Below are 60,948 nucleotides of genomic sequence, written 5' to 3'. Positions count from 1 at the left end.
ATTAAACCAAACGCCTTAAACAATGTTTAAGGTTTTTTACGTAATGGCATATCATGCATCATACAAGCTGTTTTCGGCAAAAACAACATGCAACCAAATTCAATCTTATTTTGGGTAGAAGTGGATCACTCATCTGGCGATCAGGATGCCACTTCACAGGATTTTCGCTAAAAAGCTAAACTGTGAGAGAAATCATGAGAACGTTTTGTCACGTGAAGAGAACATAATACATTTTTAACTAATCTGAAATAATTTAATGAATCATTTTCCCTTTTATAACATCATATGAACAATCTCAACTCTTAAAGAAAAAGGCACAAAGGACCCGTCTTCTATATATCTGTGTTTTTTCTATTGTGATTAAATCAAAATGTTATTTAAAAACAGCTTTGTTTTTATTGTTATGTAGCATACATTGCAGATTATCCACAGACAGTCTCTTATGAAACAGTTCTGCCCTCTGCTGGACACACATGACACTTACTGGTGCTCCTCTTTGTGTTCTGGGTTAGTTCAGGGACCGATTGTATAAATCTGTTCTAGAATAGTTTATAAATGATGTTTTGGTCGGTTTATATTTTCACAAATAATTCAAATATCAGTTATAGGCCAATATGTGAGAGCAGATATTTTTCTTATCTTTCAAATGTTTCAATGTTCTTCTGACTTTTCCATGTTGTCAGATAATGTTTTCAAGATTTATATTTTGATTCGAGATTTCTATATGTTTTGCCTTTATTTGAACAGAGAGGACAGGAGGCAAAGTGGGAGAGAGAAGGGAGTGGGGTCAGGACAGGACTTTGATCCGGGACATATCTGGTCGCTCGATGCCTAACTAAACTAATTTAACTGTGCCACATGTCCATCAGCTCCGACACAGGTCAAACATATTAAAAGCATTTTGATGTGTCAGTCAGGCTGTTTGTAGTGTGTGATGTATTGATAGATCTTATGGGTGCTGTGCCGCCTCTGAGGATTGTTTCAAATATCTTGTTTTCTAAAAAATATACTGAATGAAATGGTTACATTCACGATCCCCGGACTTTTGATACTACTAACTACACTTCCCATAATCCCATGCACACCATACCGTCTGTGATACCAGTAGCCTATGAACCAGCACTCTATTTAAGCTCATGTTTGTTGTCAGGTCTACTCGTCTTGTGACGTTTAGTGTTGACCCAGCTGTTTATCTGTGGATTAAGTACCTTGATCACTTGTGGATTATGTACTTGTTTACTTGTGGATTACGTACCTGTTAACCTGAGGATTACTTACTGTGTTTATTACCTGTGGATATTCAGTAAACTGTTGAAGAATGTACGTTTGTGGTGTGACTCGTTCTTTGTCCCTCCGCGAGTGTGATGACGAGTTTAAGAAATGTTAAACAACAGGTTTTGCATAAAGGGCTCTTTAAAGACTGCCTAAAGTTGTAAAGGAGGTAAACAATTGTTTATTAAAGTTAAATCACATCACCCTTCTCAATACCAAGTAATAAACTCTAGTCTAGTCTAAATATAAAGATAAAAAAATTGCGCGCACGCAAACAATACACCTGTTGATCAGCTAGAAAAATGTGAGGGTGTGACCTTCATTTTGGTAAAAGTCAAAGTACATCAGTTCTAAAAAACTGGTAAGTGCTGAGGAAACACATTTGTTTTTACATGTTTTCACATGACACACGTCCTAACAGAGTTTTTAATGTTCACAGACTCCAGACAGGACGTCTTTTTTCATTGACACCTGATGTGATGCATCTCACTTGTGTTTGTGAGTATAAGCTATAAATGTCTGACTGTCTTATATAGATTCAGTTATTTATTGATTTATTTCTCATTTCTGTTTGAAACATTGATATTGTGTAGATGTATGTGTGATATAGTGCATTTCATGAGTTTGTGTTTAAATATGATCTTTGACAGATTGACAGATGAACAAACTCTTTCTGAACTCTGTTTCTATCACATGATCTTCACCAGTTTAACCAGTTCTGAACTTTTATGACTATAATAAATGATGTGGTACTTTATGTCAAATGTTTCCATATCATCTGTGTGAACTGACACATTGTAAACATGTTCCCCCTGTCAGTGACGTGTCATTCAGAGATGAAGTTCATTTGTGTGATTTTACTGATTATTATTGGAATTACACAATCAGGTAAATGTTTATTGTGTTTACATGTGTAGAATATGAGTAATATGAGGGTATAATTAAGAAAACAATATTGAATTCATGTTTGCATCAAACGTTTCAGAATGAATGATATTTTAAATGTTTCTTTACTGTGAATTGTTGAATACTTGAAATGTCTCTGAGAGCAGTTTGAAACACAACACTGGACATCACTGACACATTTAGAAATGCAGCAACAGATCAGCATAATTCATTATAACTGTCAATTTGTTGTGACAAATGAAATATTTCATATTAATCTCATATCAGATGAGTACGAGGTGATTGGACCTTCAGCTCCTGTGATGACTGTATCTGGTGAAGATGTGATTCTGCCGTGTTCTATCAAACCCAACATCACTGCTGTGAACATGAGAGTCGAGTGGATCAGACTTGATCTGAAAGACTCAATAGTTCATCTGTATAAAGATCATAAAGACATAAACACAGATCAGCTTCAGTCGTACAGAGGAAGAACTCAAGTGTTTAAAGAAGAACTAGAGAAAGGAAACACATCACTCAAACTCTCAAGAGTCCAAATCTCTGATGAAGGACTTTACAAGTGTTTCATTCAGTCTGAATCCTGGAGTGATGACATCACTGTTGAGCTCAGAGTTGAAGGTGAACAAAACCACTAAAGCTAACACTGAATGATTAGTTTAGTGACAGGGATGTATTACTGACCGGGCCAGTGCCCAGGGGCCCTTCACTACAATGAGCACGAGGGGGCCCTGGGCTTCAAGGTTGCACCATCCAGTTTGATACAGAAAACCCAACAACAATGAAAACGAATCTGTATCTATGTTTAATATAATTGTCCCATAGCCTATACAAGGCCTCTGTAGATAGCATGAAAAACAATGAAATGATGAACAAATCATTGTTTTTATGTTATCTGTAATTTACTAGATTAAATTTAATTTATGAACTAAATTACAACACATTTAAATAGCTTTTTCTGAATCTTTTGCTTGATGATTTGATGGTTACAGATATGTGTCATAGGGTCAATTTATGGTGAGAAATATTTTTTTATTTATGTGATCCATTAAATATGTGTATATTTGACAGTTAAGTAAAGACGTGTTTCATAAGCCTTCATTTGGTCCATTTTTTTATCGCTGTATAGCTAATATTAGACAAATTTATACCCTGAACAGATTTTTTTGCGTAGCGCAAGCATTTGACGCAGAGCGAGAAGGGTTTTGATATTCATTATCACCCTAACCTTCACTTTTCTAAGGGAAAGATTGTAAAAAAAAATGTGGGAGGGGGTCCCTAGGAGGTGACTGGCCCGTTGGCCCTTTTAAGTCTTGATCCGTCCCTGTTTAGTGATGCTGTTTAGGATTTTGTTTGAAGTTTCTTCTTTTGTTAGAATCCCAATATTTCAGAAAAATAGTTTTAGCAAAAGTCTATTGTCAGAAAACATAAGAAATGTGTTTCATTCTTGTCATGTGTAGCTGTAGGCAGTGTTCCAGTCATCACTGTAGATGGGTTTGATGGTTCTGGTGGTCTTCATCTACAGTGTGAATCTAAAGGCTGGTATCCTGAACCTGATCTTGTGTGGCTGAACAGTGAAGGAGTCACTTTAACATCTGAATCTCCAGACACACACAGAGTTGACACAGATTGTGTGAGTGTGATGATGGAGACTGAGATCATCACATCCAGTGAGTACAGATTTCTGTTCTGTATTTTCTCTGATCTCATGATCATCTGAAGCAGTAGAAAAATGAAAATATTCATCATTTAACTCAATATAATTAGTTAAATTAGTTAAAGAGGCTTCAGAGGTCTCAGGTGATGTAACAGGGTAATACGTTATTTTAATCGTTTGCTTTGACATTTTTTATGTTTCGGGAGACGTTGTTTAGCTTTTTTCCACACAGAAATGAGACCTTCTATATAATCATATACAGCCGTCTTTAGGGGTCTATTGATGATGGTCATGACATTATGAAACTTTGACAGTTTTAGATCTTTTGTACACTTGAGTTTACATGTAAAATGTTGCACTAAAATATTGTGTAATTGTTTATATTTATAAAGAAACATTGAGTTATTTTAGACTGTATACAGTGAGTCTCAGTTTTGTTTTCCAGGTAAAATGTTTCACTCTTGGAGATCTTCAGTGATTCTGATATCAGTTGCTGTTGTTCTCTGTGTGATCGCTGGAATACTGATCAGTGTGTTTGTCTGGAAACAGAGAGGTAACATTCATGTGTTTGATCATATTTAATATATATAAATACTGTATATAGTGTTTAACCTGTAGTTAGTTAGAAATGTTGTTTATGTCGAGATTGAGCATCTCATGGAGCGTGTGTGAATGATGTTTGTTACAGTTTTATAAAAAGAGGTTTAGATTCATCTTATCTTTAGTTAAATGAACATTTCTCAGTCGGAAAAGGGTGGCTTGCCCACTTCAGGTTGGTGGGGAGTTCCTGCCTCAAGTGGAGGAGTTCAAGTATCTGGGGGTCTTGTTCACGAGTGAGGGAAGGATGGAACGGGAGATTGACAGACGGATCGCTAATGCGGTCGCTGTACCGGTCTGTCGTGGTGAAGAAGGTTTACCAGTCAATCTACGTTCCTACTCTCAACTATGGTCATGAGCTGTGGGTCATGACCGAAAGGACAAGATCCCGGATACAGGCGGCCGAAATGAGCTTTCTCCCCAGGGTGGCTGGGCGATCCCTTAGAGATTAGCTCGGTCACTCGGGAGGAGTTCAGAGTAGATCCGCTGCTCATCCACATCGAGAGGGGTCAGCTGAGGTGGCTTGGGCATCTTTTCCGGATGCCCCCTGGACGTCTTACCGGGAAACCCCGGGGAAGACCTAGGACACGCTGGAGGGACTATTTCTCCCGGCTGGCCTAGGAACCCCTCGTGTACCCCCGGAAGAGCTGGAGCAAGTGTCTAGGGAGAGGGAAGTCTGGGCATCCCTGCTTAAACTGCTGCCACCGCGACCCGGCCCCGGATAAGCGGGAAAAAAATGGATGGATGGATGGATGGAAATTAACATTTGAGATATTTAATTTCTCAAATTTTATGTTGTGTTGGAAACTAAACTGAACACACGACATACAAGATAAATACAGGAAAATAAACAAAGACCATCATCACATCTTAAAAAAAGAATATAAGGTTTTTGTTATTCCTGTTGTGAAGTCAAAATTATATCCTTTCAATGCTACTTTCTCTTCAGAACTACTGAGAGAGAAACAGAGAATACAGAATGAAGACCAGAGAATACAGAAAGGTAATTTTATCTCTTGGCTTTTTAAGTGATTGATACTTTTTTGTTTGGTCAATGGGTATATAACGATTATAATATGATATCGTATTTAAATCTTTACGTTTGTACATGTTTCTTTTGTATTTTCTGTATTTTAATTCAGCTTTTCTTTACTTAATATTCTCTTCAGAGCATGAGAAACTACAGAGGACCGTAGAAAGTGGTGAATTGATTTCAATTTTTTTTTTATCTAATTGATACATTATTAAACATTTTCATATTTGGGTTGTCAATCTTTAGTCCCGATTCACATTTCGTGTCTAAAAACATGCGGAAAACGCGAGCTGCGTCTCTCTCCGATTCACGTACCGCCCTGCATGTCATTCAGGTTTATTTCTTATATAGCACATTAACAGAATAAAGTGAAAGCTGGTTTTCACCATTGTAAGTCAAGTCTGAGTCAAAAAATACACCCAAGTTTTTTGCATAAGGATGGTTGTTTCGAGATAGAGACCCCGAATGACTAGAAGTAAGTGGAGAGGAACTTAGAGGACCAAACAGAACCACTCATTAAAGTGGAGAAAGTTCTTAGCCATCCAAGCTTTTACTTCCGTCAGGCATTCAACCAATGTGGAACAGGACTTGTCCACTTTAACGGAGCATACAAATGCGTGTCATTGGCACAGCAGTAATAAGCAATCACAGATTTCCTGCGCAGTGCGCAGCACTCAGAAAAGTTGAACTATTTTCATCTTGATGCGGTGCATACGCGCCAAGAAAAGTCTCCCCCTCGCCCCTTATTTGCGCATCTACATTTAAAAACTAATCTGCGCGAGGAAGGAAACGAAATGTTGATCAGGCCTTGGGATAATTTTGTTATGGACTCTGTATAACTCAATACTGTCTGTGTGTTTTTAGTGACTTCACTGTTAAGAAACTTTGCAGGTAAGTGAAAGTTTGATCAGATGATTAAAGTGTTTTAGATCTACAGCTGTTACAGGTGATTGTTTGTGGTCACAGGAAAATAAATCATCAGTGTCTCAATGTGAAGTGAGCTATAGGATGTTTACCAGCATTTGAACATGTGTACATGATTTACTGATTCACCCCCTGATAGAGACACAGAGTTACTTTATTAACTGATCAGACAATTGTTTCAAACTTCATCAAATCTGATTTATCCTATAAATGTTTTAGATTTGCTTAATAGGACTAGTTGTTATAATCCCACTATTTCAGCACAGTTGAATTGCCCAATAGGAAATCTCCCATCCCTTATGAATGGCAGGGAGAAACAGTCAAGAATATGAACAGAGGAAAGGAGGTCTGAGGTATCACTGGATTAGTTGGTTAGGGAACCTCTGTGTTTGGGGATAAATTATTATAGAAAAACTTGGCATACTTAACTTTCCTTGCCATTATCAGAGAGACGTCTCATGAGTTGTGTTTCCCACTTTCATCACATCCATTTTCCTGTGTGAAAGATGCCATTTCTGATAATGCCCTTTGCATTAAAGTGAAAGTGACCTAGGTCATCTAGCAGCCCATGCTGTGTCCATCCACCTAAACCACAACAATTGGCTTCTTCTTTTTGCACCACTGGCCAGTTCTTGATTATCCTCCACTGGACCTGTGAACACATATACACCCAGAACAGCTCAAGGGCACCTCAGTCGTTATCGAACCGGCAACCTTCTGGTCACAAGTCCGACTCTCTAACCATTAGGCCACGACTACCCACACCGTTAAAGCACACTCAGTGCCCCCGGTCCCGTACCATTACAACACAATACCAAAATCAATGCAACCATATGCATCAACCCATTGGCTAAGGCTGCTATAGCCCCACTGGGACCATTAATGCATGCTCAGAGCCCCCGGATACCGTATGGCGTAACATTCCAACACACAACACCTTTTTCATGACGTGGTCACTTGGTAGCCCATACTGCGTCCTTCTGTTTCAAGCACAGCCAGTGGATGCTTCTCTCAGCAACAGTGGCAAGTTATTTGACTACCCTCTGTTGGGCCTGTCCTCTGATCCCCTCCTTCTAAAGCAGCCTTGTAGTGGAATTGGAAACAAAGCCCCTGCAGCCCATTTCCACCGGGAAAACTTTTGCTGTCCATCCCTGATCTTCAGTCTCCCCTGCCAAGTTGGCATACCAGAGATGCTTTCTTTCAAATGCTTTGTTAATGGCCTCTTCCCAAGATACAGTCAACTCTACTATGAGGACAGTCAAACTGGAGCTGGACTACAGAACCATGTCTGGCCACAGGTTGGTCCTGCATCTAGGGGTTAAGGACTTGGCCCACGGTTTCTTCCCCTCCCCTCTCTTCCTGCAGCCAAGCACTTTAGTACTTGATTGTGGTGCCATGTATCTCCCCTAAGTCAAGGTCTTCTTACAACCAACAAGAATATGTTTAAGGTTTGCTGGAGCTGCACATAGGTGGCAGGCTGGATCCTGTCCACACCAAACAAGCAGAGGGGAGGGCAGCACATAATATTTAGCTCTTATGATAACACTTAGCCTGTTTGTTTCCATACTCCACAACTCACTCCAATTGATTTTTACACCAGTCCACAGCAGCTCATGCGACACTGATCCAAAGGCATTGGCAAGATCTAGAAAACCACATGCAGGTCTTTCTTTTCTTTTTTTTGCCATTTGCAACTGATGCGTGATGATGTAAGCATGTTCTAGACATCCTGAGAGACCCCCTATGCCTGCCTTCATCACTTACGTGTCAATGATGTTGTTTCACTTCAGAAATCCTGAGAGTAATTCCTGAGAGTCTATTGGCCACAGCGATGAAGAAAATCTTACCTTCCACATTCAAGAGGCTAATTTGGCAAAACTGGTCAACAGTTGAGGAGTTTTTCTCCTTGGGGATCAGTATGGCTCCAGCCCTTCTGTCACTGTCAACTTTGCTCCATTTAGGGGGGCTTGTGTCCATCTGGTGTTCTGGTAGCTGAATTGGTGGCATGTCCTCTGGAATGAAAATTGTTACATGCCTCTGATTGTCAGAATTCATTTTCTGTAGGTGTTCCTCAAGATCTGTTATAGGTACTTTAAGGGTCCCAGTTTTCTCCATGCTAAAGATGCTACCGACAACTTGTAAGGATTTTTGCAGAAAGTAGTCCTGTTTTGCTCTTTCTTCTTATGTTGCTTTGTCAAGGTCTCTGCTCTTTGCCACGATGCCAGGGGACTTTAAATATCACTTTGTAGTGCCTCTAGGCCCTTCCTGTTCTGTTCTGTGGCCCTCTTCCACTGTTTCCTCAGGCTCTTCCTTTCTCTCGCAAGTCTGTCAATTTATTTTTGTCTCCTGGACTTAGGTCGGCCCGTCGTCTCTTTCTGTGACCTTAGGTTCTTGCTTTTCACTCCAAATCGCTCCACCACATAGGTGTAGATGATCTCCCCCATCTTCACCAATTTTCTTTTGACATTTCCTTTTTGGCCTGCTAAGAGCTGTACGAGATACGAATCAATGCTTGCCCATTCTTTGTTGCAGGATTTAGGCCAAAGTGGGCGGTGGTTTCTTGACTCGCCACTGTGCTTCCCCCGACTGATTTGCCCTACCTCTTGTGAAGTATTGTTCAACGCGAGGCCCCACACTAAGCTCTCTCAGGCACTTCTTCCTGCCCTGATGGATTTTTAGACCTTCTATGATGTTACCTTTGTCCAGCCGCGAATGCATCCTCGTAATTTCTGTCCTGCTGTTCCAACTTCTGATGTGCTATTCTTCTGGTTCTTTGTCATTTCCATTCCGAGGTCTGTTATTCTTCTCCCTGTCACGGGTCCACCTGTAGTGGATGTGCTCATAGTTCTTTAGCCGAGTTCCAGCTATCCATTTCCCATTTATACAATAACGGTTCTCTCTATCTGATAAAGTTTACCGATTTCTTTAGCCATTCCTGTTGGGTCGACAGACTCGGAGGTGCATGTGTGGGCAGTGTGTGGGAATGAGGACTGGTCACATTGTCGCAATGCACTTTGGATACACTTTGAAGCGTTCAGCCCCTCTAGAAGGTGTGTTTATGCTCTTATTTTAATAGTGTGTGTAAAGTGCAGTACAAATGTCAACAACCGGGAGCGCTGTCCCATGTCAGACATTCTAGCCCTGTCTGCTGTAGCGAGAGTGCAACTCAATACTTCTTTACTGTAGCTTTTGTTTGCAATCGCTGCTTTTTATCCATAAACGTCCAGTAGGAAGAGCGATCTGGTATTCAGATCTGTAAGAGGTTAGAGAACTGTTGAGGCACTTCGCCCCCTGTGCTCTGCTCTGGCCTGAGATTTTGATTTTAGGGTACTGGCCCTCCCTCTGGTCGATCCGCTGTATGTGATCTGTTCGAGGAAGCTTCCTTGTAAATACCCTGCCTGTTTTGCGCATAGTGGATTTACCATGCTCTCCGAGCATGATGCTAAACGAGACATTGGGTAAACCGGTGTGCTCAGATCGTCCTGCTGTAATGTTGAGTCGCAAGATTCTGAAGGTATGCTGTCCAGATGGTGAACTATATAGGGGCAGTGATCACTTTGGCCAGTTCCATTTTCATTTCTACTGGGGTTGTGCAATAAGGCTTCAGAACTTGATATTTCAAAGGTAATTTGCTGTGTTTATGTTTTGTTCTGTAAAGGGATTTTGGTTTCTAGAAAAGCACAAACCAATATTATTGTTCTCATCATTATAACATCATTCATGTGTAAATCAGAATTCTTCATATTTTAACAGTGAATGTGACTCTGGATGCTGATTCAGCTCATCCTCGTCTCATTGTATCTCGTGATGGGAAACAAGTGAGATATGAAGAAAAACAACATGAAGGAGTGAAGAATGAAGATTCAGGACAAAATAACAAGTTTGATGAATGTCTCTGTGTTGTTGGAAATGAAGGATTCTCTTCAGGGTGTTTTTATTATGAGGTGCAGGTGAAGGGGGCAGATTGGTGGTGCGTGGGAGTGACCAGAGAATCTGCTCAGAGGAAGGGCTGGATCAGACTGTATCCTCAGAATGGATTCTGGACTGTGTGCTTGTGTTTTAACAGTTATTATGCTCATGACGATCTTCGTCTTTCTCTGAGTGTGAATCCTGATATGATCGGGGTGTTTGTGGATTATGAGAAGGGTCGAGTCTCATTTTATGATGTGAAGTCCATGTGTCATATTCACTCTTTTACTGATCAATCTTTCACTGAGAAACTATATCCTGTTTTATCTTTGGGTTCCTCTGGTCCACTCATCATCTGTAGTGATCTCTCATGAGGTCTGATAAATATCTGATCTGAATATTGAGGGAGGAATAAAAGACAGAGAACAGAATAAACACTTTCATGAACAACAGGATTTTGTGATTATAAATTCAGTTTCAGGATTAAAAATGAGGAAATATAAACTCTTGACTTCAGTTTGTCTTTAATGATGTTAAATGTGGTTAATAGATGAATGTGTGTGTGAGACTCAACATTAAATCAGTATATGAACACAGTTAAGAACACACTGTGATAAATATCTGTGTCAATGTGAGACATCTTTCATCTAATAACACTTCAGAAATAATCTCTCTCTTTAATGTCTTTATTCTTCATGACTCTTCTGTCTCATTCTTAATTCTTCATTAAATCTTCAGCATGTTTTCTTACAAACATTCACTTCTGTTCAGAAGCCTAGAGTCACTCATTCTTTACATTTTACTTTCAAAACTAGATTAACACAAATAAATACAAAACATAAATCAAACTGTCATATCTGATAATCTTTTTTCTTGTTTTGTGTTGTCATTTTATCACCCAGTTTCTTAAAGGGATGGTTCACCCAAAAATGTAAATTCTGTAATAATTTACTCACCTTCGAGTTGTTCCAAATCTGTGTAAATGTCTTTGTTCTGATGAACACAGAGAAGGGTATTTGGAAGAATACTTATAACCGAACAGATCTAGTCACCATTGACTCCCATAGTAGGAAAAATTGCAATAGTCAAAATCCGCAGAACTGTTTACTGTCCTACATTCTTCAAATTATCTTCTTTTGTGTTCATCACAACAGAGACACTCTTATACAGTTGAGTAAATTATGAACTATCCCTTTAAGAATTCACCCTGACATGCTTTTTAAAAATATTTAAGCAAACTCCTCAGGATTAAAATACTTGGATAGTTATGGGAATCATTACAGTGTAGAGATCCTACACTTTTATCAGCAGTGTATATATTGTCACTTTGTGAAGTCCTGTGAAGGCCTGATGAAAACAGTATTTTGTTGCACCGTTCTTTGCTTAAAAGTATTAGTTGAGTTAGTTTGATGATTTTAGTGTTTTGTATGTTCATATGTGATATGTTATTTTGTGATGCTATGTTGTGTAGAAAAACGGAAAAACAGAAATATACTGTAAACCTGTTACGTGTTCCTGTAAAATTATAGGATACAAGGATGAATATTAAATAGTTTTCCCCATTTCTCTTGTAAATATGTTGTCTTGTTCTGTAACTGTATAGGTTTTGACCGCATTTCAAAAATAAACATGTTTAAAAAAAACCTGTAAATTAACTGGTGCTCCCTGTTATTTTTCTTGTAAATTGCGGTCTTTCTGTAATTTACGGTTTTTAATTGTATTTCAAAAATACAATAAAAATCTGAACACCCGTAAAATGTTGTTTTTAGACATTCTTTGTGGAAATCTTTAAAAAAAATGACAACTTTTCTATTAGTACAGGTTGTTTTTATCAACTCCATGTTTTCTTTCATCCATGACACTCATAATGAGATGATGTTTAGTGTCACATACAGATGAGAGGGAGATGGATCAGATCACACAGGTATTATTTCTTCTTTTGACAGGATTTTATGTAGCGCCTGAGTTTATGTCACCCTGAGTTCTATCAATTTCTTCTTACACAAATATGTGAGTTTCACTAATAAATGTGTACGTATTCAACCTGTGTGTGTGTGTGTGTGTGATTAACTCCTGGTATGAAATACTTTCCCCCTCTAAATCATTATTTAAGCAGTACCATTTACACCTTCAACGAAAATTATGTCTTTCAAGCACTTAATAAAATAAACACTTTCAAAGTTAACCCAAAAATGACTCTTTTCCCTTAATCAATATTAAAACTATCAAAAGAGACAGTAACCACAACGGTTTAATAAAACATATAATAGATTTAGTTAGAAAAAGTGTTTCAAACAGGTATTGACAAACTCACTTTTCACATCACAAAGGCATTTAAATTCACATACAAACAATATAGGGCCCAAGAAAATAAAATAGCCGGCAAGATGCTAGTTTAAATGTGAAATACCCGTCAAATATGCCAATGCTGCAGGCCTGAATGTAGTTTGGTCACGTTGTAGACTTAAACCAAATGGCTGCTTCACCACACGGGCCAAACTAAAAATGGTACCTTATATACTGAATGCAGATGCAACCTCACACGGACAGGATCAAAGGCATCAGCCACAGGAAACAGGACGAAAAGAGTTGAAGGGAAGATTGTTGACAAGGAAAGTCACATGGTCGACGAGGCCGGCAAAGTCCACACAAAATAACAATAGACGCCTCCCGTCGGGGTCTTTGCTCATCCTCACTCTCACAGTTCCACACAGGCTTAAACACTCGAGATCGCTGGCAGCTAGCTCGTTAGCAAAGTCCATGCAAAACGCTAAGCACTCATTTCAGTCTTCATGTGCGGAGTATGCCAATAGTTGCTATATCAAATCTTAACCACGTGTTTCTTGCGTCTCGCGATCCTCTTCCTCCCTTCCCTTTGACCTCAACCGTGATTGGCCCATTACAAACTTTCAGAAATAAAATAAATACACAAAACCTTTCTGTACCTCTTTCTTCATATTCTTACAGGCATTATTGAAACATCCTCACAAATATTATTAACCAAAAAATATTTAACCTTTAAAATGTAAAACATGAACATAATATAATAGGCATTTTTCTTTTACAGCAAAATCATAACTTCATTGCTGGTAAATGATTATTAACTTTTTTATTTTTATCCTCAAAATCTATTTATTAAACTATGAAATTATTTATTCAAACTGGTTTAACATGATTACAGTTCAACCGGGTTACATTTAAATGAATCAACAGAGATTGATCTTGAAGTGTCCGGATGATAACTGTGAATTTGTCTTAAGGGTTTTTATCACACACACACACGGAAGACAAAGAGATGAGATGGACGACGAAGAATCTCTGATGAGAGTATGTAGAATGCAGTTCAGATAGAGACTGGATGTGGATGTGTTCTTTTGGGTTGTGATAATATGGATTCATTATAATTGTAAATGTGGCAAGGAGGGGGGGATCTTGGATTCGAATAACCCGAGGAAGAATTCAATCCTACTGGATTAAAGAAAATAGCGACTACGCCACCCAGGTTAACTAACTGGGAAAGAATCAATACAAGCACAGAGGTTCAAGTTTCCTTTTAGACAGAGACTATGAAACGTGGATATTGATAAATGACACCTTTGTTTGGTACTAGTTGTAATTTTAATATATGACCATAAATAATTAAAACTGGTAAATGCAATGGTGGTAGTCAGGACTTCCATCACATGAAGCAGACAATTTTAACTAAACAAATTAGTACACAAACTTCGGGAACTGGGATCACCAGTTGTTGAACAGGCTAGATCCTAGGCCTCCAAAGGACCCAAAGCACCAAACAGACAACCACAACACAGACACGTGGAATACACGTCAAAAGAAAATGAAAAGAAAGCTACACTTGGTATGAAAACTCTGGCACCAGGGATGACTAGCCTGCCCACTCTGGACTCCTCCCAGCTCCTAGAAATAAAGAAAAACAGAAATGGAACAATTACCAAATTAAACAAAACTATAATAAAGACAAGGAACCAAAAATGAAACGAAAGAAATCAATTAAAATTTTTCTAAATGTACAACAGAAACCGAAAAGCAGGCAACAATTAGGCCACCGCACACACCCCTGAGCCGGCTAGCAAGCAAGCAGCAACCCGGAAGCAAAGTGAAGCAAAAGTAAAGCAAAAGTAAAGCAAAACAATAGTATTGATAGATCAATCCTTGCAGTGACAGAGCACAAAAGGATGCAAGGATGCACTGGTTTGTATCTAAAATACAAATACACAATGATTTCACATATCTTTCACCGCGGTTAAGTTAGTTTGACATTGGACATTCATTACACTCGGTTTTATATCAATTAATCTCTTTGCGACTGCTATGTTTTGAGCCTAAACTAACTCAGATAGACATAAATATATGCCCTTTAGGTTGCACAATTAAACAATTTAACGTGACATTAACATATACAAGTAGTACTAAAATGTTCAGAAAACATGCCTGTTATTGCAGAAGGGGCCGTTATTGGAAATAACATGCTATGTATTTTATAATAATTGTATAACTTTTAATGCGTATTTACATAAATCCATTAAACGACAACAGCATTTGAGATAAAGGTATCAAACCAACTGTAATGTATTCAGAGCATTATTCCCTATGATGCACAAAGCTTGTTTTCTGATTTTTCAACTGATTTTTTATACGGTATGCTGATTTTTTTTTTACAGTCCTAAATTCATTAAACTTTAACACCAATTCAGCAACTGTAAATTACTCACAGTTTTGTCTGATGGACTTTGCTTAGTCCTATATACAAATTCTAATCAAAGCAACTGTTCATTTCTAAGCATGATGTTCTACATGATGCTCAAGGTTTGAGAAGTATGCAATAGGCTATTCAACCCATTTTGATCCATTTCTTTAATGATTTTAGAGTATTTTGAGGAAACATTTTTGAAAAAAAAAAGAACAGCCCAAAATACACATGTGGTCAGAAACCCTAAACAAAAGCAAAAAATATATAAAACTCAAAGTGCAACTGTAAAAATAAAAACAATTGGATATATAGTTCTATTCCTTTTCTAGGGTTCATGTTCTCTTTCTGCACAAGACACAGTGCCATGGAGATTCAGTTAAATTGGTCATAGGTGATTCCAGGCAGACATTGTGAAACCAGTGTTCACAACAGTCGCATTGAGTCTGCCAAAAACAACACAATTATGACATGAAAAAAGATAACACTACACACTTATAAAGCAGAAATCTAATAATTGCAAAGGTGTAACTTTATTTAACAGATTTAAAATGATAATAAATAATAAAAAGATGCTTTACCCAGTCTTATTGCGTTGTGGAAGCTCTTTTTGTCCACACAACCCACAGAAGTCATTTTTGGAATCTAGAATAAAAGAAAAAAAATCATAACGGTAATACAATATTTAACTTCTATTGTGTTCAAAGTATAATGTACAAATTGTTGCTTCACATCACCAGAGGCTGAAAGCAACAATGAAGCCATTTCCTCTCTGAGCTTTGAAATAGTTTTGGATGGGTTTATGTGAAATGCATCAGGAATTTCTGGAAATTGTGCAATTGTTGGTTTTGCCATCTGTAGGATTTGAGGAATAAACATTTAAATGCAGTGTGTGTGTAAAGTATAGATTCTTTATTAAAATATTATTTTTCTTTATAATACCTCCATCACAAACACCCCACAACTGGTGCCATCCTTTTGTAATGTGTGGGTAATTTTTGTGCAATGCTGCTATTTAATCCTTGTCCATTCCTCTTTTCCAAGCTTTTACCTGAGACGGTGTCAGAGTTTAATGGATTTAAATAGGTAAAGTGTGTTAAACATATAAAAAAGGAAACAGTATAGTGTATATCCAGTACTTCAAACAGGTCACAAGTCCAGTACGGTGTACCACAGGGCTCAGTCTTGGGACCCCTGCTCTTCGCATTATACATGCTACCTCTAGGAGATATAATAAAGCGACACGGAATTAGCTTTCACTGTTATGCTGATGATACTCAACTTTATATTTCCTCGATGCCTCATGAAACCCAGCAGTTTCATCGAATAAAGGATTGCATAGTTGACTTAAAAATGTGGATGAGTAACAATTTTTTACTACTAAACTCGGACAAAACAGAAGTGTTACTTACTGGACCGAAAACTGCTATGCGTAACAACCAAGAATACTGCTTAACGATTGACGGATGCTCCATAAAATCCTCGTCATCAGCTAAGAATCTTGGCGTTGTATTTGACAGTACTCTCTCATTTGAAAGCCATGTCGCAAACACCTGTAAAATTGCATTTTTCCATCTTAAGAATATATCTAAATTACGTCATATGCTGTCACTGTCAGATGCAGAGAAATTAATTCATGCATTCATGACATCAAGACTAGATTACTGTAATGCACTTCTAGGTGGTTGCCCTGCGGGCCTATTACAAAAACTGCAACTGGTTCAAAACGCGGCAGCTCGAGTTCTTACACGTACAAAAAAGTATGAGCATATAACCCCGGTTCTGTCAACCTTGCACTGGTTACCTATAAAGCATCGCATTAACTTTAAGATCTTGCTTATTACCTATAAAGCCCTACATGGTCTAGCGCCGCAGTATTTGAATGAACTTCTATTGTATTACAGACCACCACGTACATTACGCTCTAAGGGGTCCTGTCAGTTGGTAATACCTAGAATTTCAAAATCAAGTGCAGGTGGTAGATCCTTTTCTTATCTAGCGCCTAAACTTTGGAATATTCTTCCCTGCACGGTCCGGGAGGCAGACACACTCTGTCAGTTTAAATCTAGACTAAAGACTCATCTTTTTAATCTTGCATACACTACACCTCCATAATATTAATCCTCAGAGGATTTAGGCTGCATTATTTAGATCAACCGGAACCAGGAACACATCCAACAACAAATGATGTACTTGTTGCATCAAAGAGTGCAGAACAGTACTCTACTCTCAGCCAGTCTTGTCTCTTTGTTCCAAGGTTACCGCAGGATGCAGTTCATGCCCAGACCTGATGGCAGAGCTGAGAATGGGAAGCGGTGACCTGACAAGTGCTAAGAGGATAGAGCTGGATAAAGGACGCGACAACTTTGTTTTTTTCTACAACATTTCAAATGCTATTAGATTGTTAATGATAATCTTTAATTTTTATATTTTTATTAAGCCTTGTTGTGCAAGCACTGATGAGCTTGTGCAGAGGCAGCAGCTTTTGCCAGAGGGGAACTGGAATCCCCTGGTTGGGCCTGGGTTCCCCTGAGGTTTTTTTTCTCGATGGGAGTTTTGGGTTCCTCACCACCGTTTGCATATTGTTTTGCACTATCTGCCTGGCCGGGGGGGCTGCTTTAGAATTCATACTTGTATTAAATGTGTCTCATGTACAGCTGCTTTGTAACAATGAAAATTGTAAAAAGCGCTATATAAATAAAGTTGAGTTGAGTTGAGTTGAGTATATAAAAAAATCAGTTGAATAATCAGAAAATCAAGCTTTGAGGATCATAGGGAATAATGCTCTGAATCAAGGGCGTAGATTTGGTTTGAACATTGGGGGGGTTGATTGAACGTCCCAGATAGCACACGAAAATCACGGAGATGTCTATTTGACGTGTGTGTTTACATCTGGAAGACGTATTTTTTTAGAGTGTTTGCTCTTCTGCATACGTCCATAGGACGATTCCTGTTTGAAGATGTCTTTAAGATGTAATGAATTAGAATGTATGTTAAACTGACATCTTATAGATGTCCATCGGATGTTAGTAAACAGCAGATGCTTTCCAGATGAAGTGATCTTTAACAGACATCTTGCAGACGTACGTGTGCTACCTGGGGTTGTATGCTGCCTGTTATTTTATTTTTATTTTTAATGTGTATTGTTATTGGATAATTTATTTCTATATCTATCTTAATATTATTTCTTTTGTCCCCTTGTCTAAGTATTATTCTAAAGTTGAAGAGTCTAGTCGACGGAACACACAGAATTTCAGGATCCTGGAGACCAAGAATGACACAGACACAGAAGTGCAGTTCAATCAGAGTCCCAAGTTTATTGTATTAAGGACTAATATTTATATGCTTGAAACAGGAGGTAACATTGGTCATGGAAAATCACCAGACCTTCTTATTCCTCCTGCGAACAATCAGATATCATATCACAAAGTATGTATTCAATATACGTACTCAATATTACAGTATCAAAACAATTGTCCCTTGACATCATTAGGAACCTTGAGATGGAGACCAACGGATACTCATATCAGCATAAAACAGCAGAAGACATGATATAACTTTCAACGAGGTTAAACAACAGGAAACTATGGAACAAGTAACATGCTGATAATAAAATAAATTAATGCATATGATAGGCGAATATTGTATAAGACAGAGCCGAAATATTGTCGAGGACACAGACGAAATCCAGATTCTCACTCTATCTATATATCTGCTTTTCACATTGGATCTGATATACGAACAAAACCACTAAGACATACAACTAAAACACCAAAAATTAACAAATTAAACCACACTGTATACCATCTATTCTAAATATCTATTTAAAATAAAAATACATTTGACTATTATTAATTGACCAAGTAATCCTCATTAAATAAAACTCATAAAAATCACAGCATACTTTTAAAGATGTATAATAATCTGATGATCAAACGTTTTTGAACATTTCTGTACCCCTCCCTGTTTTCTTACCCTTTTGTCTGAAAGAGCTGCCTGTCTGTTGTCTTCTCCCTGTTCCTGTGTGATAGAGATGATAGAGATGATACACCTCATAACGTTATGAAATTCGTGTATAATGCTTAAAATTCTAACATAGAAAGAGAATATAAAAAGAAAGAAATTAAGTATTGAAAGCGCCGGTAGGCGGCAGCGAATCATTGTTTTAATGAGTGAGCTACTTAAATTATTCATTCATCCAATTCGTTGAAAAGTCAGATTATTTTAGGAAGAAAATAAACATCAAAGTGAATATTTTTGTCATTGATAATTACATACACTATTAAGTTACTGTTAAGTTACCCGTGTGCTCTCTCATTCAAAAACCACTCGCGTTGTTTTGGTGAAAGTGCGACTGATTGGTTGGTTGTTACCAATCGGTTCAATGGAGGGGGGAGTATTTTTTGTCTAATTTATTATGATAAACTCATATTTGATTAGGAACAAAATTATTGTCACAAAATAAAGTAATATATATATATATATATATATATATATTTTTTCATTTGATCTAGTGGGATTTTCATGTTGAAATATTGGCGTGGTTGTAACTGGAGGATTTGAATATTAGGGGGTTACCTCCCCCCATCCCCCCCATAAACTACGCCCCTGCTAACATACATAATGCGTAAAAGTAAACCGATACCTACCGACAGGAAGACAGCAGTCACAAGCACGCATCTCAGTAGCAGTTTGACCAACGATGCAGCAAATTATTGCCCCAAAAGCAAACAGTCACTCTTCACCACAAAAAGGGATATCGAACAGACGCCAGCCTTCTACAAAACGGCATATTTAAACCGAGCAGACAAAACTAATGATAGGGAACGGCAAACACATACCTTCAACACCAGACAGCGAATACCGGAACCGGCTGAGACGGTGACGCAAAGTCACATGTTCCCACCCACCACGATATATATACCTATACCTTCCACCCAACGACACTCTTTACTAGTGGGCGTGGAGTTCGCACACTGAAATTCATTTCACCTAATATATATCAGACTTGAATAAAGAATAAAAGTAATAACACATAAATCTCCCTTCATGTTGTTTATCTGAGCGTCTCATGTTTTCATTTGGTTTTAATAACTTAAATCATTTTGTGATATTATGTTTGTTTAACTGGTGTACTTTTATTTTAAACATTTTGATATTCACAGCTGGAAATTAAGGGGAAACACAGGGCAACTTAGTTGTTGAGGATTCCCTTTTATCCATAAAATAGCCTCCAGATGCCTGTGAGTTATAAAACAATTGTATCTGTCTGCAGTCAGTGACTTCTGGTTCAGAATAATTACACATTCTATTAATAAATTCATACATTAAAGTTTGCTCAGATCATTGTGTTAACAACTCAAAGGCCATGGGTGCAATCCCATAACACACTGATCAATGAAATACAGTCACAGAACAGCTGAAGAATGAACTCCTGATTTCCTTTAATCAGCCATTCAGTCCATATACGTTAAGAACAGTTTCTACAAAAAACAATATCAGTGCAGATATCACAGGCCATATAACATTCTTCTGCTCTCCTGTGTCTTTCTTGGGAAAAGTTCATGTCCAGAGGGAATGTGATGAGGTTGATTTATGATATAAAAGCACCATAAAAGTAAGATAGCCGTGCAGATGGCTTCTTTATCTTAATTTCATCTATTGTCTTGATAGTCAAGAACGGATTCATTCTGCAATCCATCTAAAAGTGTGTCATGATCTATAATGTCAAATGCAGCTTTGATCCATGTTAGACATCATTAAGTTTTGCAGGCAGCAAACTAGCATAGAATAGGTCACAGGCGATGGTCGGGGCAACAGAGGCTCACAAAACAATAAGCAAACCCAAAAATCAAAACACTGGTCATCCAAAAATCAAAACACAAGTCTTCCAAAAATCAAAACACAAGTCTTCCAAAAATCAAAACACAAGTCTTCCAAAAATCAAAACACAAGTCTTCCAAAAATCAAAACACAAGTCTTCCAAAAATAAAAACACAAGTCTTCCAAAAATAAAAACACAAGTCTTCCAAAAATCAAAACACAAGTCATCCAAAAATCAAAACACAAGTCATCCAAAAATAAAAACACAAGTCTTCCAAAAATCAAAACACAAGTCATCCAAAAATCAAAACACAAGTCATCCAAAAATCAAAACACAAGTCATTAAAAAATAAAAACACAAGTCATCCAAAAATAAAAACACAAGTCACCCAAAAGAAGAATGCTCAGAAATGCAGTAGTAGCACTAAACCAGACTAATATTGACAGAGGTAATGACACACAGATGAGAATGATTAGTGTTCAATGAGTCTGGGCAATGGGTTCTGGGATATGTAGTGATTAATGAAAGTCTGGGTGATGGGGAGAGTGCTCTCTTGTGGAGCACAAGGGTACTGCAGCTGACAGACATTATACTCACATAATTTACAACTTCTAGTTCTACAAATAATAGTTCCCTTTCCCTCGGCAAAGATGCTCTAGTGCAGGGGTTCCCAAACTTTTTTTGTGCCAGGGACCAGCATATTCATAAAAAAAAATCCAGGGACCAGTTGTCAATTTTAATGCCTCAATTTTATGATGCATCATTTGGAACTTTGTAAAACAACAGCCTATCATTTATTTGCAATGAACTAGAAACATTGTCAATCACTTAGTGACAACTTAATAACTTATTAACTTAGTGTTTTCACTCACCAACAGGTGACAACTATAACAGGTAAAACTATTTCAATGTGAGCATGAACTGCTTGTTGATATTACTATATTTGTAGTTGTACAAGCTGTTCTTCCTGGGCATCCATAAAAAAACATATATGCATCCACAACAATGCACACAAATTTTAGGATACAATAAAACAAAATTAAAAAGGTCAGCTTTTTACAAATATGAACGAAAATCAGTTTACAATCTGATATCCATATCAATGAGACCCCTGGGATTGCTTGGCAGCCACAAGAACATCAAACCGGGGCTTGATGGTTGACAATGAGACACGCAGGGTATTCCTCACATCCAGTCTGTTTCTAAGTCTGGTCTTAGTGGCAGTCATGGCAGAAAAACCTGCCTCGCACAGATATGAAGTCGGGAATGGGAGCAGGGTTTTCAGTGCAAGGGTGCTGATCTCAATGTATTCTCTTGATGCTTTGATCCAGAAGGATGTCAATGGTGTTGAATGAAAGACAGTTTTCAGGCCTCCGTCATGTCTGAGCTCCAGCAGCTGGTCTTCTTGTCTTGATGAGAGCTGGTTCTGGCCATCATCATCTTCAGAATTAGAATCAGAATTTACTTATATTAGCATTAAAGTTTTCACATACAATTAATTTGCTTTGGTGTTTTGGTCCAAAATAGGGATCTTAACGATTAATTGACGATAAGCGGTTCAAGCGCGTGCGTGCGTGCGTGTAAAGAGAGCGCGCCGGAGTTATGTTTGGGACCATTTTACACCATCATGAGTTTGCGTGTTCATTCGCAGCATTTTGTTTTGTGCAAATGTAAGTTGTAATATTGTGTTTATTTTGTGTAGGCATATCTATATCTGATTTATCTCATGACATAGGATGCATTTGGTTAAAAAATAATGTAGTAAAGTGTAGCTGATCCTCTTCAGCTTCAGCGCGCGCAGCTCAAACGGCAATAGCCTACATACACGACTAATTATTACTATTGGGACTGTCATATTGCATAACATAATAAAGAGAATAATATTGTAATAAAACATTGAATTATTTGGGTTTAGTTGCAGTGTCGTGTTGTTCCAGGAAGAGCGCTTCCACAACAGTCAAAATAATATATTTAAACTAAAGTAATTAAATTTAAAAAGTAGCCTATTGTTGTTTGAAAAAAATAAATTTATTGAAATTACTATTTTGCCAAATGGAAAATTAAATAGAAAATATACTTTGGGCAGGGGCGTTATGTAATGTGCATACCTTGGAATGGGTTGCGCATCCATACTTTGCCATTCCTTGGGTCTTTTTCAAATGGGAATTAACGCTCAAACTCATCAGACAGTGATGTCAGGTGACAATGTATCAACTGGCCAAGTCCTTCAGCATCCTCGGAAAAACTGGATAAGTTGCTGAACATATCAAAAACACCCCGGTTGACGCGCCGTGCCCAGGTTTCCAGCTTGGCCTTAAATCCCGCGATTTTATCCGCCAGCCTGAATGTGTCAGCCATCCTCCCCTGCATTGTGAGGTTCAAGTCGTTCAAGGCCATGAAAATGTCACTCAAGTAGGCCAGTTTTGCGAGCCAGCTCTTGTCACTGAAGTGCGCTGCTAAGGCTGACTGCTTGTTGGAGAGGAATTTCTGTAATTCCTCTCTGTAATTCCTCTCTTAGCTCAAACACTCGTGTTAGGGCTTTCCCTTTGGACAGCCACCTAACTTCTGTATGTAGAAGCAGGCGCTTGTGATCAGCATCCATGTCCTCACACAATAATTCAAACCAACGCGTATTCAGTGCATGAGCTTTAATGTGGTTGATGACACGTATAGCATTATTAAGGACCGCGTGAAGCTCTGGAGACATCTTCTTGCTTGCCAGCATCTCTCGGTGAATCATGCAGTGAGTTGCCTCACATTCTGGCGCAACTTCTTTCACCCTGACAGTGAACCCCGACAACCGGCCGGTCATCGCGGCAGCCCCGTCAGTGCAGACACCAACACAAAACTTCCATTCCAGTCTGCCTGCTACGTATTCGTTCAATACTTGGAATATTTCGGAGCCGGTGGTTGTGCTTGGAAGTGAAAGACAACAGAGCAAATCTTCCTGCACCTCATCTTGATGCACGTACCGCACATAAACTAACATGATCGCCTTATTTTCCACGTCAGTCGATTCGTCCACTTGAATTGCGTACCACGGAGATGCTTTTAATCTGCCCAACAGCTGCCCCTCAATATCTTCAGCCATGTCATCAATTCTCCTGGCAACAGTATTGTCAGATAGTGGAACATGTTCCAACTTGCTAGCTGCTTTTTCCCCCAAAAGTTCCCGACAAATATCTTTTGCTGCCGGCAAAATTAGCTCTTCTCCGATTGTAAAGTTTTTTTTAGCTTTAGCTATTCGGTGAGCAACCAGATATGACGCCTTTGTTGCAGCTACGTTTACTGATGTTGAGGATATCAAAACTTGCCGCTGAGCGTCCAACTCACGTTTCTTTCTTTCGAAAAACTCCTCCGTTTTGTCTTTGAGAGTTGGGTGTTTGGTGGTTAAGTGCCGCTGAAGTTTTGACGGCTTCATTGCTTCATTGCAGAGTTTTTCACCACAAATAACACACAATGGATTTGGCGCCACGGAATCGCCTGTTGTGGTAAATCCATACTTAATGTATGAGGTATCGTATTTACGATTGAAGCTGGACTTTTTTTTCTCACTATCTTCGAGTTGGTCATCGCCTTTTCTTTTACCCGAACTGTCCGCAATGAAATTAGCCATTGAAGTTTGCTGAGGCCCGCTCATCTCTCACTTCTCTGTCACTTCAGGTGCACCGCACTTTTTTTGCAGTCCGTTCAGATACAACGCGTTGCTAAGCAATCGCAAGACGCCCAAAGAAACATATTTTAATCTATTTATTATTTATATTTTGGATTAAATAGCATGACATGTCATAGCACTTAAAAAAGCATTTAAAAAAGACAAATATTATTATTATAAAAAAAAAAATTATTCTGGGAATATTTCAAGGCCCGGTACTAACGGGTCCACGGACCGGCACCGGTCCGGGGACCGGGGGTTGGGAATCACTGCTCTAGCGCACAGCTGGCCGCGGGACAAGCGGAAGTACGACTTCCCCCCATTGAGCCTCATCGCACAGACTCTGTGCAAGGTCAGGGAAGAGGAGCATCGAGTGCTACTAGTTGCACCACACTGGCCCAACCAGACTTGGTTCTCAGAGCTAATGCTTCTGACAACAACTCTCCTCTGGCCGATTCCCCTGACGCAGGACCTGCTTTCTCAGGGGAAGGGCACGTTGTTGCATCCCAGGACAGACCTCTGGAACCTCCATGTCTGGCCCCTGGACGGGACGAGGAGATCCTGAGTGGCCTACCCCCAGCGTTGGTTGAGACCATTATTCAGGCTAGGGCTCTTTGTCTGTTTTGGAGGTCAGCAAACAGGGAGAGTTGTCTCCATACAGTGAGTAGGACACTGGATTCTGGACGCCGTCACGACATTGGCCATGCCCACTGTCAGTGAGAGCTCACTCCACACGGGCTATAGCCTCCTCGTGGGCACTGGTGCATGGTGCCATTCTGAAAGACATCTTCAGAGCTGCGGGTTGGGCTACGCCCAACACCTTCGCAAGGTTTTATAACCTCTGCGTTAAACCGGTGTTGGCCAGTGTCTTGCATGGCAACATGTAGAACGGGAAGCCGTTATGGTGTGTGCCTGCGAAAGCACCTTCCCTCCTTCCATAGGTGGGTCAGTGTGCTACCTAGCCTCCATTCTTTCCCCAGCGGGGTGAAGAACAGGCATTCCATCCATCACTAAGCAAACACCTCCTACGGACAGGCTGGGCAGAGCAGCCCTGCCTCTTAGGCCGGGAATCTTGAGTTATCCACACATAGCTCTGTCCGGACCTAGTACTACCGGACGTTTTAATTCCCCCACTTGGGCGGTTCCGTCCGATGTATCCTCATGTTGGTTCCCACCTTGGCATGACCTCCCCAGTTGGACCTCCACCTCCCGGTTAACTACCTCAACTAGGCCGCGGCCCGTGAGGTCCAAAGTTAGAGGCTTCCAACCGTTTCTAAAAGCTCTGGGACCCTCTACCCACCTATCCACTGGAAGGTTACAAATTTCACGAAATTTGTAGGTTAGGTTTGTAGGTTTCACGAAAGCGCTCACGTCTGACATGGCCAGGCTTGTCAACATCGTTTCGATGAGATTGTAATACGGCACAGCATTGTGGCGAGTTTTAATAGGAACACCATCTGTCGGTTCGACACAACATCGAGAGACCGACAGAAAGGGAACGTCTTGGTTATGGATGTAACTTCAATCCAATCATCCCTTCTTGCCACAAACAGGTGCCGACTGCTGCAGCAGTCGTGAAAGGCTCTCAGGCTCCGAAAAACAAAAGGCGAATATATGTGTAACAAGATTCAAGTAGGGAAGGAAGGAGTCGGGAACCGGAAGACATTTTAAAACATTTAATAAAGTAATATAACAGCCGGCGGCCCCTCACGGACGACTGCCGGCGAACAACAACACAGTAAAACATAAATACATATACAAACACTTCGGGCCCGGACCTCCTTCCTCGACGGTCCGGTCACTCGTTATCTAATCTAGTACAGTATGCAGCACGCCGTCTCCCTTTATACCAGGATATCCGGGGGCTGAGTCCGCATGCAAATTTTATTCGCCAATTTCATTGGCCTGATTCAAAACCAGTCGAAGCCATAGTTTCTCAAGGGCGAACCCCATCTTTCGGTTCGACCCAACGTCTCGTTCCCTCCATCAGGGAACTGAGGTTACATCCGTAACCAAGACGTTTCTCTTTGAAGATTTCCCCTCAAGTCATTGTTTAATGTTATTAAAAGTTATTTGCAAAAGGCAGACAAAATGAATAAAACATTAATTCAAATCAAGCTTATTTCAATTTGTCATCATATTGAATTTGTTTTACTGTATTAATTAAGTGTATCATTTGAATGCATAAATACTTTTGTATTAAGTGTATCTTCTGCACTGGAAGTGGAGATTAGAGACAAAATGTGTTCACTGTAGTGTATTTCGGGGAACTATGAGTTTGATTGTAGTTAATCATCACATTAATGATGATTAACTATACCTATGTTATAGACTTTATCGGATTCGGCAGACCTGATAAAAGCGACAAACTAAATTCACTCGTCCATCATATATCAAATCTAAGAAATATTACTTTCCTGGCCCTGGAAACATAAAACTCTAACCGCAGTACCGCCTCAGATATTATAACGAAATCAAGCAGTTTAAGTGACGTTAATACGTGATAAAGAGACACAGCAACAATTCAATTGTAGATGACAAATGCGGGTCTATTGACTACACTAAAGGGAAAACAAACCGACTGACTAACAAAATAACAAATGCTAACAAACAAAACACGAAACATAAATGCAGTAAAGACTGGTAAGAAATACACAAAGTAAAGAGTGGCAGTTTTACAAACAGCTATTCACATCTGCATGAACCATCGAGGACAATCTCCTTGTAAAAAGGGGTTAAAGCTTAAACGCAGCTATTTAGGATCTAGTTGGATACTTGCATTAGTTTCTTGAGTGTGCTGGGAAAAGTTCTGTGCGCGTTGAAAAGGTTCTCAGAATAGACTATATGATTTACAGTAGACTATATGATTTAGTGTTAAAGAAGTTACTTTACCTTTTTTTAATGTTCTATCGATGCTGTTTTGTTAAACATTTGTGTAGTGTTTTAAAGCTGAAACAGGAGGTGCATTTGGATCAGTGTTGTTATATCTTTTGAGCGCTCTTATTATGTGAAACATTCAGCTACTGTACATTTACATTTATGCATTTGGCAGACGCTTTTATCCAAAGAGACTTACATTGAGTTAGCCTATACATTTAAACATAGGTATTTGCCATACCCTGGGATCGAACCTACAACTTTGCGTTGTTAACGCAATGCTCTTACCACTGAGCTACAAGAAAGCTGTACACAGCAGGATTTAACATAATGAACTTACTTAGTTAACTATTGTAAGATTTTATAACTAGATATTTTGTATATTGTTGTAACAAATCTCAATAAAATGGAAGGAAGGAGGCGGGAACCGGCAAACATTCAAAACATTTAATAAATTAATATAACAGCCGGCGGCCCCTCACGGACGACCGCCGGCGAACAAAAACAAGGCCGGGGGGTACCCCCGCGACTGTGCAAGCTCCCTCCCCCTCCTTCGGGGGGGGGTGGGGGGTATGCAGCGACGAGACGAGACAACGGAGACGGGAGCCCTCGGAGCGACCGGAAAGAGAGAGGGGAAAGAGGAAAAAAATTAAAGTCCGGTTCCCCGACATGCTGCCGCTCGTTCCTCAACCAGCCGGAGTACTCTCCTTCGCGGTGCGTTGCGGTGGCCCTGGGGCTTCGGTGGACGGCTCGACCGTCCCCCTGGCGGCCGGCGGTGGCTCCTCCTTTATCTGGGAGTCGGGGCAGGCTCCCCGTCCCCTGCTCCTCCCCCTTGGGCGGACGGACGCAGGCTCCGGCCTCTGGCAGGCGGTGGCCGCACTCGGCACTTCCGCCTCCTGCTCCTCCCCCTCGGGGGACGGACGCAGGCTCCGGCCTCTGGCGGACGGCGGCAACCCCCCCGCTCCCGCTTGGACGACAGCCACCCCACCTCGACCCAGGGGCGCGGCAGCAAAGGTCGCCGTTCCACCGAAGCTTTGACGGTGGCCGCACTGTGCACTTCCGTTTCCCCAGAGCCACCGCTTCGGGCAGCCACTGGCGGACGCCCTTCGTCCGCGCTGCCCGAACTCTCCGGCACCGCGAGGCCACTCGGCGGTGAGGACTCTCCGACAGCATGTCTCTCCTTCCTCCCGGGTTTCGGCACCACTGTAACAAATCTCAATAAAATGGAAGGAAGGAGGCGGGAACCGGCAAACATTCAAGACATTTAATAAATGAATATAACAGGCGAACAAAACATGAACATAAATATAAATACAAATACAAACATAACATAAGTTCGGGCCCGGTCCTCTCTCTTCGACGGTCCGGTCGCTCGTTCCTTTTATATGCTCCCATCTCCTACGTGATTTGAGGCCGGTGTGCGCACAGCTGGCGCTAATTCACAATTACTCACCGGACTCGAACCACGGTCTCGCCCCGCCTACTCTACTACAATTGTATTCTGTGTTTTCCTGAGATGTTACGTGATATTGTGTACTTTACTTTTACAACAGTAAATTTATCGATTTACTAGATTTCCTGTCAATCAATTGTCCTTTTTTCTTTTAAAATGTGTTCGATATATTGAGACAAAAACTTACTGTATGAATCTGTGTTCTCTCCATTTAATCTCACCAGCTGCATTCCAAAAATCCAGTTTAAGTTTGCTTCATTATTTTATAGCCATACAACTCACTGAGCACTGAAAGAGTAAACGTTAAGAGTACTCTGATGAAGGACTTTACAAGTGTTTCATTCAGTCTCAATCCTGGAGTGATGACATCACTGTTAATGTCACTGTTGAAGGTGAACAAAACCACTGAAAACAAACACTAAATGAGTAGTTTAGTGATGCTGATAATGCTTTTGTTTCTAGTGGTTTTCTCATCCTCAAACCCATACGACAAGAAAAGTATTTTTTTCCTTACCTTAATGTGAGGTTTGCGACACAAGTTGTTTTGTAATATTTTTGTGATCAACTTTCACTCTTGTGTTGTGTTTTGTATGGTTGTGTTTAGATTTAGGGTGGCGTGGGGTTAGGGGATCCAAAATACTTTCAAAACCATAAATATTAATAAAGTTAATGATAATAAGCTGGTGCAGCTGAAGGGAGCTCATCCTTAAGATGTAACTGTTGGTCGTCATAAGATGTTTCTACAAGCAACCTACAGGTTGGAGGACAGTCTCTGTTTTTCTGTTGTTAGAAGAACAAAGGTTTTATAAGTTCACAAACGTTTGTTGTCAGAAAACACAATAAACAAACATTGTTTCATTCCTGTCTTGTGTAGCTGTAGGCAGTGTTCCAGTCATCACTGTAGATGGGTTTGATGGTTCTGGTGGTCTTCGTCTACAGTGTGAATCTAAAGGCTGGTATCCTGAACCTGATCTTGTGTGGCTGAACAGTGAAGGAGTCACTTTAACATCTGAATCTCCAGACACACACAGAGATGACACAGATGGATTCAGTGTGAAACACAAGATCACTGTATATAACACTGACACTAAATATTACTGCAGAATGAATCATCACATGATGGAGGCTGAGATGATCATCCAGTGAGTACAGATTTCTGTTCTGTATTTCCTGTGATCTCATGATCATCTGAAGCAGTAGAAACATGAACATATTCATCATTTAACTCAATATAATCACTGACATTAGCTAAAGAGGTTTCAGGAGTCTCAGTGATGTAATTTTGATCATTTGCTTTGACATCTTAAAAGGCAATTATTGGTTTCAGGAGACATTTTTTCGCCCCCCCCCAAAGAAACTAGTGCTTATACAGGTGCAGGTCATATAATTAGGATATCATCAAAAAGTTGAGTAAGTAAGAGACACGACACACACACAGCGATGGTGCAAGCAACCCCAGTGGGGCATTTATTATAAAACTTAAAATACTCAGTCCAAAAAGGTGACACCTGGGGTGCTCGTGACGTGCCATCTGCCGTTCTGTGTTCGTACAATCCGGTCCTTCGTGTTTTCCCTCGCTGGCCTCTCTCTCGCTCTCACTCGGGGGTAAGAAAGACACAGCGTTTGGCGTTGTCAGCATCAGGACCCAGAGTGCTGGGAGCACGCAGCTTTTATGCCCGGAAGCTAATCAGCATCAGGTGATAACGCAATCAGCGTTAGCTGTCCGGCTGTAGCTGCCCAGGCGACACTGATCCTTTAAATGGTCTCAGTCTAGTTCTGTAGGCTACACAATCATGGGGAAGACTGATGACTTGACAGTTGTCCAAAAGACGACCATTGACACCTTGCACAAGGAGGGCAAGACACAAAAGGTCAATGCAAAAGAGGCTGGCTGTTCAAAGAGCTCTGTGTCCAAACACATTAATAGAGAGGCAAAGGGAAGGAAAAGATGTGGTAGAAAATGTGTACAAGCAATAGGGAACCGCACCCTGGAGAGGATTGTGAAACAAAACCCATTCAAAAATGTGGGGAAGATTCACAAAGAGTGGACTGCAGCTGGAGTCAGTGCTTCAAGAGCCAGTATGCACAGACGTATGCATGACATGGGTTTCAGCTGTCGCATGACGCCACTCTTGAACAACCGACAGCGTCAGAAGCGTCTCGCCTGGGCTAAAGACAAAAAGGACTGAACTGCTGCAGAGTGGTCCAAAGTTATGTTCACTGATGAAAGACAATTTTGCATTTCCTTTTGAAATCGGGGTCCCAGAGTCTGGAGGAAGAGAGCAGAGGCATAGAATCCAGGTTGCTTGAGGTCCAGTGTAAAGTTTCCACAGTCAGTGATGGTTTAGGGTGCCATGTCATCTACTGGTGTTGGTCCACTGTGTTTTGTTAGGTCCAAGGTCAACACAGCCGTGTACCAGAAAGTTTAAGAGCACTTCATGCTTCCTGCTGCTGACCAACTTTATTGACATGCTGGTTTCATTTTCCAACAGGACTTGGCACCTTCACACAGTGCCAAAGTTACCAGTACCTGGTTTATGGACCATGGTATCCCTGTTTTCAATTGGCCAGCAAACTCGCCTGACCTAAACCCCATGGGGTATTGTGAAGAGGAAGATGCGATATGCTGGACCCAACAATGCAGAAGAGCTGAAGGCCACTATTAGAGCAACCTGGGCTCTCATAACACCTGAGCAGTGCCACAGACTGATCGACTCCATGCCACGCCGCATTGCTGCAGTAATTCAGGCAAAATGAGCCCCAACTAAATATTGAGTACTGTACATGCTCATACTTTTCATGTTGATACTTTTCAGTTGGCCAAGAATTCTTAAAATCCTTTCTTTGTATTGGTCTAAAGTAAAATTCAAATTTTCTGACATACTGAATTTGGGGTTTTCATTAGTTGTCATTTATAATCATCAAAATTAAAAGAAATAAACACTTGAAATATATCAGTCTGTGTGGAATGAATGTATACATTATACACGTTTAACTTTTTGAATGGAATTTATAGAAATAAATCAACTTTTTGAAGATATCCTAATTATATGACCAGCACCTGTAAATAAACATGTACATCTGTCTTTAGGGGTCTATTGATGATGATGATATCTGAGGGTTCCTGACATTAAGAAACAGTTTTAGATCTTTTGTACATGTTTGTTGTTGTGAAACATAATCTGTACAGCACTTGAGTTTACATGTAAAATGTTGCACTAAAATATTGTGTTTTTGTTTATATTTATAATGAAACATTGAGTTATTTTAGACTGTATACAGTGAGTCTCAGTTTTGTTTTCCAGGTAAAATGTTTCACTCTTGGAGATCTTCAGTGATTCTGATATCAGTTGCTGTTGTTCTCTGTGTGATCGCTGGAATACTGATCACTGTGTTTCACTGGAAACAGAGAGGTAACATTCATGTGTTTGATCATATTTAATATATATAAATACTGTATATAGTGTTTGACCTTTAGTTAGTTAGAAATGTTGTTTATGTCGTCATTGAGCATCTCATGGAGTGTGTGTGAATGATGTTTGTTACAGTTTCAAAAAAACATCATGTAGGTTTACATTCATCTTATCTTCAGTTAAACACACATTTGAGATATTTCACTTCTCAAGTTTTATGATCTGTGCTGAAACTAAACTGAACACAAGACATACAGGATCAATACAAGACAATATAAAAACACCATCATCACATGAGAGCAAACCTGTAAAACATAGGGTTTGTTTGTTATTCCTGTTGTTAAGTCAAAAATATATAATTTCAATGATGTTTTCTCTTCAGAACTACAGAGAAAGAAACAGAGAATACAGAGTGAGAAACAGAGAATACAGAGAGAGAAACAGAGAATACATGATGAAGACCAGAGAATACAGAGAGAGAAACAGAGTGAGAAACAGAGAATACAGAGAGAGAAACAGAGAATACATGATGAAGACCAGAGAATACATGATGAAGACCAGAGAATACATGATGAAGACCAGAGAATACAAGATGAAGACCAGAGAATACATGATGAAGACCAGAGAATACATGATGAAGACCAGAGAATACAGAGAGAGAAACAGAGTGAGAAACAGAGAATACAGAAAGGTAATTTTATTTCTTGGCTTTTTAAGTGATTGATAAAATTTTGTTTGGTCAAGTGGGTATTTGATTATTAAAATGATAAATAGTAAATTTTATTTGTTTTTACATGTTTCTTTTGTATTTTCTTTTTCTCTATGTTTTACTTCTGTTTTTTCTTTTCATTCAATTTTCTTGAGAACGTGAGACACTTACATAGAGAGAGAAGAGGACTGTAGAAAGTGGTGAATTGATTTTAATGTCTTTATTCGTTTAATTGATACATTATTAAACATTTTATATTTGGGTTTTTCTCTGTGTAACTCAATGCTGTCTGTGTGTTTTTAGTGACTCGTGTTAAGAAAGTTTGCAGGTAAGTGAAAGTTTGATCAGATGATTAAAGTGTTTTAGATCTACAGCTGTTACAGGTGATTGTTTGTGATCAGAGGAAAATAAATCACCAGTGTGTCAATGTGAAGTGATCTATAGGATCTTTATCAGCGTCTGAACCCGTGAACATGATTTACTGATTCATCACCTGATAGAGACACAGAGTTACTTTATTAACTGAGCAGACCATCAAACCTCATAAATCTTATTATCTTGATGTGAACTGATGCTGTGACTGATTGTCACAGGTAGCCACGGATTAATGACGATGCACTTCACAAAAGGTATAATCCAAGGGTTTTTATAAAAATGAATCCAAACAGACAAACCCGGGAACAGGAAAATCGGGAACGACAATACAATGTTGACATTACATTAACCGACACTGAACTGAGAAACATACAGGGCTTAAATACAAATGCAAACTCTCGGGGAAAACAGAATCAGGTGCGGGACTCATTGGTAATAACGAGGGACAGATGAAAACAGTTGACAATGCAAAACCCTTGGGAAACACAGGCAGGGGACAGGCTGAAGTGTTACACTCATGACGTGAGATAAGAATCATAATGCCCATAACTCTGATTTATCCTATAAATGTTTCACAATATTTAATTCACAAACAGTGATATAAATTCAGGTGCTCAGTACATAAATGCATACATTCAGGTTTGTTTAATGTAGTGTTTGGTGTAATATAAGAAGTCATTTTTAAAACCATATATAAAAGTTTATTTTAATGCAGTTTAAATGTTATGTGGTTCGGAGTTTTATGATGCAAGTTCTTAAGAAACCAACATGATCTCATGGGAATTATACATATTTTATGAGGTGCTAAATCTTATGAATTCGTGGAATGTGAATTGTACAAAAACTTATGATCATTAGAAAAAAGTAACGATAAAGTTTCACTCCTAACACCACTGAACACAAGCTTTTGTGAGATTATGTGAAGAAAACAAAACATCAGTTAAATTCACATTTATTTCTGAAACACTATTACAGTTTTGTTACAAAGCAGCTGTACAGAAAATACATTTGATAAAGACATCAGAAAATCTAAATATTTAATAAGGAAAATGTATTATTATATATCTTAGGATATACATCAGCACCAGATATTGTCTATAGGATTGTAATCTTTCTATTCAATTATAAAATTGTCATGCAAAACATAATCTCAGGACTAAATACTGACTTGAGAAATTCTGAATGTAAAGATGACTGAACTGATGACAACTGCATCAATTTAAACCATTTAATTTACTTGAAAATAAAACACTTTTATTTATGCTCATAACCGATTGACTTGAGTCAGTTTTTCAGAGAGGTACTTTAGATCTATTATCCGTTACAGACCGGCTTTTTATTTTATGTTCGTCCATTTTTCACACCCTTAGATAGGGGGGCTGTGTCTGATGTCCTTATTAGTTAATTAGTCCATCACCTAATTCTGTTTCCCATGATTACGTTTCCCCATGTATTTAAGCCCTTTGTGTTCCTCAGTTCCTTGTCTGGAATGGTTTAGGTTCAGTCAGGACCTTTCAAGTCAAGAAAAACCCAAGTCAAATTGAAGACACATAATCTTTTATTTGGCAGATTTGCTTAATTTACGTTTGGTGGTATGGCTCTGTTCTAAATTCCCCATCCTTCTCATGAGCTCCATGAGAAGTAAGATGGGGAGGCAGCAGCATCTGGGGTGACTCTCCCGGTTTAGCTGGGAGAGCAGCTCAACCCCCCCAAACAAAACCATACCAGGCAATCCTCTATGGCTCTTCTTACTAATCGGAGAGCCAGCAGGGGAACAAAATGAGCGGTTTATGAAACTAGATTTACTGAATTTCTCATTTTATTGCCTTCCCAGACAATCGCTTGATCCTCGACTTTATTCATATGGATAAAAGCATCTGCTGAATGAATTAATTTGAGGGGAGTTGACTAATTTGCAAGAGCATGAGAAGCGTAGCAATAATTTCAATGTGTATAAAATATTCTAGTAAACAGGCCCGATATAGCTGAAGCTGTATGTAGAAAGGTTCAATAAAAGGAAGGAAGGAGGCGGGAACCGGCAGACATTTAAACATAGACATTCAAGCCCCTGACGGCCGACTGCCGGCGAACCTAACAAACCAAAACAAAAGATACTTAGGTAAAATGTCGGCAGCCACCTCACCGTTGACTGCCGAACTCAAGAACAAACATAAAACATGTTCGGGCCCGGTCCTCTCTCTTCGACGGTCCGGTCGCTCGTTCTCTTATATGCTCCCAATCTCCTTCGTGATACGAGACCGGTGCGCGCACAACTGGTGCTCATTAACAATCACTCACTGGTCTTGAACCACGGTCTCGCCCCGCCTACTCCACTACATACCCCCATACTCTACCATACCCTACATAGAACAGGTCGTCGTTCCACCGAGGCTTTGACGGTGGCCGCACTGTGCACTTCCATTTCCCCAGAGCCAATGCCAGAACTCTCCGGCACCGCGAGTCCACTTAACACCAAATAAAGGCCACTATGATGGATGTAAAGGCATGATTTTAAAGGCGTCTGAGATATCCGCCTTGGCTAGCCAAGCACCTCTCCCTGCTTGCTTAATGAATTTAATTGCGTCTTTAAAAGACTGAAGATTTACTCTTAAATTCTTAAAGGAATATTTCACCCAGAAAATGAAATGAAACTCATAATTCACTCGTCCTGATGTCATCTTAGATGTTCATGTCTTCTGTTCTTCATCTGAAGACAACTGGAGTAATAATAATGTCAATCTTGACTCTTTGTAGAGTTTATTGACATATGTTTATTGTTCTGTAAAGTGATTTTGGTTTCTAGAAAAGGACAAACTAATATTATTATTCTCATCATTATGACATCATTCATGTGTGTAACAGAATTATTTATATTTTAACAGTGAACGTGACTCTGGATGCTGATTCAGCTCATCCTCGTCTCATTGTGTCTCATGATGGGAAACAAGTGAGATATGAAGAAAAACAACATGTAGGAGTGAAGAATGAAGATAAAGGACAAAATAACAAGTTTGATGAATGGTTCTGTATTGTTGGAAATGAAGGATTCTCTTCAGGGTGTTTTTATTATGAGGTGCAGGTGAAGGGGGCAGATTGGTGGTGTGTGGGTGTGACCAGAGAATCTGCTCAGAGGAAGGGAGAGTTATATGTGGATACTAAGTATGGATACTGGACCGTGGGTTTGAGTGGTGGGCAATATTATGCTGGTGACGTTCATCGTCTTTTTCTGAGTGTGAATCCTGAGAAGATCGGGTTGTTTGTGGATTATGAGAAGGGTCGAGTCTCATTTTATGATGTGAAGTCCATGTGTCATATTCACAGTTTTACTGATCAATCTTTCACTGAGACTCTATTTCCTTTTATACATTTGGGTTCTAAATATTTTTACAGCTCTGTTCCACTCATCATCTGTAGTGATCTCTTATGAGATCTGATAAACATCTGATCTGAATATGAAGTGAGGAGAGAATAACAGACAGAGAACAGAATAAACACTTTCATGAACAACAGGATCTTGTGATTATAAATTCAGTTTTAGGATTAAAAATGAGGAAATATAAACTCTTGACTTCAGTTTGTCTTTAATGATGTTAAATGTGGTCAATAGATGAATGTGTGTGTGAGACTCAACATTATATCAGTATATGAAAACATTTAAGAACACGCTGTGATAAATATCTGTGTCAATGTGAGACATCTTTCATCTAATAACACTTCAGAAATAATCTCTCTCTTTAATGTCTTTATTCTTCATGACTCTTCTGTCTCATTCTTAATTCATCATTAAATCTTCAGCATGTTTTTTCATAAACATTCACTTCTGTTCAGAAGTCTAGAGTCACTCATTCTTTACATTTTAGGATAAAAGTAAACTTTCAAAACTAGATTAACTCAACTCAACTTTATTTATTTAGCGCTTTTTACAATTTTCAATGCTACAAAGCAGCTGTACATGAGACATATGACTACAAGTAAAACAACTAAAGTCATATACCTGATAAACAAGAAAAAAGTGAAAACAACAAAAGACAGACAAACAAATGCTCCACACACACAATATGCAAACATACACACATTGACATAGACACACACACACAGTCAAGGCACACATTTGAGATAAAGGAGAAAGAACCACAGGTCAAATATTACACGGACTATAATATCTTATATGCAATATTAATTATATCTAACGTCTGAATTCTCAAGCAGCCCCCCCGGCCAGGCAAATAGTGCAAAACAATATGCAGACAGTGGCAAGGATCCCAAAACTCCAATCGAGAAAAAAAACCTCAGGAGAACCCGGGCCCAACCAGAGGATTCCAGATCCCCTCTGGCACAAGCTGCTGCCTCTGCACAAGCTCAACAGTGCTTGCACAACAAGGCTAAATAAAAAATAAATAAATTTAATAAGGTAAATTATAGATTTAAGATTATCATTAACAATCTAATAGCATTTGAAATGTTGTAGGAAAATCATGTCAAGTTGCTGCGTCCTTTATACAGCTCTATCATCTTAGCTCTTGTCAAGTCACCGCTTCCCATTCTCAGCTTTGCCATCAGGTCTGGTCATGAACTGTAACCTTTGAAAAAAGAGACAAGACTGGCTGAGAGTAGAGTACTGTTCTGCACTCTTTAATGCAACAAGTACATAATTTGTTGTTGGATGTGTTCCTTTTTCCGGTTGATCTAAATAATGCAGCCTAGATCCTCTGAGGATTAATATTATGGAAGTGTAGTGTATGCAAGATTAAAAAGATGAGTCTTTAGTCTAGATTTAAACTGACAGAGTTTAGGAGAAAAGGATCTATCACCTGCACTCGATTTTGAGATTCTAGGTATTACCAACTGACAGGACGCCTGAGAGCATAATGTACGTGGAGGACTGTAATACAATAGAAGTTCATTCAAATACTGCGGCGCTAGACCATGTAGGGCTTTATAGGTAATAAGCAAGATCTTAAAGTTAATGTGATGCTTTATAGGTAATGAGTGCAAGGTTGACAGAACTGGGGTTATATGCTCATACTTTTTTGTACGTGTAAGAACTCGAGCTGCCGCGTTTTTAACAAGTTGCAGTTTTTGTAATAGGCCTGCAGGGCAACCACCTAAAAGTGCATTACAGTAATCTAGTCTTGATGTCATGAATGCATTAGTTAATTTCTCTGCATCTGACAGTGACAGCATATGACGTAGTTAAGATATATTCTTAAAATGGAAAAATGCTATTTTACAGGTGTTAGCGACATGGCTCTCAAATGACAGAGTACTATCGAATACAATGCCAAGATTCTTAGCTGACGACGAGGATTTTATGGAGCATCCGTCAATAGTTAAGCAGTATTCTTGGTTGTTACGTATGGCGGTTTTCGGTCCAGTAAGTAACACTTCTGTTTTGTCAGAGTTCAGAAGTAAAAAATTGTTACTCATCCAGTTTTTTAAATCAACTATGCATTCCTTTATTCTATAGAACTGCTGGGTTTCATGAGGCTTTGAGGAAATATAAAGTTGAGTATCACCAGCATAACAGTTTATCCTACACATTTTAGATAGGTATTTGCAATCCCTTAGGATCGAACCCACAACCTTACGTTGTTAACGCAATGCTCTTACCACTAAGCTACAGGAAAGCTAAAATGATTTTTTTTATATTTTCTTGTCTTTTTAATCAAGCAAATCTTAATAAACAATTGTTTTCACTAAACTGTTAAACTTTAAGCAGGTTTTGAAACTCTGTGCATCTGTAACTTGATCAGTCTTGTTATTTGACATTCCTTAAACTGAAGTGAATCATTTCTCAAGCAGTGACATGTGAACATAAAACACGTGATTTCATCACAGCAAAACACCGCTGAATGATCTTTTTTATATGTAACCATTTCAGTCTGTTAATTCAACAGCAAACAATGCAAGACAAATATTTTAAATAATCCTCAGATGTGATACAGAACCTATAACATCTATCAATACATTTCACGTGGCTTGATAGCTCGAAATTATTTTAATATATGTTTGGTATCTAAAAAGGATCTGACCACAACATGGAAAATATTCAAAGAAATCAAATATACATTTGAAGAGTTCATTTAAGAAATTGAAAAACAAACTCACACAGAATAAAGTTATCGTTCTTCTCTTTAGCAGTTATGTGTGTCCAGCAGGGGGCAGAAGTGTATCATAAAAGACACAATCTGATTTATTCTACAAGTTCTAGAGGAAAAGAGCTTTGGCTGATCTGTAATCTACTCTTCAAAGTAAAAAAAGGTTACAGTTTTCATTTCTTAAAGTTTTTAAGATTTGACATTTGTAAAAAAATACACTTTATATACATAATAACCGAATTAACCTATAAGAATATTCAGAACAGTGGCTAAATAAAACATAAACAGATTCAATATGATGGAAATGACTACACTTAAGCTAAAATTACTTTGAGAATATCTGAAAGCATATAAGGAGGACACTTCTTAATAATATTATAAACTCATCTCTTAATCTCTTCGTCATGACCTAAAGCCCTTCAGCTGAACTACACACGTATCTTAAATCTTCCGCTTTTGTCCATATTATTAGAAACAGTTGTCTGATCAATTACGCTTCTTCTTGTAGAATGATTCCTACAAAGCATCTCATTGAGGATTAAGACCACATCAACATTAAAGTTACAAATGACTTCTAGCATCAGATCCAGACTGAATCTTCTTCATGATCTGTGTTTGACACTATAGGTCATGAAACACATTTATATTGATTTCAGAGTTAAACTGGTATCCAGAAACAGATACAAAGGGGAAGTATATGTTGCTCTAAAACCTTTATATACCTTTCAGCATTCACAGAGCCTTCCAAAACATGCAAGCTGCCCACACCGCTCCATACCATCAGAGACGCTGGCTTTTGAACTGAACGCTGATAACACCCGGGAAGGTCTCCCTCCTCTTTAGCCCGAGGAGACGGCGTCCGTGATTTCCAACAAGAATGTCAAATTTAGACTCGTCTGACCATAGAACACTAATCCACTTTGAAATAGTTTTAAATGAGCCTTGGCCCACAGGACACGACGGCGCTTCTGGACCATGTTCACATATGGCTTCCTTTTTGCATGATAGAGCGTTAGTTGGTATCTGCTGATGACACGGCGGATTGTGTTTACCAACAGTGTTTTCTGGAAGTATTCCTGGGCACATTTAGTGATGTCATTGATACAATCATGCCGATGAGTGATGCAGTGTCGTCTAAGGGCCCGAAGACCACGGGCATCCAAAAAAGGTCTCCGGCCTAGTCCCTTACGCACAGAGATTTCTCCAGTTTCTCAGAATCTTTTGATGATGTAATGCACTCTAGATGATGAGATTTGCAAAGCCTTTGAAATTTGACGTTAAGAAACATCGTTTTTAAAGTATTCCACAATCTTTTACGCAGTCGGTCATAGATTAGAGAGCCTCTGCCCATCTTTACTTCTGAGAGACTCTTCTTCTCTAAGACATCCCTTTTATAGCTAATCATGTTACAGAAATGATATCATTTAACTGAATTAGTCACTAGATGTTCTCCCAGCTGAATCTTTACAAAACTGCTTTTTAAGCCATTTGTTGCCCTGGTGCCAACTTTTTTGAGACCTGTAGCAGGTATTCCATTTGAAATGAGCTCTTTTGACATGAGCCCAGAATTCGGGTTGTAGATCTCATCATCATTCTTTACACATACAGGGATAAGGTAAGTATTTGGCCAAGAAACAATGTTAAATTTATAGCGGCGAGACTTGTTCTGCACACTTTGTGTGTTCTACATTTGTTGCATGTTGCAATTTCTCCATTAATTTCATAATCATACACTACAATACAAATGAAAGAGTGGTGTACAACATTTTCTAATTTAAATATTAAGTTGTTTAAAAGCTTTTTGTTTGGATGCTTTAATCATTTGGATAACTAGTCAAGAATTTTCTATTTAAGGTCAAAATTTAGTTTTTAAATATGTAATTGTTTTCTTTTTTGGTCTGGTCCTTTTTTTGTCAACAATTGAAAACCGTTTGTGGCCCAAGTTCAAGTTCACTTTATTTCTAAAGCGCCTCACAGTTCAAACGGAGTTTGCCAAGGTGCTTTACAAGAATATTAAAAGAAAGACAGTATATGAGAAAAACATTTAAACAAATATATAAAACATATATACATTACAAGAAGTCAAAAGCACAGTAAAACATTTGTGTTTTTAGCCTTGATTTAAATTGGGTTAACGTGGGGGCAGTCCTGACAGATAGTGGCAAGATATTCCATAAAGGCCAACTACTGCAAAGTCTCTGTCTCCTCTGCATCTTAGTCGAGATTGTGGAGTCCATAAGCAATTCATCCTGTGATCTAAGAGACCTTACTGGATAATATATGGACAATGAATCATAAAGGTACATAGGAGTCAGATTATGAAGCGCTTTGTAAACGAATAGCAGAATTTTATAGTTAATTCGGTAACCGACTGGCAGTCAGTATCGACCATGAAAATGAAATGACACTACATTTGATATCAGACTTGCTTATATTTTTTAAATATAGAACTTGTTAAGATACATCATCAATATCTGCTCTAACTGGCACAAGAACATAAATGAATCTTGACTGTTCGTGGGCTACAAATTGCCGGTCTGAATTAGATCTAAATCGTGGCAACACACAAAACATGTTAAAGAAAATAAACCAAACATCTTAAACAATGTTGGTTTTGTTCACATGATGGAATATCAAGTTTTTAGCCAAAAACTACATGTAACCAAATTCAAGGTTATTTGGGCTAGAAGTGGGTTACTCATAGCCGGAATATATATGGTTTTAACCGAGACTTTGAAATGACATCAATCCAGTTGATTAAATGTTTGCAGAGTGATTAAAGTCCGTCCCGGAGAATTTCTATGAAGAAAAACGTCTTGCTTGTAGCTGCGCTTACAGTTTTGGCACGATTGTCTCACTCGTAGTGGGGAGGTGTGACCAATCAAATTGGGTTCCTGATGACTCATCGTTCTCTCTTTTGTGATTGGTCCAATAACGCACCAGTCAAGCAGACGCAATAAATGGTAATTTAATGCATGCACCCAGACAATCATTGATATCTAATATGTACACACGGACACGCGAAAAACTAGTAATATTTGTCAAATAATACAATAACACCCCTCACTCAAGCAGCAACCTAGTCCCCAGGGGGTCAACCCCAATCTGTAACTAACACCAAGGCAGGACCATGTCTCTGGTGACCATAGCAACCCACACAAATCCATCAAGATGGAATGTAGAGAGCTGAACTTTCTTTACTCACTTTGGGGACAGACACACAATCTTAAATACATTTATATGGAAATGTTCATATATTGAGTCGTCACTGCTGGCCAGATGGAGTTGAAGCTGAGGGTTTAGCTGTGACTGTCTCATTCTATCCTATCATGGTTGCTAATGTGTGGAACCTGATGGCATGATCCTGAACAAGTTCCAAGATTATATTATTTATATTCCACAATTTACAGTTAGTGTCATGCACGAAGCAAAGAGACAGGATTCAAACGCAGCATACATTTAATAAATCTCACAAAACACACTAAAAACAAGGCACAGGGAACAAAGGAGCAAAACATAACGTACATAACAGTGGAACAACAACTGATAAATAGGCTGTGTGTGTGAAGGGTATAATTTTGTAATAATTTATGAAAAAATGCTAGATTTTATCTCATGTGGATGAAGAGAACCATGTTTTTTTACTGACAAAACTACAGTGCTTGAATGTAAGAATATTGATCAGACTTTGATACAAACAATGCAAAACCACAAATCAGCCAATATTGTATTCAGCATTGAATCGTCACATAAGGGTTATACAAGAAATTATAAAGAATTCTCAGAAATGCAGAAATAATACTAAACAAGACTTATCAATGACAGAATGATATTACCCATCTAATATTGACAGATGTAATGACACACAGGTGAGAATGATCAGTGTTCAGTGAGTCTGGGAAACGGGTTCTGGGAAATGTAGTGATTACTGAAGGTCTGGATGATGGGGAGAGTGCTCTCTTGTGGAGCGCGAGGGTATTGCAGATGTCACACTCACATCATTTACTATTTCAAGTTCTACAAATAACAGTTGTATAAGTTTCTCTTTGAAGATTTCCCCTCAAGTCATTGTTTAATGTTATTAAAAGTTATTTGCAAAAGGAAAGAGAATAAAACCTAATTTCAATTCAAGCTTATATAAAGTTGTCATCTTATTGAATATTTTTTACTTTAGCAATATTAGTTAAATACATCCTTTGAATTCATTAATACTTTTATATGAAGTGTAACGTCTGCACTGGACGTGAAGATTACAGACACAATATGTTCACTATAAGATTCTGTCGTATGGGTTGGAAGATTTGTTCCTTTTTCTACTAAACATGAGATCTGATATTGATTTACTGGAAAACCATTTTATCAAATAATATATTACTGAATTAATTATTTAACACAACTACACAGCAGTGATTCATCCAGACACACAGAAGTTTTCATAAGTGACTCTTGATGGCTGAGCTTTGTGCATAAACAACACTGACTCAGAAGTACTTCCAGATCTTATTTATTTATTTCTATCTTACCTACAGTAGACTATATCATTTAGTGTTAAAGATGTTCGTTGATCTGTTTTTAATGTTCTGAAACTGTTTTGTTTTAACATTTGTGTTGTGTTATAAAGCTGAAACAGGAGGTGAGATGGATCAGCGTTGTATCTTTTGAGCGCTCTTATGATGTGAAACATTCAGTTACTGTACACGGCAGTTAATGCATTTACTTAATAAACGATTGTAAGATTTTATAACTAAACATTTTGTATAATGTATTCTGTGTTTTCATGAGAAGTTACATGATATTGTGTACTTTACTTTTGCGATTGTAAATTTATTGATTTACTAGATTTGCTGTCAATCAATTGTCCTTACTTCTTTTAAAATGTGTGTTTGATATATCGAGACAGAAACTTACTGTATATGTCTGTGTTTCCTCCATTTAATCTCACCAGCTGCAAGCCAAAAATCCAGTTTCAGTTTGCTTCATTATTTTATAGTCGTATAACTCACTGAGCACTGAATCATTAAGAGTATGAGTATCTGCTTCTGTCAGGAGATGTCAGTCATGTAATTCTTTTCAGTTTCCTGTTTGTTACAGTAGATGAATAGTGAAGGAGGAGCCGTGAACACTTCAGGTGAGAAGAGAAAGTGAAAATAAAAGTGTTCCTGTTCAACTTCACCAAAACTCTCATCGACAGAATTTATTCTCACACTTCAGACGATTGTAAACACATCAAATGTTGAGCTGAAGGTAAGAAACAGATTAAATGAAAATGACATTAATAAACAACACAGATCTGTGCAGTGTGATTATATACAACTTCACAATCTTTTCTATCTTAAACGTGGCGTCTTTTTCTGGTCTTGTGTTTCCTCACTGACATGAAGCCGTCGATCATTCTTTCCTCAAAATATTCATCGAAGGGCGTCTTACTATCTGTGAATAAATTCATATCAAGAACTCAATTCATATTACAAATGATGTTCATATTTGAATGACTGCACATGTTTTTGTGATCGTGTGATCAGTGTTGAGAAAAACATGAAGCATTACAGAAAGAAGTCACTGCTGCCGACTGTCATACTGGATGATGATGAGAATCTAACAGTGTCAATAAATGAATAAACATAAAATAAGTTAGTTGATGACTAAGGTTATTATTGACTAACACCATTTTATTTAAGCCTCATCTCAGTGATCCACCTCATGTTTTCCTGCAAGGAAATATTTCATATTCATACAAGTCAATTACATTTTGATCAGTTTTATTGTATGTGAATGTGATTATGTAAAAAGGTTTATTGTTGTATTTGTGTAAACAGTGTTTGTTGTATAATGTTTTTGAGCAGATTTGTTTTGGAGTGATGGAGTTCATTTGTGTGATTCTGCTGGTTTTTGCTGGAATAACAGATTCAAGAGCAGGTGATAATACACACATTATAACAAACTGAAGTGTTTAACATCTTAACTCATTATGATGAGTCAAACAGTGTTAAAACAGATATTTTTCATACGAAGAAAACAAGCAGTAAAGATGATTTTTTTCATGGTTTCTTTAAGACCACAAAACCTCAATGACATTCTGTAAGAGTTCAGACATGTTTTCTGTCTCTTCTATCAGATTATTTTGATGTAGTGGGACCTTCATCTGTGATGACTGTATCTGGTGAAGATGTGATTCTGCCGTGTTCTATCAAACCCAACATCAGTGCTGTGAACATGAGAGTCCAGTGGTTCAGATTTGATCTGAAAGGTTCAATAGTTCATCGGTATGAAGATCATAAAGACATAAACACAGATCAGCTTCAGTCGTACAGAGGAAGAACTCAAGTGTTTAAAGAAGAACTAGAGAAAGGAAACACATCACTCAAACTCTCAAGAGTCCAAATCTCTGATGAAGGACTTTACAAGTGTTACATTCAGTCTGAATCCTGGAGTGATGACATCGCTGTTAAAGTCGCTGTTGAAGGTGAACAAAACCACTGAAAACAAACACTGATATAATGATTTTGTTTCTAGTGTTTTTCTCAATCTGTCCTCCAACCCATATGACAAGAAAAGTCATGTTTTACCTTAATGTGATGCACTGGACCTTTTACTGAATTAGCTTCTCTACTGACGGCAGCAGTACGTTGTATACTGTTATCATGAAAATGTATATTACAATGAAATTTTATGAAATTGTGCTAAAGTGAACACCATCCTCAGTAAATCTTCAGATCTGGTAAACTTCTGGTTGAAACACACGTTTAAAATTACCGTCAGATGAAGTGATGCATCAGTAGTGATTGTGAAATAGCATTTGTTGTGCTCAAATACATGTGACACTGCAACAACCGACATTGTCGAACAAACCTATTGACTCTTGTGTAGCTCGTGACCGATTGCATCATGAAGTCTGAATATTTGAACAAGATCTGACTGATGTGCTGCATTCACAGATATCTTCATATAAAGTTAAATATGAATCTTCAGTTCAGAAGGTTTGAAACACAAGTTGTTGTATTAAATACTGTTTTTTGATCAACTTTCACTCTTGTGTTGTGTTTAGATTTAGGGTGGGGTTAGGGGATCCAAAATACCTGTAAAAGCATAAATATTAATAAAGTTAATGATAATAAGCTGGTGCTGCTGAAGGGTGCTCATCCTTAAGATGGAACTGTTGGTCGTGATAAGATGTTTCTACAAACAACCTACAGGTTCATATTATTGGGGGACAGTCTCTGTTTTTCTGTTGTTAGAAGAACAAAGGTTTTATAAGTTCACAAACGTTTGTTGTCAGAAAACACAATAAACAAACATTGTTTCATTCTTGTCATGTGTAGCTGTAGGCAGTGTTCCAGTCATCACTGTAGATGGGTTTGATGGTTCTGGTGGTCTTCATCTACAGTGTGAATCTAAAGGCTGGAACCCTAAACCTGATCTTGTGTGGCTGAACAGTGAAGGAGTCACTTTAACATCTGAATCTCCAGACACACACAGAGATGACACAGATGGATTCAGTGTGAAACACAAGATCACTGTATATAACACTGACACTAAATATTACTGCAGAGTCAGAATGAATCATCACATGATGGAGGCTGAGATCATCCCATCCAGTGAGTACAGATTTCTGTTCTGTATTTCCTCTGATCTCATGATCATCTGAAGCAGTAGAAACATGAACATATTCATCATTTAACTCAATATAATCACTGACATTAGTTAAAGAGGTTTCAGGAGTCTCAGTGATGTTATTTTGATCTTTTGCTTAGAAATGAGTGCTCATATATAAACATGTACATCTATCTTTAGAGGTCTATTGATGATGTTGATATCTGAGGGTTCCTGACATTAAGAGACAGCTTTAGATCTTTTGTACATGTTTGTTGTTGTGAAACATAATCTGTACAGCACTTGCGTTTACATGTAAAATGGCACTAAAATATTGTGTAATTGTTTATATTTATAATGAAACATTGAGTTATTTTAGACTGTATACAGTGAGTCTCAGTTTTGTTTTCCAGGTAAAATGTTTCACTCGTGGAGATCTTCAGTGATTCTGATATCAGTTGCTGTTGTTCTCTGTGTGATCGCTGGAATACTGATCACTGTGTTTGTCTGGAAACAGAGAGGTAACATTCATGTGTTTCATCATATTTAATATATATAAATACTGTATATAGTGTTTAACCTGTAGTTAGTTAGAAATGTTGTTTATGTCGAGATTGAGCATCTCATGGATCGTGTGTGAATGATGTTTGTTATAGTTTCAAAAAAACTACTTAAGGTTTAGATTCATCTTATCTTCAGTTAAACACACATTTGAGATATTTCACTTCTCAAGTTTTATGATCTGTGCTGGAAACTAAACTGAACACAAGACATACAGGATCAATACAAGACAATTTACAAACACCATCATCACATGAGAGCAAATCTGAAAAACAAAGGGTTTGTTTGTTATTCCTGTTGTTAAGTCAAAAATATATAATTTCAATGATGTTTTCTCTTCAGAACTACAGAGAAAGAAACAGAGAGAGAACCAGAGAATACAGAGAGAGAAACAGAGAATACAGAGTGAAGACCAGAGAATACAGAATGGTAATTTTATCTCTTGGCTTTTTAAGTGATTGATAAGTTGTTGTTTGGTCAACTTGGTATTTAATGATTAAAATATTAAATCTAATTGAAATGTTTATGTTTGTACATGTTTATGTTTTTTCTTTTTCAATATTTTAATTCAGTATTTTCTTTTCATTCAATTTTCTTCAGAGCGTGAGCCACTACGGAGGACTGTAGAAAGTGGTGAATTGATTTTAATCTCTTTATTAATTTTATTATTTATACATTATTAAACATTTTATATTTGGGTTTTCAATCTTAAGTATAATTGTGTTATGGACTCTGTATAACTCAATACTGTCTGTGTGTTTTTAGTGACTTCCGTGTTAAGAAAATTTGCAGGTAAGTGAAAGTTTGATCAGATGATTAAAGTGTTTTAGATCTACAGCTGTTACAGGTGATTGTTTGTGGTCACAGGAAAATAAATCATCAGTGTGTCAATGTGAAGTGATCTATAGGATCTTTATCAGCGTCTGAACCCGTGAACATGATTTACTGATTCATCACCTGATAGAGACACAGAGTTACTTTATTAACTGAGCAGACCATAAAACCTCATAAATCTTATTATCTTGATGTGAACTGACGCCGTCATGACGTGAGATAAGAATCTTAATGCCCATAACTCTGATTTATCCTATAAATGTTTCACAATAATTCATTCATAAACAATGAAATAAATGCAGGTGTTCAGTGCATAAATGCATACATTCAGGTTTGTGTAATGTAGTGTTTTGTGTAATATAAGTAGTTATTTTTAAAACCATATATAAAAGCTTATTTTAATGCAGTTTAAATGCATTGTGTTTCTGAGTTTTATGATGAAAGTTCTTGAGAAACCAGTATGATCTCATGGGAATTATACATATTTTATGAGGTGCTAAATCTTATGAATTTGTGGGATGTGAATTGTTCAAAAACATATGATCATTAGAAAAAAGAAACGATAAAGTCTCACTCCTAACACCAGCGTCACTGAGCCGAAGCTTTTGTGAGATTATGAGAAGACAATAAAACATCAGTTAAATTCACATTTATTTCTAAAACACTTTTAACAGTTTTGCATTGTTACACAGCAGCTGTACAGAAAATACATTTGATAAAGACATCAGAAAATCTATGTATTTAATAAGGAAAATAAATTGACAAGAAAATGACAATTAATCACATTATATTATTGCATATCTATCTTCCAATGGATATACATCAGCACTACAAACTGTCTATAGGATTGTAATCTTAGTATTCAATTATAAAATTATCATACAAAACAAAATCTCAGGACTAAATACTGACTTGAGAAATTCTGAATGTAAAGATGACTGAACTGATGACAACTGCATCAATAGAAACCATTTAATTTACTTGATATTAAAACATTATTATTTATGCTCATAACCCGGTTAACTTGACTCAGTTTTTCAAAGAGGTGCTTTAGATCTATTATCCATTACAGACCGGCTTTTTCTTTTATGTTCGTCCATTTTTCACACCCTTAGATGAATAACTGTGGAGGGCTGTAACAGAATGCTTGTCATCATTTCATCTGATGGATTGAACATTAACTACTTTATTGAAAAAAAGTTGGCAAGACTAAGAAAGTATAAAGTCATTCCATGAGATAATTACAAAAAACAGACATGATGTTCCAGCTTACATATTAATGTGCAAAAAATCTAAAATTCTAAAATAATCGACAATGAGACCAAAAATGTCCATTATCATAACACTGATAAATGAATCGTCTATTGGACTGTTGTGTTCAAAGTGATATTAGCAAAGTATGTAAAGTTGAAGTCAAAGGTTTAAATCCTTCTTACAGAATCTGGAAAATGCTGAACATTTTGGGAAAAATCAGATGAATTTTGAAAATGAAGGTTTATTTTTTATTCAGGCCTATCCTGAACAAGTTATTTTAGGAAAGAAAATATTTTTTTATAAAGTTCACACCAAAGAATAATAACAGAATCCTCAAAATAGCCCAGTTCAAAAGTTCACATGTCCCTGATTCTTAATACTGTATGATGTTGATGTGACCTGAACAATCAATGACAGTTTGTATGTTTTGTCAGAGTTGTTGAAGGTTTTCTTGTTTGTCTTGAGTCATTAAACTATCCACTGATCTTCAGAAAAAGATCCAGATCCATTCAGACACATACAGTGATGCTCATGAAGGAAACACGTTTCATTTAAAGTCAAGTGTGTGTTAACCTCTGAAAATGTTTTTTCTATATATTTCATTTCTGGAGAAACATATATGTGTGTGTATAGATTCTGAAAGACATTACTAAAAAAAGATTTATGAACAAAACAATAACAACTTACACCAACATTATTTCATGTGTTCAGCATTTTACAGATTCTACAAGTGGGATGAAAACTTTTGACTTCAACTGTATGTGTGTTAATACATGTTAGCAGTCTCACAGTAAACTACGGAGCCCTTTTAGGGACATGGTGGTGGAAAAAATGAGAGGGAAGAGAAAAATATTTTTAAAAGCTTTTGCGTTATCTCGCAAAACCATTTCGGACGAGCACTTCATGTTTAATGTTCTGCTGGCTGAGTTTGAGACTAGCTCCTTAAACATTGGTTTATAGATGCAGATTCCCGGACTCATAACTAGTGAGCTGAACATTCTTATAACACAAATGAACCTCATTCTATGTAACGTAAACAATGAACTTGAACTTAATTTTCCACAAATCAAGGCCCATGCGGAACCGGCTGAGACAAGACCGAAGGGATCGTCTATAAAGGGCAAAACCTGAAGATCATTAGGCTACTAAAAATAGTAATTGGCTTCAGTGCTACATAATGTAGTATAACTAAAACCAGTTTAGATTCAGTAGGAGGATGTTAATGTTTAATCTGAATTTGGTGAGTCTACAGTGTGTAACATTTAAGTTATTAATGACATTTTTTTAATTACGCTTTTCGGATTTACAGTCACTTTGTAGACGGTCTCTTTGGACTGCTCCATGTTGTCTGCTCATATAGAGATACATTATATTCTCGTTTTGAGGAAAACTAGGTTGTTGATCCTTGTCTAAGGAATAATGTGTTGTTTGTGTTATAACAACGCTCCAGAAGATTAAACAACAAAGATGGAAAATAAATATGATGAAAATAAGAAATGACACAAAAATAAAAGAAACTCTGGATTCTTTAAGTTCATTTTGCTGATAACACTTCACATATGTTATTCTACACAGGACTTGTAGTGAAGTAAATACTGATCAAAGTTTTGATTATTCATAAATTCTCATAATCTGAGTTAGGGTCTGATCAGACAGAACATGTTTTGTTAGTCGTGCCTCTTTTGAATTGTTTTCAGTTGTCTGGGAGTGTTTTGTGCGCTGCTTATGTGTGACTGCGCCTCATGTTTTTGTTGTGTGCTGCGCCTCACTTTTTAGGCCGAGCGCTCTGACCCTGAAGTTGAAAAAAACTCAACTTTGAGCAGAAAAGCACTTGACGTCATGCGCCTTCTTCCCATTGTCCAATCGAATGAAAGTAGAGGCGGGGCTTGAGATGTGGTGACAGAACTTTACAGTTGTTTGATGAATGAGAAACTTGTGTTGTCTGACGCAGGTTAACAGATGAAGGTCAGATCAAGTGTCCTCTGCTTGGACCTCTTTAAAGTTTATGATAATATGACAGTTAACAGTAACCAGAGCGCTCGCGCTGTAATCCTTGACTGACAGGACAGATGTTTCAGTGGTTACCTAGCAACATAAAATAAGCTGTAAGTGTGATCGACCGCTCATTCGTTCATTAGAGACCTGATGTCACATACAGTCTCACGCCGGCCGGTGTTCATGAATCTCACAAACACAAAATTGTCCGTCTGATGTTAGTCAACAGTTATATGATAAACTAATATCATGAAGTCTGAGCGTCCATTGATCAGATCATAATAATAGTAACTTTAGTCACAATCACAACATGTTAAATCAAAACCCCATTATGATCTTATCCTGACACCAGACTCCATCTGATCTACTGGAAATAACAATCTCTGAAGAATTTATTAAGAAATCAGTTTATTTTACCAGGAAGATTAAACATCATTTCACAGAATATCAACGTTCAAAGTTTATTATAATCTCAAAGGACATAGAATTTGTAAACATATAAAACACACAAACAAATAAATCAGAAAAAAAACTATATTCTAACATCTCACAAATTTAAAAGCAGAAGAAATAAATGAGTTTCTATACAGATTGCTTTTAAGTTTAGAGAAACTATAACATACACCAGAAAGAAACATTTTAAACTCATGGATCAGTGGATGAGTTCAATCTTCAATAACAGCTTCAGCTCTCTGTAAGACAAACCGTTCAAAATTATCAGAGAACTCAGTCTGTTTAATGCCAGTAATCTTACTACCTTTCTTGACAATGACATTCAATGAGTCTCCATGCTTCACATTTACATGATCATCCCAACAGCAGATAGAAAAGCAAAATACAGATTCAACATAAGATTTATAATTCATAGTCAAAAGAGTGTGTTAGTCCTACTAATATTAAAGTAGAGAGCCTCTGAAGACCATTGCTGACCTTTCTTACATACTGCTTCAGCATGAGGATCAAAACACAACTTGTTATCAATGGTGAGCACAAGATACTTTAACTACAAGCCCATTCAACCATTTGACCTTTTCCTCTAGTTGATGAGGAGACGAGGGACTCGATCTAAAGTCAATGACCATATCTCTGGTCTTCTTTATGTTTACTTGCAAGAAGATACAGACACATCATGTCATAAAATCAATATCATTCACTTTCAATTCATATACAGTAAATAATCATCAATATATAAAAACAATTCAAAGTCTCTCATACCTGCCAATAGACACAAACACAAAACAATAGTGTGTGAAGTTCTGTCTTCATGAGTCTTTTGTGAAGTCACCTTATATACACACATGAGACAAAGAGTCATAAAAGACTCAAATCAGGATTCGTTTGGTCAGATTCTTATGATCTGAAAACTGTGATGACAGAACAAGACTGTAGATTTACTCTTAAATTCTTAAAGGAATATTTCACTCAGAAAATGAAATGAAACTCATAATTCACTCGTCCTGATGTCATCTTAGATGTTCATGTCTTCTGTTCTTCATCTGAACACAACTGGAGTAATAATAATGTCAATCTTGACTCTTTCTAGAGGTTAATGACATTGAATAGTGTCTCATATCTGTCAGGATTGTGTGTTTGTTGTTTTATGACACAATCACACTCAGTATTGATCATCTGTCTCACATGACTGATACTGTATGATTGAAGCAGCCCTTGGCTTTCTTAACATGAAGCAGAGTCCTTAACAGGTATTATTGGTTTTATTACTCTGGAACCAGCATAAGCACTGTGAAGAAATAAACACACATATGCTGATTAACAATTAAGCCTTTGGTATAACACAAATTTACAGGTAAATCCTCACACGTTTACAGTGCATCATAATGCAATTGTATAATATGCAATGCGCACTGAAATGACCTTAAGGATATGTAAAATAGAGATTACGCCAGCTGCAGACTGACTGACCATCCCAGCTCAGACCATTCTATCCCCAACCAAGAGCAAAGACGGACTGCTTGTCATATTAATGCTAAAGTTACAAAACTTGGTATTTAATGCTAAACTACATCACATGTCAGCAGTTTGAAGTTATAGCTGCATTCAGTGGCCCTGATTGGAGGTTGCTGGGTGGGTGTTTGTGGGGCTTGTTGGTTGTGGTTGGGGGGATTTTATTTGTTGGGGCTGTGTGGGTCTGGTTTGGTCTTATTTTGTGGTCGATGTCAGACAGCAGAGGAATAAGGTTACAATATGCCATTACTATTTTCCCTGGTTGTCCCTCTGTTTTCTGGTGTCGATCGTGGAGTATGACCGGGTTGGACCTGCACGGTTTCGGCAGGTGGGACGTCCAGGGTCGCGGGCGGTGGGCTCTCCCTCTTCCTCGTGTATGTTTGCTCGGTGACTTTTGGTCGGGGTCACTGAGTGCAGCTATGACACGTCAGAAGGGATCTGGCCCTCCCGGCTGAGTCTGGTTTCTCCAGAGGTTTTGTTTTCTCCATCAATCAATCATTGGAGTTTTGGTTCATCGCCACAGAAGGGCAGTCTTGTCTTGCTCACAGGGAGACTGCATCTATTTATTTATTTATTAGATATTATCTATTAGAATGATCTTGCTTGTTCTATAAACACTATGCACTGTGCTGTGTTTTACCTCTGTGTTTTTTTTATTTGCTCCTGTAAAGCTGCTTTGGAACAATGCACATTGTGAAAAGTGCTAAATAAATAAACTTGAGTTGAATTAAAATAACACAAACGAACATTTGATCTGTTAACACGTTCCTGATACAAATACACAGCATACCAACTTACAGAAACAGTCAATGTAGACATTTTACATCAATGAGGTTTTCCGTCTTTTAAACATGGAACAAAACAAAGAAACAAAACAATACTCACCTCGGGGTGCAAACTTTAAACTGTCTGCTTCCTGCGTTAGCCAATAGCTTGAAAGTCATTGGAATAAACTGCACACAAATGCGGACATGAGACTTAACAACCAACCTTACAGTGAACAGCACCAAGATTACACAACATTTTAACTTACATGCATCACTGAGCTTTCGAGAGGAGAGACATTAGAAGTGAATTATTGATCCATTATACAGATTCCTGGACTCACAGCCACAAACCCCGTCACCTGAATAACCTGATTGTGAATGAATTACCTCTAGTGACTTCTAGTGACCACTTACAATGATGACAACACAAACAATCATTTACAATCTGACAATTTATATGAATCCTAAATGATGAAATACAGTTTATATGAGAAATAAATATAACATGAACATGTAGACTTAAGTGTGTTTCTCTTGTTGTTCTTGTCATATTGAATGTTTCTTGTTCTTCTGTTTGTTTTTCATCTCTGTTAGTTTGATCTTTTGTTGTATATCAGCTCATGTTCAGTGTGTTTATGTTTGTTTATTGTTCTGTAAATTGATTTTAGTTTGTAGAAAAGCACAAACTGATATTATTATTCTCATCATTATGACATCATTGATGTGTAAAACCGAATTCTTCATATTTTAACAGTGAATGTGACTCTGGATGCTGATTCAGCTCATCCTCGTCTCATTGTGTCTCATGAGGGGAAACAAGTGAGATATGAAGACAAATCACATGAAGGAGTGAAGAATGAAGATACAGAACAAAATAACAAGTTTGATTATCGTCTCTGTGTTGTTGGAAATGAAGGATTCTCTTCAGGGTGTTTTTATTATGAGGTGCAGGTGAAGGGGGCAGATAGATGGTATGTGGGTGTGACCAGAGAATCTGCTGAGAGGAAGAGACTGATCGATCTGAATCCTCAGTATGGATACTGGATTGTGTGTTTGAGAGATAACAGTTATTATGCTGGTGAGAATCTTTTTCGTCTTTCTCTGAGTGTGAAGCCTGAGAGGATCGGGGTGTTTGTGGATTATGAGAAGGGTCGAGTCTCATTTTATGATGTGAAGTCCATGTGTCATATTCACTCTTTTACTGATCAATCTTTCACTGAGAAACTATATCCTGTTTTATCTTTGGGTTATATATCATATAACAGCCCTGGTCCACTCATCATCTGTAGTGATCTCTCATGAGATCTGATAAACATCTGATCTGAATATAAAGTGAGGAGAGAATAACAGACAGAGAACAGAATAAACATTTTCATGAACAACAGGATCTTGTGATTATAAATTCAGTAAACTCAGAAATAATCTCTCTCTTTAATGTCTTTATTCTTCATGACTCTTCTGTCTCATTCTTAATTCTTCATTAAATCTTCAGCATGTTTTCTTCCAAACATTCACTTCTGTTCAAAAGTCTAGAGTCACTCATTCTTTACATTTTAGGATAAAAGTAAACTTTCAAAAATAGGTTTTCACAAAAATAACTCTGTGGATGTTATGCAAGGTTATGAATGAACATTTTATATTGAGATGTTGACCTGATGTAAAATCTATCTTGTATTTATTATGTTAAACATATTTGTCATGTCATCACATTATTTTTTTCATTCATTTACTGTTTTTACTTGTTACAGATTTTCAGTTTATTTGTATTCATTTGTTATTTGTTTTAATAAATACCAAGTTTTGACAATGTTATTGTTGTTTACCATTTATTACAGGTTTATTTAGAATGTGTGTTTTCATTTCCATATTTTCTTTCCTCCATGACTCTCATATTGAGATGATGTTTACTGTCACATGCAGATTCAGACACAATGATGAGAGAGAAAGATGGATCAGATCACACAGGGATTTATTAGACAGGAACAGAGTCTTAAATGAATCAACAGAGATTGTTCTTGAAGTGTCTGGATGATAACTGTGAATTTGTCTTAAAGGTTTTTTGTGAAACACATGAAGAAGACGTTGAGATGAGGGACGACTGGATGAAGATTAAATCTCTGATAGACACAAACAGCAGATGAGAGAGTCTGAGATAAAGACTGAAGGTGAATGTGTTCTTCTTATAGTCCTTTTGTATTGTGATCATATGGGTTCATAATAATTATGTGTCATACTGAGAATTCATTTAGCAGACGTCTGAATTATAACACCAATCTCAAAATCCTTTTGATCATTTCATGTTGTATATGAGACACTTGTAAACATGAATAAGTTTCTATAACTTTGAGGTGAATGAGGCATCAAAACTGTGGATAGAAGAACTACAAAGTTTTAAATCCACATTCAAATCGTATCTGTTTTTATTTGCCTGTAATCAGTTAAACTGTTTTTGTTTTGTTTTGTATTTTTGTGATATTTTGTTCGTTTAGCTGCTAATAATTGTTTTTATTTACCTAATTTTGTGTTATTTTAAGAATGTCAATTTCATCATAATCAGGAATAGAAATGTGGGAAATGCAGAGGGACAGAAATCAACCTCAAAACATATTTTATACATAAAATAGCCCCCAAACTCTTGGCACATTTCATACATAAAGTGTCATTTTCTGCGTCCTTGGTTTAAAAATATGAAATATTTGTCCAACAAGAGTCCTGCAGTCCTCTTCACAAAAACAGTAATAATGAAATCACAGCACAAACATCAAGTAGAAGATACAGACTTGATCTGATGCTAGAAGTAAATCATTTGTAACTTTAATGTTGATGGGGTCTATTTAGCATATACACTGTGACATATTACAATCCAGTCTCAAGACAGTTCATGACATCACTTATAGTAAAATATATTAATTTGTGTTCATTGACACGAATTTCCCCTTTTCTTCGTGCCAGTCAGCAAAAAATGTCTTCTTTCGATACACATAACACGTGTGTAAATACATTAATATGTTTATAACCTGATGGCAGAGGTACATATTTCACAAGATGGTTTTATCCTCCCCTTACCCCAGTCAAACCCAAAAACCACAGGTGTAAAAGCTTATTTTACTTAAACGGATGCATTTTACGAGGTGGCAAAATCATAATAAAAGAAGTCAAATCATAATAAAACGCACAAATGTGACCGTAGGAATTCACACGAATGAGCCACCTTGTAAAATAGGAATTACCATCAGATTTTAGTTGATATATTTATACATATATTATACATATATACAGTATAACTGTTATGTATCAATTATATAGTGTAAAATAAAATGGTCTTAACTCTGTAAAACTGAATACTCATTGGCTGACTTTATTTTATGTTGCCATTGATATTCATTTTTAATGTCGCCGTTTTTGTTGTACAAACTCTGTGTGTTTATTATTTTGTGCCACATGGGATCATATGGAAAGTATATAAAAATAGAAAGACTAACAACATGTATAAGAAATGAGTATGAATATCTGCACAGGGTTGTTAACTCACAAACAATTACAAATGCAATTGAATCATCTTTACATAATAACTTTGTGTGTTTCTCTTGAAAGATTTCCCCTTATTGTTTTATAGTAAGATTATGTGCAAAATGCCAAAACAATTAATAAAACATTATTTCTAAAGCTCCTCTAGTTGACATCTCATTCATTTTTCTTTCTGTAGCAGTATTTGTTAAATATGTCATTTGGATGCATTAATACTGTCATGATTCCGCTACCATGTCATGTTTATTCTTATTCTTGCAGCGGAGTCATGACTAAGTCTAGGGTTTTGTGTGAGAAGGACATGGCATGGCTTAGATTTTGGCTGTCATGGGCCTTCTCGTGTCTCGTCTATGGCCCCGCCCCTCTCGTCTCCTCGTTAGCTTCCCTTGAGTGTTTCATTACCCACACCTGCCTATTGTTAATTATCCTTTATTCGTCTCCCTATTTAATGCCCTTGTATTCTCTGTCCTGTGCTCGTTTGTTCTTATACATACTTGTAACTTTGCTTGTCTGAACTGCTGTACCCAGGATTTATCCTTACGTTGTGTCCCAGCATTTCTGCCCCAGCACTCTGTTCCTGAGAGTTTTTGTTACAGTTTGTTACCCTACGTGAGTTTTTTTGTTCCTGTTTGGCTGTCTACCCCATTGTGGGTTTTTGTTTTGTGTTTTATAAAGATATTTTGTTACCCCGTACCGCTGCCTGCATTTGGGTTCTTCTCTATCACCACACGTTTCGTGACAAATACTTCATGATTCAAGACCACCAAGAAAAAAGCAATATAAATAAAATATATTTCTTTCATACTGAATATAGTTTAAATGTATTAACATGTATTTTCTGACATATCCCTGAAGACTTGAATGATATAACTTAAGTAAACTTTATTTGGAGCACTCATTGTACACAATGCACATTTCTTGTTGTGATTGAATTGATTTTCTAAATAATATCAGTCTTTCAATGCAAGATATTTAAAGTGTACCTGAAGTATACTTGGAATAGTCACTTTAGCAAAAATAAAATATACTTTGTTTATCTTTACTTGGACCTCAGCACTACTTCTGCGTTAAGTACAAAGTCAATTGTTCCAATTTAGACTTTAAGTTTACCACTTTAGCAGCAAAAGTACAGTCACATGTTTTTTTATTAAGTACATTCATTGGATACTGGATTTGCAGTATACTTAACATGAAATAAATGTATTTAAAAAACATTTAAGTATATTAGCTTTAAATAAGTAGTATATTTTTCACTTGGGCAGAGACTAGTTCACTTCAAAATGTGTCCCCATTGACTTTCCATTGTCATTTTTATTCTTACTATGGAAAGTCAATAGGGACAAACATTGAAGTGAACTACTCCTTTAAAAAAAGAACGATAGAGTGGATCAGTTCATCTCTGTCACGGTTTCCCTCTGTCCCTCACCATGTTCAATTCAATTCAAGTTTATTTATATAGTGCTTTTCACAATGTGTATTGTTCCAAAGCAACTTTACTGGAGCAAATAAAAAAAAACAGAGGTAACACACAGCACAGTGCTTAGTGTTTATAGAACAATCAAGATCATTCCATTCCATTCCATTCCATTTTCTACCGCTTATCCGAACTACCTCGGGTCACGGGGAGCCTGCGCCTATCTCAGGAGTCATCGGGCATCAAGGCAGGATACACCCTGGATGGAGTGCCAACCCATCGCAGGGCCAATCAAGATCATTCTAATAGATAATATCTAATACATAAATAAATAGATGGAGTCTCCCGGTGAGCAAGCCAACACTGCCCTGCTGTGGCGATGAACCCAAACTCCAATGATTGATTGATGGAGAAAAAAACCTCTGGAGAAACCAGACTCAGCCGGGAGGGCCAGATCCCCTGTGACATGTCATAGCTGCACTCAGTGACCCCGACCAAAAGTCACCGAGCAAACATACACGAGGAAGAGGGAGAGCCCACCGCCCGCGACCCAGGACGTCCCATCTGCCAAAACCATGTTCCCCCTAAGACTCCATTCCCCATCATGCAGAAAAATGGGCGTGGCTTATGTTTATCATTGTGAATTGATTGGATGTATAAAAACAGCCGTTGCATTTTGAAAGATTATGAGGCCACATGAAATTAAGAAAGAGAATGACCCACACTGGCAACCCACATAGCAGACAGACTCGGCCCGAATGTGGCCTCAGAATGGCACTGCTGGCGCACTGCTGGCACTGGCATGCAACAAGTCAGCCGAGTGTGGGCCATGTGCGGCAGTGATGGTACTGGATCCATGACGGCAAACAATAATTGGGCCGATTGTGGATGGAGGTGTTGGACCAATTGTTGATATTAGGTCTGTGGCCCAGATCAGTCTAGCGATTGTAGGCCACATTTGACATTGTGTAATTCACAATTATTGCACGGTTACATTTAAACATGTTTTACCTTGTACATTTTGGCAACAGGTTACAGGCAGATTTGGTTAACTCCGCTCAGCCTGTTCTACTGAAATGTTGAAATATCAAGTAAAGCAGCACTCTGTCTATTAAAAGTACTTCAGGCTGATTCTTTTTTAAAGTAACCTGGCCTTAAAAAACACTTGCACATATTTTTGTCTATTTAATGCTTTGTCATACAACTAATTATTTTCGTAGGTTACATAGATTGTGGTTTTAATAGAAAAGGCTATTGGTTCATGATGGTATTTTAATGGAAACCTTAAGAATTTTTTTAGGTTCTATTGTTTTTCAGCAGGGAACAAGCTTGCAGTATAGCAGTGTGCTGAGCTATATTTAAGGTATCAGTTACAGAATAGGTTAATAAGGTATCAGTGAAGTGAAATATCATAATCAAAATAATTTCAAAATGAGTTAACGGTTTAAATAATGAGAAAAGTTTTTATTATGTTTTCACATTTTATTGTACTTTTTAGTTTTATGGCCTAAATCAAAATAAACCAACACTTGAAAATAAATCTAATTTTGGAGCAAATATATAAATAGCAAATATATAAGTATATTTGTGAAATACACATAACAATGAATAATACACCCACAAAAATATGTTT

The 60,948-nt window shown here is 37.7% G+C and overlaps 3 protein-coding genes across 7 annotated transcripts; all 3 read left to right on the top strand.

The window, feature by feature from the left end:
* The first annotated feature begins 859 nt into the window (after nt 1–859).
* On the top strand, nt 860–11,710 carry LOC130426069 (butyrophilin subfamily 1 member A1-like). Of its 4 annotated transcripts, XM_056752602.1 has the most exons (10): nt 860–1,633; nt 1,712–1,770; nt 2,092–2,160; nt 2,446–2,796; nt 3,636–3,845; nt 4,278–4,385; nt 5,379–5,432; nt 5,599–5,631; nt 6,327–6,353; nt 10,140–11,710. In XM_056752602.1, the coding sequence occupies exons 2-10, from the start codon at nt 1,752–1,754 to the stop codon at nt 10,667–10,669; spliced, it is 1,401 nt and encodes a 466-aa protein (XP_056608580.1). In that variant the 5' UTR covers nt 860–1,633; nt 1,712–1,751; the 3' UTR covers nt 10,670–11,710. The 4 variants fall into 4 exon arrangements, with proteins under 4 accessions (XP_056608580.1, XP_056608582.1, XP_056608578.1 ...); XM_056752604.1 differs by lacking the exon at nt 2,092–2,160; XM_056752600.1 differs by having other exon boundaries at nt 860–1,770.
* A 21,044-nt stretch (nt 11,711–32,754) lies between these two features.
* On the top strand, nt 32,755–36,950 carry LOC130425767 (butyrophilin subfamily 2 member A1-like). The gene is made up of 2 exons (XM_056752147.1): nt 32,755–32,916; nt 36,146–36,950. The coding sequence occupies exons 1-2, from the start codon at nt 32,755–32,757 to the stop codon at nt 36,734–36,736; spliced, it is 753 nt and encodes a 250-aa protein (XP_056608125.1). The 3' UTR covers nt 36,737–36,950.
* A 7,572-nt stretch (nt 36,951–44,522) lies between these two features.
* LOC130426096 (butyrophilin subfamily 1 member A1-like) lies at nt 44,523–57,892 on the top strand. 2 transcript variants are annotated; one of them, XM_056752642.1, is made up of 10 exons: nt 44,523–44,651; nt 45,251–45,323; nt 45,523–45,870; nt 46,727–47,002; nt 47,411–47,518; nt 47,901–47,987; nt 48,159–48,191; nt 48,324–48,350; nt 55,128–55,451; nt 56,428–57,892. In XM_056752642.1, exons 2-10 carry the CDS (start codon nt 45,266–45,268, stop codon nt 56,436–56,438), a joined length of 1,272 nt encoding a protein of 423 aa, XP_056608620.1. In that variant the 5' UTR covers nt 44,523–44,651; nt 45,251–45,265; the 3' UTR covers nt 56,439–57,892. The 2 variants fall into 2 exon arrangements, with proteins under 2 accessions (XP_056608620.1, XP_056608619.1); XM_056752641.1 differs by lacking the exon at nt 56,428–57,892 and having other exon boundaries at nt 55,128–56,056.
* The last annotated feature ends 3,056 nt before the right edge of the window (nt 57,893–60,948 follow it).

This window comes from Triplophysa dalaica, chromosome 7 (assembly GCF_015846415.1).
Source record: "Triplophysa dalaica isolate WHDGS20190420 chromosome 7, ASM1584641v1, whole genome shotgun sequence".
Classification (NCBI taxonomy): domain Eukaryota; kingdom Metazoa; phylum Chordata; class Actinopteri; order Cypriniformes; family Nemacheilidae; genus Triplophysa; species Triplophysa dalaica.
Note: the sequence above shows the minus strand (reverse complement) of the source record. Positions and strands in the feature narration are given on the sequence as shown.

What these genes read in the sequence shown, in the direction of transcription:
- LOC130426069 (XM_056752600.1), top strand. Translation starts at nt 1,665, where the DNA reads ATGTTTTCACATGACACACGTCCTAACAGAGTTTTTAATGTTCACAGA. An exon ending in TATTGGAATTACACAATCAG is followed by an intron (nt 2,161 to 2,445) that starts GTAAATGTTTAT and finishes ATCTCATATCAG; the next exon opens with ATGAGTACGAGGTGATTGGA. An exon ending in GTTTGTCTGGAAACAGAGAG is followed by an intron (nt 4,386 to 5,378) that starts GTAACATTCATG and finishes CTTTCTCTTCAG; the next exon opens with AACTACTGAGAGAGAAACAG.
- LOC130425767 (XM_056752147.1), top strand. Translation starts at nt 32,755, where the DNA reads ATGAAGACCAGAGAATACATGATGAAGACCAGAGAATACATGATGAAG. An exon ending in GAAACAGAGAATACAGAAAG is followed by an intron (nt 32,917 to 36,145) that starts GTAATTTTATTT and finishes TATTCTCATCAT; the next exon opens with TATGACATCATTCATGTGTG.
- LOC130426096 (XM_056752641.1), top strand. Translation starts at nt 45,266, where the DNA reads ATGGAGTTCATTTGTGTGATTCTGCTGGTTTTTGCTGGAATAACAGAT. An exon ending in GGCTGAGATCATCCCATCCA is followed by an intron (nt 47,003 to 47,410) that starts GTGAGTACAGAT and finishes TTTGTTTTCCAG; the next exon opens with GTAAAATGTTTCACTCGTGG. An exon ending in ACGGAGGACTGTAGAAAGTG is followed by an intron (nt 48,192 to 48,323) that starts GTGAATTGATTT and finishes GTGTGTTTTTAG; the next exon opens with TGACTTCCGTGTTAAGAAAA.